The 72089-nt window shown below is 39.5% G+C and overlaps 1 protein-coding gene across 1 annotated transcript; it reads right to left on the reverse strand.

The window, feature by feature from the left end:
- Positions 1–29457: 29457 nt before the first annotated feature.
- TMX3 (thioredoxin related transmembrane protein 3) lies at positions 29458–52817 on the reverse strand. Its single transcript, XM_058177486.1, has 16 exons — positions 52686–52817; positions 49795–49852; positions 48329–48368; positions 47623–47746; positions 47288–47333; positions 46597–46677; positions 45538–45637; positions 44732–44809; positions 41715–41781; positions 40719–40817; positions 39976–40033; positions 37974–38027; positions 34799–34855; positions 32469–32598; positions 31828–31896; positions 29458–30113 (listed from the first exon to the last, which is right to left on the reverse strand). Exons 1-16 carry the CDS (start codon positions 52768–52770, stop codon positions 29850–29852), a joined length of 1410 nt encoding a protein of 469 aa, XP_058033469.1. The 5' UTR covers positions 52771–52817; the 3' UTR covers positions 29458–29849.
- Between the last annotated feature and the right edge of the window lie 19272 nt (positions 52818–72089).

Genomic DNA, 72089 nt, shown 5'->3' on the forward strand with positions numbered 1-72089 from the left:
CATTCATTATTCATTACAGAAGTAATATCAGCAAAATATTAAATCATCTAAATCTGATGGTATTTTTATGGATTCTTTCTCTGACTATTATTGAACACTATATATTACATATATTACTCTAGAATTGCATGGTTGACCATATACTGTAGATGTTGTCACTGATCACACAGGTGCCAAGGAATAAATGGAATATGTATCCCATGATCAACAAAACCAGACGAAGAAGACAATAATCAAAATACTTGATAACACACCATAGATAAAATGGGCATAACTTTTATCTAAGGTCCCCATATTTTAAAAAAATACAGTTTCTCATTTCAAGTAATTCCAGGCTGTTAATCTAAATGTCTTCAGCATAACAGCACTTCTTCACATATGAACCTCTTTTATTTTTTTAAAGTGTTTTCAGGAGTAACAGTGAGCAACAAAGTCTCTCGATGAAAATGATTGGAAAATCAAAAGTAATTCTTATCTTTAGTCAGATTATGGGTCCATCTAAATTTATAGTGACCTTTATTTATCCATTGCTCTTAAAATTTCATAAATATATATTTTCACTCAGTACTACCTGCCAGATGAACTTGGGACTTTTCTACTTAAGACTAGAAAATAGGGGCCATGGTTTTTCTCAACTATGTATTCAGACTCTGAGTTATAGCATACAGTATGTATCACATTATTGTCCAAATGCAAGAAATAAGTATTTACTTACACATAGCACATTATCTAGTGAATGTTTTCTACACAAAAGCTGTGTGGTTGCTTTTGTGTTTCAGTTGATGCTTACTTTTCAACAATAGCACTGTTTTTCTTGGGTATTATTCTGGTAAATCTGTTAACAACCTACACATTTGTTCAGACTTAGTTTAGATTCTCATAAGAAAGCCATCTTATTCAAGACATAAAGAAGAACTACAGGGGTTGAGCTACAATTAGGATTGGAGAAGGAGGAAAAGGAGAAGGAAAATTGGACTGGAGGTTTGGCAACAAAAATGAAGTAGATAGTAGACTGTTGATATTGCTTTTATAAAAAGAACTACCACATGTGGGTTGGAAAACATGCTGTAGAAAGTAGAGAAAGCTGTTGTGTATAATCTGAAAAAGCATATGATGAAGGCCAGAAGAGAAGAAAAAGTGTGGACCCACAGTTACTAATCAATGAAGAGAGCTTGGTATCAGCCCCACTAGATAGACCAGACCAAATCAATTCCTCTGAAGGCAAAAATTAGTTTTATTGAGATTGAATAGAATAATAGAATTCTGTAAGTTTGATTGTGCTGTATCACCTCTTCTTCTTATAGCTGAGCAAATTAAGGTGTCAGCTGTGTAATTTCTAGATGTTATTTCACTGTTCTGGGCTTTAAAAATGCTTCAGCCCTTTTGCCTAAGAAACAATTCTAACATATCTCATATCAGGAATAATCCTTCTTGCTCGCTACAGAAGAAACTAAGATAAAAAGTTGTACTCACTATCATCAAAGAAAAAGCGGCTAGTATCTTGATTGGGTGAGAGTGAGAAATGTTACTCTTCTTGTTAAGTTCGGGAAGTAACGAGGCTGGAGACCAGGGTAGTGACAACAGCTCTTTAATATAGGGTGAACCCAGCAACAGGCTGGGGCAAAAACCTCTCCTTTTATACAGTTCTGCTGGAGGCTTCGTCCAATCAGCAACGTGCTGATTTCCCGCTCAAATATTTAAAGGCACAACTGTTAATACATAACACTCCTCCCCTCCCAGAAAACACTTGGTCTTATTTACATATTTATTCACATGTTATTTTTCGACGTAGTCACGCAAATAACCTGGCGTCTCCTAGTTCTTTCTGACCTCGCGGTTCAGTTCTGGGTGGTGTTTTGAGCTGGTCGGAGGGCTGTTTTCTCCTCCCAGCTCTTTCTCTAGGCCATCGGGCTCTGGATTATTGGCCGACTCTTTTCTTGGCCATCCGGCCTTGGATTAATTTTGGAATTTTCCTTGCTGTTTCCCTCGGGGACCTGATGGCGTCGCTGGAACTCTGGGACCTCAGCTAAGTCTTGCGCCTCCCGGGTCATTGTCAGCTGTGGATTCAAAGTGGTATTGGTCATTACCTGTCTCTGTTGGTTGGTTTGGTCAGTTATTCGTTTCCTTAACTGATCTATGTGGCGCCGCCACATTCGGTTGTCTGGTAGCTCTACCACGTCACGATTTTGGCCCTGTTACTTTTTTACTTGTCCGTGACCTCGGGCCGTCCCCATAGTTTCGGGCCCACACCCGTCGCCTATGCTCATTTCCCTTGTTTTTCTAGCTCCCCTTGTAACCCTCGGGTGTGTAATGGGGTTCAAGCGGTCAAGTGGGCACGAGTTTTCGTCCCATTAGCAATTCAGCTGGGCTTTTCCCGTGGCTGTGCTTGGGGTTCTGTGCTGGACGGCTAGGAAAAGTCTATTTTGTTTGCCAGTCACCTGGCTTGAGCCTGGACAATGCCTCCTTAGCGCTCGGACGGAACGCTCTGCAAGGCCATTCGGCGCGGGGTGGAAAGGTGCAGAGAGGGCATGTCGGATGCCTTCCTCTGCCAGGTACTCTTCAAACTGGGCTGCCGTGAATTGGGGCCCATTGTCGGACACCAGAGTGTCCGGCAACCCGTGAGTTGCGAATAGGTGGCGCGGGGTTGCGATTACTGCTTGCTGTGGTGGACTTCATAAGTATGATCTCTAACCATTTGGAAAATCGTCCACCACCACTAGGAAGCGTTTGGCCGTGAAAGGGGCCAGCAAAGTCAATGTGGATTCTTGACCAAGGCCCTTGGGGCTTTTCCCATTCTCTGACTGGGGCTGTTGGGGGTAGCGGTCTGGACTCTTGGCAAGCTTGGCATTTCCCTACCCTCTCAGCAATCTCTGCGTCCATGGGTGGCCACCATACATAGCTTCTAGCTAACCCCTTCATCCTTACGATGCCTGGGTGACCCTCGTGGAGGAGGTCCAATACCTTGCTCCTTAACTTAACAGGAATTATTACACGATCACCCCATAACAGGCACCCCCCTTGAGCCGAGAGCTCATCACGTTTCTTAACAAATTCTTTGAACCGTTAGCGGCAGCCACCCTCTCTGTACCCAACCGAGTACAGTCCTTAACACAATGTCCCGGTATGATGCGAGCCACTTCCTTTGATGTGACTGGGCCAGAGTCAACGAGTCAATAAGGAGGATGGGTGTCCCGGAGTGGGGTCTTGATCGCCTGGCAGTGGGCATCGGCTCAAATGCGTCTGCATGCCCCACTTCTTTCCCGGTCGATGCTGCAGCTTGTATGAGTAAGCGGCTAAAATATAGTCCATCGAGTCAAGCGTGGCGAAAGTGCCACAGGCGTTGGCGATCGCCAGCCAGTAATCCCAGTAACGGTCTGTGGTCAGTCACGATTTCAAAATTCCGCCCAAAGACATACTCATGGAATTTTTGACCCCTGATACAATAATGGCTAATGCTTCTTTGTCTAATTGGCTGTAGTTCCTCTCTGGGGAGGACATCGTTCTAGAGTAGAACGCTATAGGGGCTTCTGTGCCGTTTGGAAGTCTATGGCTGAGTACAGCCCCACCCCATAAGGGGACGATGAAACCAGCACTAGGGGTAGTGAGTCGTGATATTGGATGAGCAGGCTATCACTTGAGAGCAGGTTCTTTACTGCTTCAAAAGCCCTATTTTCTGACTTTCCCCAAGACCAAACAGTATTTTTCCCTAAGAGCCTATGCAGCGGTTCCGCAACGGTTGCTTTGTTCTTCAAAAAGACCGCGTAAAAATTAACCAATCCCAGGAATGCCTGCAGCTCTGCTTTGTTTTTGGGCGCTGGAGCCTTCCTAATTGCCTTAACTTTGCTCTCAGTAGGGTGAATTCCTTTCTTGTCTATCCGGTAGCCCAAGAAATCGACCGATTCGACCCCTATCTGACATTTATTTGTCTTGACTTTTAATCCGGCTGTCCGGAAAATACTCAAGACCTTTCTTAACCGCTCCCCCAATTCCTCCATGTTTTCCCCTGAAATTAGGACATCATCGAAGTAGGGAACTACCCCTGGGAGCCCTTGCAGTAGTCGTTCCATCAGGTTTTGGAACAGCCCTGGTGCCACACTAACCCCAAATTGCAATCGGGTGCACTTGAATGCCCCCCTGTGCGTCACAATCGTTTGGGCTTGGCTGTGCGGGCGTCTACTGGCAGTTGTTGGTAGGCTTGGGCCAAGTCTAACTTTGCAAAGACTTGCCCTTGCCCCAAGGAGTGCAATAAATGTTGCACTACGGGAACCGGCAGCTTTTCTGTAAGGCTTTGTTAAGCGTCGCCTTGTAGTCAGCGCAAATTCTAATTGACCGTCCGATTTGATGGGGGTGACGATTGGCGTCTCCACTTTGCGTGATCGACTGGCACCAAAACCCCTGATTTATGAGCTTGTCCAGCTCCTTATCAATTTTGGTTTTAGGGCAAAGGACTCTCCTCGCCTTAAGCCTAATGGGGCTACCTGGGGTCTAAGTTGAAGGAAATAGGGGTCCCTTGTACTTGCCCAGGCAGTCCTTGAAGACATCTTGAACTCGTTAAAGAGAATGTCTTTCAAATTGCAGTCACTTCTGTAGATGCCAGTCACTCCCATGCCCAGGGCACGCGAAACCAGTCTAGTCCCAACAGACTGGGCAGAGTTCCTTCGACGATCGTGATGGGCAGGGTCTTTTGTGAGGGCCGTACTCGACTCGGACGGAGGTGGTCCTCGAACAGGGATGCGATTCCCTGGTATCGTGCACTCGTAGCCGCTGTGCTTGCAGATGGCGCTGACGGACGGCAGCGACTTCGCCAGGGTGTCCCAGGACATGATGGTGATCGCTGATCCCGTGTCCACTTCAAGCCTGCACCGTACTCCCTCGATCTTGGGCTTTGTGAAAATCTTCTTTTCCACTTTGGTTGGTAGCGGCCTATAATGACAGTCGTTTGGTTAGACTTGCGCCTTTCTTGTTTGAACCAATCGCGGGCCGCCTTTCCGGTTCAGCGTTTTGATTGGCGATTTGAATTTTCGGGAAGGTTGGGCGCTCTGCAAACCTGAGCTAAGTGCCCTTTCTTCCCACACGCGGCATGTTGCGTCTTTAAACCTGCAGCGTTGGCGCTGATGCTGCCCTCCGCAGCTTCCGCTCGTCACGGTCCTCAGTGTCGCGTTTCTCGGTCCGGCAGACCCCTTCCTCATCCTCGCCCTCACCTTGATTCGGACTGAATCTCCTCCTGGTGTACTGGCGTTGGCTTTGCGCTTCGTCTTGGATTGAAGAGGCTTTGCAGAGTCTCTGCTGCTTTAGTAGACATTTCGTGTGCTCTGGCCTCGTCCAGGCGGTGGCTAATGTCAGGTTGCTCCTGGCTAGCAGTCGTCGCCGTGGCGGATGTCCTTGACCCCTCGGATGAGTTGCTCGAGTAGCACTTGCGTCTAAGTCTCGGTATCCGCAGTCCTTGGGCGCTCTTCTTAGCGGCCATGTAGTCACCGATGGACTCGCCCTCCATCTGTCTCGTTCTCAATTCAAACCGCTGCACGTATTTGGGCGGCGTCGGTGCGAAATGGTTCTTCAGCAAAGTCTGCAGAGTCGGCCACGATACCGATTGTATCGGCGTTGGCTCTGCCAGGGCTTCCGCAATCTCGATTACCTCCGGCCCGCAATGGCTTAGGAAGTAAGCCGCTTGCGGTTATCAGGGATCCTGTAGTTCGTTGGCTTCTAAGCTTTGAAGCGGGTCATATATGTTCCCCATTTCTCCTTGCCGGGTTTATGCAGTGCGGGTGGCGTGTTTGCCATTTCCGCGTTTCTGCCCTGAGTTTGCTGGGTTCGGGACTAGCGTGCTTCAGCTCGGTTCTGGTTCTCCTTAGCCTCGAGATCCCATCCTCGTCGCCAATGTTAAGTTCGGGAAGTAACGAGGCTGGAGACCAGGGTAGTGACAACAGCTCTTTAATATAGGGTGAACCCAGCAACAGGCTGGGGCAAAAACCTCTCCTTTTATACAGTTCTGCTGGAGGCTTCGTCCAATCAGCAACGTGCTGATTTCCCGCTCAAATATTTAAAGGCACAACTGTTAATACATAACACTTCTATAAAGGTCCTAATTTACGAAGGAGAAATAAAGTAACATGGATATAGAAAGTCTGTACACCCCTGTTAAAATGCCAGGTGTTTGAAATATAAAAACACCAGATCTAGATAAATCACTTCAAAATTCTTTCTCTGTTTAATATAACATATAAGCTGTACAGCTAATTGAAAAACTGAAATATTTTAGCGGGGGATAACAATAAAAAAAATAGAATAATATTGCTGCAAAGGTGTTCATGCCCTCTTATACAGTAAGTAGGGATGTGGCTGTGTTCAGAATTAACCAATCACTTTCAGACTGATAGTAGTCAGTATACATCTGCCATCAATTAAAGTGGCTCTGATCAATCAAGAGAGGTAGGTTGGGCTGAAAGAGTTAGTGAGTTAGTAGCCCAAAGTTGCCCAGTAATGGCTGAGATTAAAACCTGGAGTCCTTGCGGCTAGCACACCTTAATCATTGTACTATACCAGCTGTCAAATATAAATCACTGGACTTCAGCTTGTCCTTTCTTAATTTAGGAAAAAATCAATCTCTATCTCACTTTCTTTCCTTGATCAGATTTCCTGGTGATAGAAATTATGGCTTCTGGTATCTCACACTAGTGGGATTTGTGAAGTATGGCAGGATTATTCCAACCTCCCAAAAAAGTCTCTTATTAGTCCAGTACACTTATTAGTCCTGTTTCTAAAGGAGGGTAGGAGGAAAAAGAAATAGTACAGGTAGTCCTGGACTTACAACGGTTCATTTAGTGTGCTATTTAAAGTTACAACAGGACTGAAAAAAGTGACGTGACATGACCATTTTTTATAGTTACAGCCATTGCAACATCCCCATGGTCATGTGATCAAAACCTGGTATTTGGCAATTGATATATTTATGATGGTTGTAGTGTCCCAGGTGTGGGTGTGTGTCATGTGATCACCCTTTGTAACCTTCTGACAAGCAAAGTCGGTTAATTAACTCAACAACTGATTCATTAACAACTGTGTCTTTAACCTAACAACTGCAGTGATTCATTTAACAACTGGGGCAAGAAAGGTCAAAAATGGGGCAAAACTTACTTAACACATTACTTACTTAGCAACAGAAATTTTAGACTCAGTTGTGGTTGTAAGTCAAGGACTACTTGCAAACAATTTGCTGTATGGTAATATATTTCACTATCTCTCTGTCTCCCTCCCTCCTTCCCTCTCTCTCTATAATTTTATTTAATGGGAAAGAAGATGTTTCAGACTGTCACAGATGTTTCAGGGGTCTAGGCAAATGAAGTTATAAAAATGAAATGAAACAAATCGAAAATGCTTGGAATGTGCAAATCAAAATAAATCCACACTACTATGCATGTCAAAATAATTTCCTATTTTCTTCCTATTTGGCCATATTTGGGTTTCATACATCTTATAAGCTTGTTTACTTGGGCTGAAATATATTTTTAGTTTCATTTTTCATTTCATTTCATTTATTAAATTTTTATACCGCCCTTCTCCCGCAGGACTCAGGGCGGTGTACAGGCAAATAAAAACAAACAAGACACTATATATAAAATATAAAATTAAAAAACTTATTATAATTTGCCTAAAAATTTAAAAATCTATAAAAAACTAAAACCCCGTTTAAAATTAATAATAACTATAAAATCCATAAAAATTAACCCAGCCCGAATAAAAGATGTGTCTTCAGTTCATGCGAAGGTCCAAGGTCAGGTATTTGGCGTAAACCGGGGAAGTTCGTTCCAGAGTGTGGAGCCCCACAGAAGGACCTTCCTGGGGCCGCCAGCCGACATTGCTGGGCGGACGGCACCCAGAGAAGTCCCTCTCTGTGACAGCGTACGGGTCGGTGGGAGGCATATGGTAACAGTAGGCGGTCCCGTAAGTACCCGCCTTAAGCCATGGGCGCTTTAAAGGTCATAAAAACCTTAAGTGCACCCGAAAGCCAGGAAGCCAGTGCAGTCTGCGCGGGAGGTGTTACATGGGAGTGCGACACTCCTCTATCACCAGCGCCTGCATTCTGGACTAGCTGAAGCCTTGAGTGCACCTCAAGAGCCCATGTAGAGCATTACAATAATCCAGCGAGAGGTAGTGCGTGAGTGACTGTGCATAAGGCATCCCGATCAAGGAAGGCGCAACTGCCGAACCAGGCGAACCTGGTGGAAGGCCCCCTGGAGGCGGCCGTCAAATGATCTTCAAGCTCATCCAGGAGGACCCCTAAGTTGCGCACCCTATCCTTTGGGGCCAATAACTCGCCTCCAACAGTCAGCTGCAGCTGAAGCTGACTGGTAGATGCCGGCATCCACAGCCACTCCGTCTTGGAGGATTGAGCTTGAGCCTGTTTCTCCCCATCCAGACCCGTCGGCTTCCAAACACCGGGACAGCACTTCAACAACTTCATTGGGGTGACCTGGGGTGGAAGTACAGCTGAGTGTCATCAGCGTACTGATGGTACTTCACCCCAAAGCCACTAATGATCTCACCCAGCGGCTTCAGATGTTGAACAGAAGGCAGAGAATCGACCCTGCGGCACCCCACAAGTGAGGGCCTCGCGGTCGACCTCTGCCTCCTGTCAACACCGTCTGCGACCGGTCGGAGAGATGGGAGGAGAACCACCGATAAACGGTGCCTCCCTCCCAATAGCCGGCGCAGCAGATACCATGGTCGATGGTATCAAAAGCCGCTGAGAGGTCTAATAGGACCAGGGCAGAGGAATAACCCTGTCCTGGCCTCAGAGATCATCCACCAATGCGACCAAAGCTGTCTCCGTGCTGTAACCGGGTGGAAGCCGGACTGGAGCGGGTCTAGATAGACGCCAGTTCTTCCAGGTATTGGGGTAGCTGACGCGCCACAGCACTCTCTACAACCTTAGCGAAGCGAAGGTTGGAGACTGATAATTTCCCAAAATAGCGGGTCAAAGGGCTTCTTGAGGGTCTCACCACCGCCTCTTTCAAGGGCAGGAAAACCCTTCCAACAAAGAAGCATTTATAATCCTCTGGAGCCAGCCTCGTGTCACCTCCTGAGTGGCCAGCACCAGCCAGGAAGGACACGGATCCAATAAACATGTAGTGGCGAGCCTCCCCAACAACCTGTCCACGTCCTCGGAGCCACAGGGTCAAATTCATCCCAAACAGACTCAACAAGGCGTGCCTCCTCTCCTCGCTTGGATCATCCCAATTTCGGTCCAGACCATCCGGAGCTGGCGATTTTGTCATATAGATAACCACTAAACTCCTCGGCACGTCCCTGTAACGGGTCATCCGCACCTCCTGATGAAGGAGGGAAGGTCACCGAAACAGGGCGGCGGGCGGTTATCTGCCGCGCAATGAGGGTGGGGCGTAGCGCCTCGCCTCCTCATTGCCACTAGGTAGGTCCTAGAATAGGACCTAACTAGTGTCCGATCAACTTCGGAATGACTGGACCTCAAGTACTCTCTAGGCGTCTTCTCCGGCGTTTCATCTCTCTCAGCCTCGGAGAACCAAGGGGCCAGACGAGATCTGCGCCGGGTCAGAGGCCGCAAAGGCACGACACGGTCCAAGGCCCCAGCCGCAGCCTGTTCCCAGGCCGCAACTAGTTCCTCAGTCGTGCCGTGGGCCAGATCCTCAGGGAATGGCCCAAGCTCCGTCAGGAACCTCTCAGGGTCCATCAGGCGCCTGGGACGGAACCAACGTGTAGGTTCCGTCTCCCTGCGATGGTGGGTGGCGGTTCGGAAGTCCAGACGAAGGAGAAAATGATCTGTCCATGACATTGGTTCTGTTACTAAATCGTCTAATATCAGATCATTTAGCCACTGACCAGAGATATAAATCAGATCCAGCGTGCCTCCCCCCATGTGCGTAGGGCCATCATTTACTCGAATCAGGTCCAAGGCCGTCATGGAAGCCTGGAACTCCCGAGCTGCAGTTGATGATAAGCCAGCTGATGGCAAGTTGAAATCCCCCATGACTATCAGTTGCCAGATGTTTTGCAGCATTCTAATTTTCCTGTTTATTATGCCTTGTGCAACATTTGCATCACATTATATGGAAGGCCTAGTTTCAGGGTATTTTTTTTTTCCTACAGTTTCCCAATTTATAGACATGCTTTCTCAACTTCCATTCCCAATGTTACTGTAAGCTGCAGTTAGAAATCAGAGAGCGTTGCAGAAACCAGGTAAGAAACCATACAATTTCTCTGGAGACAATTCTAAATTGCAGGGAATAAGATTGCTCAACCTTCTCTCACAACCCACAGCTAAAACAATATTAAGTGGTATTTAGGTCAAGTGACATGGTGTTGGAGAAAATTCCCCAAAGCATTCAGAGCTCTGTGAACACATGTGGGGGGAGAGGGTTGGTCCCCAAAAATGCTTTACAATAAGCATTCTACAAAGAAGTAACACATTTTGAAAAATCACTGCATGAAGTCTAAGCAAAAGTAATAATAATAATAATAACAACAAAGTTGGAAGGGACCTTGGAGGCCTTCTAGTCTAACCCCCTGCCCAGGCAGGAAACCCTACATCATCTCAGAAAGATGGTTATCCAACATTTTCTTAAAAATTTCCAGTGTTGGAGCATTCACAACTTCTGCAGGCAAGTCGTTCCACTTATTAATTGTTCTAACTGTCAGGAAATTTCTCCTTAGTTCTAAGTTGCTTCTTTCCTTGATCAGTTTCCACCCATTGCTTCTTGTTCTGCCCTCAGGTGCTTTGGAGAACAGCCCAACTCCCACTTCTCTGTGGCAGCCCCTGAGATATTGGAACACTGCTATCATGTCTCCCCTAGTCCTTCTTTTCATTAAACTATACATACCCAGTTCCTGCAATCGTTCTTCATATGTTTTAGCCTCCAGTCCCCTAATCATCTTTGTTGCTCTTCTCTGCACTCTTTCTAGAGTCTCAGCATCTTTTTTACATCGTGGTGACCAAAACTGAATGCAGTATTCCAAGTGCCTATCTGTGATGGGAATTTAGCAAAGAAAATGTTGAGTTCATAAAGAATAGCAAGACTGGGATGGAATAAGATATAGCAAAATGGTGAAAAACCAGTATTTAACGATATAAAACCAGATTTGAAACTTCCAGCTTTGAAGATCTTCACAATTTGCAGGAAACAAGTGATATTTTTGGAGGAGGTTTTAAGAGGTGAAAAAGGTGCTTAATCCAAAAGCACCCATTTAATTTCTTAAATCCCAGCCTCAACTCTACTACAAATGCAATAAAGGACCAATACGTTTGCTCTACCAAGTCTGGAGGGATTATAGGTACCCTGAAAGTAAAGTTGGTAGTGGTGCCGTGGCCTCAAGGTGAAGCTCTTGCCTCACAATCAGGAGGCTGTGAGTTCAATCCTAGGTAGCGGTAGATATTTCTTTCTCTGGGTTCAATGAGTAAATATCTGCTGTGACCTCTGCATTAGTGACAGGAAGGGCATCCGTCCTGTAAGCACTCAGCTCCATTCAACTGCCCTGACTCCACACTGATGCAAGGGATTACGGGGTTGTTAAAAGACCAAAAAAAAAAGTTGGTACTCCTCTCCTTCTCATTTCTTGCACCCACCTCCATTTCTTCTGCCGTTTAATGTCATGATTCCCAAACTGATTACCTCTAGTTATAGGGAGATTTTAATGGTAACACAATTTTCTCTTGACAAAGTCATAGTCATCACTAATATATCTCATATCTCAGAAAAACTGCTGACATGCCGAAAAGCTAAGAAATGCAGGTGTTTCATTCCTCTCTCTTTGGTGATGACTTCAATCATTCAAGATTTTGTAAGACTTTCACTTTTGAAATAGAAAATCTGCTAACGATACTTTATGGTTTATCTTGGAAACATATGAAACATTAATCATTTTCTGCAAGAATTCCAAAACCGTCTCCTTGTGACTACTTAACATAGCTAGTCCATCAACCTTTATGAAGCAAAGTTGACTCAGTTGTTATTTATTCCACAGTCTCTTGAGCTTTAAATTTTGTTATTTGGGGTATGGAAAGACACTACATTTCCTAAGCATACCATCTTCTTATCTTTTTTCACTGAGCTGGCTAAAGTGGCCCAGAGGATGATCTGTTCTGTGATAATCCCCTTTCTTATGTAACTGCATGTTCCCCCGAAGCCAGATTAATCCTCAACCTGCTAACCTAGAAAAGTGGTAAAAGCTATCCTTTTCCTCTTCCAGCATTTGGGATGGCTGATCTTTAATTGTATATTTGTAACAGATTAACAGAGTTGGAAGGGACCTTATAGGTCAACTAGTCCAACCCCCCACTCAAGCAGGAGACCCTATACCATTTCTGACAAATCGCAGTCCAATCTTTTCTTGAAAGTCTCAAGTGATATATAAGAACATAGAGAACAGAGGTCCAAAAACTATTCAGCTCACCAACTCCATGAAGTTTCAGATTGTCCATTAGGCTCCAAATATTTATGCTATGAAAATAATGTAAAACTTTAATAAATGCTACTTTAATAGAAGTATTAAACAGGAGTCATGGTGGCGCAGTGGTTAGAATGCAGAACTGCAGGCTAACTCATTGCCAGGAGTTTGATTCCGACTGGCTCAAGGCTGACTCAGCCTTCCGTCCTTCCAAAGTCAGTAAAACAAGGAGCCAGACTGTGGCGGCAATATGCTGACTCTGTAAACCGCTTAGAGAGGTCTGTAAAGCACTATGAAGTGGTATGTAAGTCTACGCACTATTCCTATTTTCTTGGAAAATTAATATTAACCATGTTGGAGACCCCTGATATAGAGGAATTATATGCTGTTATTGTTTTAAGGTCTCGTGGAACAGAGAGCATATACTTCCATAATGCAGACTATACTTCTAAGTCTCCATTATAGACTATCATACATGACCGGGAAGAGATCATGCATGATAGTCTATAATGGATTTATAATTCTGCTTGGTAAGCAAAATATAGCCATTCTGGATTGGGCCTTATTCAGATCTGGGCATTTTATGGCACATGGGTCACAACTGGTCCATGGTCAGTCCCAGTCAGATCTTCAGCAGTGTTGGCGGTGGGGCATCGGCAGCATTGGTGGCAGGACGTTGGTGGCAGGTGGCATGGCAATGGTGCAGCATAGGTAGAGGGGGAAAATTGTCAGCAGAGGGGGCAGCGGTGCAGTGGCATTGATGGGGGCAGTGCAGCAGCAGATGGGGAGCCCTCCACAACAGTCCCATTTTCTCATGTGGTGCCTTGGAAAAATTAATTGCCCAACCCTTTTTTCTTAATACTGAGATGAGACATTACCAGGGAATTTCAGGAATATAATTTACACTAGAACAGGGGTGAAATCCAGAAGGTCCTGACAGGTTCTGCAGAACGGTAGTGAATATTTTGAGTAGTTTAGAGAACCGGCAAATGCCACTTCTGGCTGGTCCCAGAGTGGGGTGGAAATGGGGATTTTGCAGTATCCTTCCCCTGCCACACCCACCAAGCCACACCACGCCCACCAAGCCACACCACAGAACTGCTAGTAAAAAAATTTGAATTTCACCACTGACTAGGAAATATAAAAATCAGCCTGGACGACATGTCTGAACCCCTTTAGTACTGTTACTGAGAAGTTCTCTGGCTGTGACCATGACATTGTAAAGGTAACCCTTGTTTAGCAACTATGATTGGGATTGGCAAGGGAGTGTTTTTGCTTTAGTTTTCCTTTACAGACCTGCAAAGGTCATAAATGTGATGACTGGTTACAAACGGTTTACAAATCAGTTACTAAACAAGGACTATGTGCACTTGACTCAAGAGTGACTTTATTGTTAAACCTGTTTAGGATTATTCTGCACATTTCAATTTGCCAATTTAGCTACAATCCTCTATAATACCACATTTTAAATGTAAGCATTTATCCGGCCTTTTTGCTAAAACTATACTTCTTTTTTTACTCTTTACCCCTTTTTGTAATGTACTAAACACAGTTGATTAGAGTTTACATCTCTAGTAGTATTTTTTGGATATTTTACAATCCTTCCCCAAAAGCACTCCAAGAGAAATGAGGCAAAGAAATTCATATTCTTTCATGCCAAGTTTTGGTAATATGAGTATTATCAGTACATTGCAGTGTAGTCATTATGCCAGAAAAGGTTTTACTGGTTAAAAAAATCTGATATCATTGGCCTGGATAAAAGACGAATTCAACATTATGCATAATTACTTCCTACAATTCCGTACTTAGCTGGATTTTAATTTTGTTTTACACTTACCATCCTATACTTACGCTTCTTAAATTTGTTTCTGAATAAACTTGCACAGCTTTCCACAGCAAATTTGTGAATTCGTCCACATTAATGTTCATATCATATGCTCAAATAGACCTGAGTACCTGATCTGGACTGCCAAAAATACAACCAACCACTAGATGACAGCAGAGAGAAAACTGCTGCTGTCTTATTGAATATTCAGATTTTTGCAGCCAGATTTAGTACCTCTAAATATGGTTAATGGTTAGGGTTCAAGAATACCATGCTGTTGCAGTTTTCCATCTTTCTTACAATGTGGTATTTAGTGATAGGTGCTAGATCAGGGGTGTCCAAACTTGGTCCCTTTAAGACTTTTGGACTTCAACTCCCAGAGTTCCTCAGCCAGCTTTGCTGGCTGAGGGACTCTGGGAGTTGAAGTCCAAAAGTCTTAAAGGGACCAAGTTTGGACACCCCTGTGCTAGATCTTGAGACTCTGGATGTTTTATTATTATTTTTTAAAACTATTATCTTCAACAGCGCTTGAAACAGAATGCATTATAGAAAGTTTGCTCTGTGCAGCAGTTATTTTAATATAACTGCAGCTTTTGTTCAGTAGAATAAGTCATCTGCCATCAACAAATGATTTCCCACTTCAATTTAGAGAGATCCAGATCTCTTATATTAACTATGTAATTTTGAGAAGGAAAAGATGAAAACCTTCTTGCTTTCTTGCAAAAAAAAATACCTGTTTAATCCATTTATAGAAATATAAAGATGCAATGTTTTTGTGATTAATATTAATAGCTTTTCAGTTTCTTGCATTCATGAATAGATGGCAATATTGGAAAAGCATAGTTAGCAATGCATTTTAATGACATAGCTTATGTTTTATTCAGGGTGTATAGAAACAGAAATGCCCTTTCTTAACAAATAGAAAACCACCGGATAACTTTTTAGCTCTAATGGCTAATCAAACCACAGTAAGAGTTCTATATTTATTGTACTGTCATTAAAATGTACCACACATCTTTGATGAAAACCATAGATGTCAAATCAGAAATATGGATCATCATCATTTAAGGCTATAAAATATAGGCCTACTTATCAACTTTGTAGGCAAAACATCAACAACTTTCAGAATTCAAATCAAGGTTTTCAAACAAAGCAGTTAAACCAATTTGCTGTTTTGTTTTGTTTTGTTTTTAAATCACCAACATTTAAATCTGCCTGGCAGTCTTCTCTTGATCAGGGGTGTCAAATTCAATTTCATTGAGGGCCGCATCAGGGTTGTGTTTGACCCTCAGGGGGCTGGGGTGGGTGTGTCCAAGGTGGGCATGGCCAGCTTGACGTCACTCATATTGGGGGCACCTGTGGCCTAAGCGCTCTGCCAGTGAAAATGAGGTCCCAAGCTGGCCGGTCCTTCACTCTTTCCAGGGTGGTCCTGTGGGCCAGATCTAAGCACCCTGTGGGCTGTATCCGGTCTGCGGGCCTTGAGTTTGACATCCCTGTCCTAGATGGTAGATGCACTCTGCAATCAACTGTTCAAGTTAACTTTGATGAACTAGGCCACACCAATTCATTTCTACTATACTTCACATTTCTCACGTAAAGGTGTAAAAGTTGTTAAGCTACCTTTAAAAATAGAGGTACTGATTTGGGCTGCAAAAATTCAAATAACTGCTAAGTGGCTCAAAAGAAGAAGGGAGTTTCTATCACTTTTCCCTTCTATCTCATGACGCTCTAGATATTTGTAACCTAGATAAGAATGATTCATACTTAGCTCTCTGAGATGTATGCATGTATGCAGAAGCTGGATCCTTTTCTCTATTATTACAAAAAGAGTGCTAGAGTTATTTCCAGATTTTGAATGGTTAATACATTTTAGTTAGCTCCGTTATTAGAAGCAAACCTCACCATCAGCATAGATACAAAGATTCAGTGGAAAATATATTTTTTCCATTCTGAAAAACATATGCCCTGTGTCCTAATTAGAGATTTGGTAATTACTTGCATGCATGATCAGTACTTGCAAAAATGATAACTGAGTGTGTGCAGTGTGTTTTAATCAGAGAAATTAGCATTTGACTAGAGACAAAATAGAAATTTGCTGGAATATGTTTAACACTGAAGGTCAAAATGAAACTATTCACTCATTGTTTATCTGCCCTGATATACAACAAATAAAGATATTAGTGAAATATTTGTAAAGTAAAACTAGAATTCTTAAAGCCAAATCTGTTTCATGTAGTTTGAGTGCTTGTCATAACTGAATATTAGTCATAATAAAGTATGCCAATTCATATTTGAGAACTACTCAAGCTCTTGTAAATTCAATAGGTTTATACTGAAAAAGTAGGATGTTAAGTTGAAATTAAGTTTGAATACCACAATTGTTATGTTCGGGCAATGAAGAGGCAGGAGACCAGTGAGTGACAACAGCTCTTTAGTTTATTGTGACCCCAGCCAGCACAACCGGCAAAACCCCCTCTTTAAATACTCTTTTGGTTGAGGCTTCAACCAATCAGCAACGTGCAATTTTCCCACCCAAAATTCCCTCTCAAAGTTCAAAATACATTACACTCCTTCCCTCCCAGAACGCTTTGTACCTCTATTTACATAATATCTGCATGCTATTTCTCTACGTAGTCACGCAGGTAGACAGGGCGTCTCCTAACTCTTTCTGACCTGCGCAGTTCATTCTCTGGGAGAGAGTCGAGCTGGTCGGAGGGACTGTTTGTTCCTCCCAGCTCCTCCTCTAGGCCATCCGGCCCTGGATTATTGGCTGAGTCGTTCCTGTTGCCTTCAGGAGGAACCGGTTGGCGTCGCTGGACTTCATCGGAATCAGATAAGTCCTCCGCTCGCCTCGGGTTTGAGTCAGCTGCAGATTCAAACAATTGGTAGTCAGGGCCTGGTTGTTTGGTTTCTAGTTTGTTTGGTATACGTTTTCTTAACTGGTCTATGTGGCGTTTCCATACCCGGCCGTCCTCCATGTCTACTACGTATGATTTGGGTCTGGTTATGCCCAGAATTTCCCCCTTTAACCATGTTGGGCCCTCGCTATAGTTGTGTACCCATACTGGGTCACTCACTGTCATTTCCCTGGTTTTTCCTTGAATACCCTTGTACCCGTCTGGGGTATAAGTTGGGTTTAGTCGGTCTAGTGGGCACCTGAGTTTCCTGCCCATTAAGAGTTCTGCTGGGCTGCAGCCAGTTGTTACACAAGGGGTCCTATGTTGGACGGCCAGGAAAGTGTCTATTTTCGTTTGCCAGTCGCCTGGACTTATCCTAGATAGCGCTTCCTTGGTGCTCCGAACAAAACGTTCTGCAAGTCCGTTCGTCGCCGGGTGGAAAGGCGCCGAGAGGACATGTCTGATGCCCTCTCCCGCTAAATACCCCTCAAACTGGTTTGCCGTGAATTGCGGGCCGTTGTCAGAGACTAGGGTGTTGGGCAGGCCGTGTGTTACGAATAGATGCCTTAGGACTGTGATTACTGCTTCGGCCGTTGTGCTTTTCATGAGGATGATTTCTAACCATTTTGAGTAGGCATCTACTACAATTAAAAAGGTCTGCCCATGGAACGGCCCCGCAAAATCTATGTGAATCCTGGACCATGGCCCCTGGGGTTTCTCCCACTCTCTAACTGGGGCTGTAGGGGGTAGCGACCTCGACTCTTGGCAGGATTGGCATTTCCCTACCCTGTCGCTGATGTCCTTATCCATTAAGGGCCACCATACATAACTCCTCGCTAAACTCTTCATCCTCACAATCCCTGGGTGGCCCACATGCAACAGTTCTAACACATTTTTGCGTAATTTTTCTGGGATAACTACCCTATCCCCCCATAACAGACACTCCCCTTGAACCAACAGTTCTGATCGTTTTGTCGCAAAGTCTTTGAAATGCTCGCCCGGCGCAGCGGGCCAACCCCTTTGCACCCAACCGATTACAGTCGGTATTGTAATGTCCCTGTAAGATGCCCTAGCCACCTGCTTGGATGTGACTGGGCCAGAGTCCAAAGAGTCAATTAGCAAGACGGGTGTCCCCAGGGTGGGGTCTTCAATTGTCTCTGGTAAAGGGCATCTGCTCAGAGCGTCCGCATGCCCTAAGTCTTTTCCTGGGCGGTGGAGCAATTTGTAGGAGTATGCCGCTAGGAAAATAGTCCATCGGGTCAGCCTGGGAGAAAGTGCCACGGGTGTTGGGCGGTCACCCGCTAAGAGTCCTAGAAGGGGTCTGTGGTCTGTGACTATCTCGAAATCTCGCCCGACCCCGGAGACTATGGCCAATGCTTCCCTATCTAGCTGGCTGTAGTTCCTTTTCGCAGAGGACATCGTCCGGGAATAATACACTATAGGGGCTTCTGTTCCATTCGGTAACCTATGGCTGAGCACCGCCCCCACCCCATATGGTGAAGCATCGCAAACTAGCACTAGTGGCAACGTGCCATTGTACTGGATGAGGAGGCTATCGCTGGACAAAAGGTTTTTTACCCCCTCAAATGCCCTAGCCTCTTCTCTGCCCCAGGACCACACAGCTTTCTTTGCTAGCAACTTATGTAGCGGTTCGGCTACTGTTGCTTTATTCTTCAAGAATACCGCATAGAAATTAACAAGCCCCAAGAATGCCTGTAATTCTGTTTTATTTTTGGGGCTGGGGCCTTTCTAATGGCCCGTACCTTGCTCTCCGTGGGTGGATCCTTCCTGTCTATTCGGTATCCTAGGAATTCTGCAGATTTCACCCCAATGTGGCATTTGTTGAGCTTAACTTTAAGCCCAGCAGACCTAAAAATGCCCAACACCTTCCTTAGTTTTACCCCGAGTTCCTCTAAGTTTTCAGCTGATACCAATACATCGTCGAAGTATGGTACCACTCCTGGTAGGCCCTGTAATAATCGCTCCATTAGATTCTGGAAGAGCCCTGGGGCCACGCTAACTCGAACTGGAGTCGCAGACATTTGAAAGCCCGCGGTGCGTGATAATTGTCTGCGCCTCCGCTGTGCTGCTATCTACAGGTAGCTGCTGGTAGGCTTGGGCCAAATCGAGTTTGGCGAAGACCTGCCCTTGCCCTAATGAGTGCAGCAAATGTTGCACCACTGGAACGGGGTATGCACTTTTCTGCAATGCTTTGTTAAGCGTTGCTTTGTAGTCAGCGCAAATCCGGACCGATCCATCCGGTTTGACTGGGGTTACTATGGGTGTCTCCCATTTTGCATGATCGACGGGGACTAGTATTCCCTGGCTTACTAGCTTGTCTAATTCTCGGTCAATTTTGGGCTTTAGGGCGAATGGAACCCTCCTAGCCTTTAACCGGATGGGGGCGACTTGGGGGTCAAGGTTGAAAGAAATAGGGGTCCCCACATACTTGCCCAGGCAATCCTTGAAAATGTCCTCGAACTCCTTCAGTAGTTCGTCTCTGAGGATGACGTCGCTCCTGTGGACCCCGGTCACTCCCATGCCCAAAGCTCGGAACCAGTCCAGCCCTAGCAAGTTCGGTAGAGTTCCATTTACTATGGTGATTGGCAGGGTCTTTTTGAATTGTCCATATTTGACTTGGACGGATGTGGCTCCTCGAACAGGGATCCGATTCCCTTGGTAGTCCTGCACTCTCAGCTTCTGGGTTTGTAGCTGACGTTTTGCGATGGCTGGCAAGTCTCTCACGATGGTGTCCCAGGACATAATTGTGATTGACAACCCAGTGTCTACTTCCATTGGGCACTGCACCCCTTCAATGTAGACTTGGGTAAATATTTTCTTCTCTAGTCGTGTTGATGCGTGGCCCACTCTCAAAGTGGTCTGGTTTAACTTCGCGCCCTTTTTAAATGGACCAATCCCGGGCCGCTTCGCTGCTCCCGCACTCTGATTGGTCGATTTGAATTTTTGGTGGGAAGGCTGGGGGGCTCGGCAGGCCCGAGCTATGTGTCCTTTTTTTCACACCGCCGACAAACCGCGTCCTTGAATCTGCAGTTTTGCCATTGGTGTTGCCCCCCACAACTCACACATTCGTCCCGGTCACCTCTCTCCAGCCTCCCAGTGTGGAACACCTCTTCCTCTTCCTCACCTTCCGACTCGGCCTGGACTTCCTCGCTGTGGACCGGTGTAGTCTTTGTCCCGGCACCCTGCGCGTTTGGCTTTTGCAAGGTCTCCGCCGCCTTGGTGGACATCTCGTGAGCTCTGGCTTCGTCCAGGGCTATCGCTAAAGTCAGGTTGCTTTTAGACAGCAGCCGCCTTTGTAGTCTGATGTCCCTGACCCCACAAATGAGTTGTTCGAGTAAGGAATCCTCCAAATCTCTGTACTCACAGTGGTTTGCGGCTTTCCTCAACGCGGCCATGTACACGCTTATTGATTCGCCCTCTCGCTGTACCCATTGCCTCAACTCGAACCGTTGGACGAACTTTGAGGGTACCGGTGCATAGTGCGCTCGAAGTGTTGTTTGTAGTGTCTGCCACGGTACCGATTGTACCGGCGTTGGTTCTGAGAGTGACTCCGCCGTATCGAAGACCTCTGGACCGCAGTGGCTCAGGAAGTATGCTCGCTTCCGATTATCCAAGACTCCCTGTAGTTCGTTTGCTTCAAGGAAACACTCAAAACGAGCCATGTACGACCCCCATTTCTCCTTTGCTGGGTCAAATGGCGCTGGCGGCATGTAGCTGGACATCGCTATTTTCCGCCTTCGAGAACTGGCTGGGTTCGCGAATTCCTGGTTCTGTCAGCTCTTTCACGATCTCACTGCCTCAACATCCCACTCTCGTCGCCAATGTTATGTTCGGGCAATGAAGAGGCAGGAGACCAGTGAGTGACAACAGCTCTTTAGTTTATTGTGACCCCAGCCAGCACAACCGGCAAAAACCCCTCTTTAAATACTCTTTTGGTTGAAGCTTCAACCAATCAGCAACGTGCAATTTTCCCGCCCAAAATTCCCTCTTAAAGTTCAAAATACATTACAACAATTTTCTTTCTTTGCAATTTTTTTCATTTGTCACTCAGAATAAGCAATATTTTGCTAAACAGCAATCACATACCAGTCACTCTGACATTTCTTTTAAAAAGTATAGCTGTCAGACAAATTCTTACAGTTAAACATGAACTGACATATCAACTTTTAAAGGCATTCTTTCTATACTAGTTGGTGAACATGAACTCTAATTCATATATTCATATACCATTTAATGCCAAGAAATTCAAGCAAATGTTTTTACTCTGCAAGTTCTGAATTTTGATGCTTTTCCAGTTTTAAAAAAGATGCAATCAATATCTTATGCTTGTATAACTTACTCATGAGACAAGCTACTAGTGAAATCTATTTAAAATATGGAATTTGAAAATTGAATTGGTAAAGACAATGTTGAAGAAACCATTTGCTGGCTTTGAATTTCATCATGGTGAAATAGAGTCTGGATCATTTCCCAGACACATCCCAAAAATGGCCACTAAAATGATTTGCTTCTGGAAGAAATTGGACGGGAAAAGAAATTAAGCCCCAATGTGAAGATTGAAAGACAGATTAAGTACTTATTGAACCCTAGAAAGTATTTCCTGAACTCAATAACAAGTCATAACTTGTTGGGAGGGGGCCTTCAAAAGAATAGCTATCTTAATGGTCTTGCTCATTAGACAAATAATAATGCATGCTAACATTTTCAACACCTAAAGGTTAAATTTTCCCAATTCATATTTAATCCTTTGATTAAAATCAACAGGGCATACAAGGGCTGAATTTTGTCTGCATCACGTGTCTGCAACTCAAGGTACTGGAGATAAATTTAGCAATTCTGAACTGCCATATCCCAAACCCCTTTGTTTAAAATCGCAATGTAGACACCAGAAACATGGCAATCCTAAACATTATTCTAGTATAGTTAGTTATCCATCACCCTCAGACTCACTGACTGTTCTACTCTATGTGTTCTGGTCAGACTGAGCTGGAATACTGGTGTCGTGTCCCACTCCTCCGCTGACGGCCGGGTCAGGGAAATCCGAATCAGGCTTGCCTCTGCAGCTCTGCCCAAAGTCCTAGCAAAGTCCTCAGAGCAGGCAGGAGACCAGAAAGCGACTTCAGCAAGATAAGTTCGACTTTGCCTGACTCAGAGACTGCCAGAAAGCAGATCCTTTATATAGGCCACGGGGTGTGGCTCCATGACTCAGCACTCATTAAGGCCTGCCCCTCCCTTCCTTCTGTTGCCTCCGCCTATCCAGTCTTCTGATGCGAGGGTCACTCCAATCAGCAGCTGTTGGAAATAAACTTTCCTCAGGCTCACATGCTGTGGAGGAGGGGAAGGGGTCTAGTTACTCCGTTTGCCTGGGCATGGAGCCAGGGCTGGGGCCGGGGGGTGCTCCCTCCTTTGCAGCCTGCTTGGGCATGGAGCCAGGGCTGGGACCGGGAGGCATACATTCCTCCGTGTTCGGGAGCAGATAAGAAGGCCCCGGCTGCTGTGAGAGCGAGCAAGACACAACAACTGGGTCTAGGCTTGTTTGCTAATACAAATCAATACAAGTATATCAAGGATTTGGAAAGAACGCAGAGAAGAGCAAAAAAAATTAAGAGTAGAACAATACAAAGGGCCTCACAAAGAAGAAACAAACCTGGAAGAATTTCAGAGGGATCAACATAAGGCCTTCCTTTCCCTTTTCTTTTCTACTTCCCACTCAGTTTAAGACAGCAGGGCACACCTATATGGGAAGAGGATATTTTCAATACTTGGATATGGATATATATGTTGTGTGTGTGTGTGTGTGTGTGTGTGTGTCTATGTATACTTCAGCTTCAACCGCAATAATACACGAGCAAACAATAGATACAAATGCAAGGTAAACCACTCCAAGCTCGATTGCAGAAAATATGACTTCAGCAACATGGCATGGGACCGGGATACTTACGGGACCGCCTGCTGCCGCCAGTTACCTCCCACCAACCAGTGTGCTCTCACAGGGAGGGCCTCCTTAGGGTGCTGTCGGCCAACCAATGTTGGCTGGCGGCCCCCAGGGGAAGAGCATTCTCTGTGGGGGCTCCGGCCCTGTGGAACGATTTACCTGTGGGACTACGTCTTCTGCCTGATCTTCGGACCTTCAAGCGTGAGCTCAAAACTTTCTTTTTCCACCAAGCAGGGCTGGCTTAAATTGACGAATTTTTAATACTGAGGGTTTTTAGTGGGTTTTTAAGGGATTTTAATTTATTTTGTAATTTTTTACTTAGTAATTTTAAATATACAACTATTGAATTAGATTTTTAACTGGATATTGTATTTTTAAATCTTTTGGGTATTTGTATTTTATTTATGCTGTACACCGCCCTGAGTCCTTGGAGAAGGGCGGTATAAAAATTTGAAAAATAAATAAACAGGGTGGTCAATGCCTGAAATGCACTATCTAACTCTGTTGTTACATCCTCAAACCCTCAAAACTTTAACCTTAAACTGTCTATTGTGGACCTCACACCATTCCTAAGAGGCAGGGGTGAAATCCAGCAGGTTCTGACAGGTTCTGGAGAACCAGTAGCAGAAATTTTGAGTAGTCCCAAAAACTGGAAAATACCACCTCTGGGTGGCCCCAGAGTGGGGTGGGAATGGAGATTTTGCAGTATCCTTCCCCTGCCACGCCCACCAAGCCACCCCCACAGAACAGACAGTAAAAAATTTCACCACTGCTAAAAGGTCTGTAACTGTCTACTGTCGTCTTCACCCCATTCCTGAGAGGTCTGTAAGGGGTGTGCATAAGCGTACCAGCTTGCCTACCGTCCTTGTCCTATTGTCCCCATTTATCATACCCATTTCCTATCATATCCGTGTTCATATCCATGTTTATACTTATATCTGTTATCTCGTACATGTTTGACTAAATAAATAAATAAATAAATAAATAAATAAATAAATAAATAAATAAGAAGGGAAACTGCAGTATAAGGGAGGGAGCTGAGTAAGAGGTGTCACGGATGACTAGTAATGATGAGTAGTAACGGGAGCCACTCGTTGCTCCCACGTAACACCACTGCTATGCAGTCTGCACTGGCTTCCTGTGGTCTTTCGGGTGCGCTTTAAGATTTTGGTTACCGCCTTTAAAGCGCTCCATGGCTTAGGACCCGGGTATTTACGGGACCGCCTGCTGTTACCTCATGCCTCCCACCGACCCGTACGCTCACACAGAGAGGGTCTTCTCAGGGTGCCGTCCGCCAAACAATGTCGGCTGGCGGCCCCCAGGGGCAGGGCCTTCTCTGTTGGAGCTCCTACGCTCTGGAATGAACTTCCCCCTGGCCTACGCCAAGTGCCCGACCTTCGGACCTTTCGCCGTGAACTGAAAACACACTTATTTATTCAAGCGGGACTGGCTTAACAGTTTTATTAAATTTTAATTGGGGTTTTATTATTTTAGGGTTTTAAATTTTTAATGTCGGCCACTTTTGTAATATGCTCTGTTTTAAATTTTTTGTTTTAATTGTATATATATTGGGTTTTTTATCTTTTGGCTGTACACCGCCCTGAGTCCTTTGGGAGAAGGGCAGTATAAAAATCTAAAAAAACAAAAACAAAAACCTAAATACTATCTGTGAGTTATTTTATATAGATATAGGCAATTCAAGTCTGCCTATAAAGAAGGGGGAAAGGGGAATTTATGAAGGCTCACAATAACCACACATAAGAATCCTTAAAATCAGAGAAGTAACACATATAGAAATAGGTAAATAGATGTAAGAATAATAATGGAAGGCAAGAGTCGAAAAGGACGACCAACAGCAAGAAGGATGGACTCAGTTACAGTGGCAATGAGTACACCATTGGGAGAATTGAAACACCAGGTTAAGGATTATCCATCACGGTAGAAGAATGAGGGGAAAGATCCACCTTCTATGACCAGATCCAGATCACTTTGTATTATGGAAGAGAAAGATGCTATGCAAAGGTGCACTTTCCTATCACAACTGCATTACCAAAACTGCCCTAGGTTTCCTATCATCCGGAGGTCCCTATTTATTAATGTTTAGTGGGTAAAATAAACACATAACAGAAAGCTGAAGAATGGGAGTTAGAATTAAAGGTTAGAGTTCAATCAAACTACATATTCATATTACAACTTAAGGGTACAGAAAGATTTTAAAATAACTATTTGGGACAAATTTGCATTGGCCTGTTTACAGCAAGGTGAACTATGACTGTCCCGTTATCACTTCAGTCAGTCTACTTCTTCATTGAGTTTAAAGTTGGGGTTGAGAACAGGAAGTTGAGTAGCTTAATTATTTCCAATGAAATTCCTGCTAGGCAAAAGATTAAACCTCTCCTCTCTGTCTAGAGCAGGAGTCCCCAACCCTCAGACCATACTACTGGCATACTACCAGACCAGTCTTTTTGAAACCAGGTCACGAGAGACATGGGCAAGCACACGTGCATGATGCTCCACATGTATGAGTAGAGGGTGCTTGCGCTCATGTGCAAAGCTCCATTCATATGAATGGACCTTTGTGCGCAAGCACCACTGCTTGTTCAAGTGGCACTTTGCACATGACCGCAAGCATCCTTCGCTCATGCGCAAAGCTCCATTTGCGAGTGGAGGGTGCATGCACCCACAGCTTGCACACATGGAGCTGTGCATGCGCATGGGCACCTGCTACTTACACACACCGCCAGGCTGAGCCACCAAGCTGCAAAGGTTGGGGACCACTGGGCTAGGGTGAAAAGAAGTATCAGAAAAATAAATAAAGTCCTAATTGTTTTGAAAAGCAAAATAGTCTTAGCTGCTAAGTGTAACTTGGTTTAATCTAGCACTGTGATGGTGAACCTATGGCACACGTGCCAGACGCAGAGCCCCCTCTGGCTGCAGAGGTTGCATGCAGAGACCTCTCTTCAGAGTTCTTCTGAAGACTAGCTGGCCAGCACGCATGTGCATGACGGAACCCAGAAGAGCAGCTGGCCGCCAAGCTCATGTGCGCCGGCCAGCTACTCTCTTCTGGGTTCAGGCACTCCGGCGCGCACACACTCGTTTTGGCACTCAGTGCCAAAAAGGTTATCCATCACTGATCTAGGAACTATTTGACATTCAGATTTATATTAGATGCACAGAAATAGAGGTGGGTGTATCAGAGGCAAAGATATAATTTCAAAGAGTCACTAGTTGTACAAGGTGGGTCAACACCAGGCAAATTATGTTTTGCCTGCTGTTTGAGGATCTCTATAAAATAAAGACGTAGTAAATGGAAATGGCCTGTATACAGAGGCCTTAGACCAAAGGTCTTGCACTTAAATGTAACTATACAACAAGCAGCGGACAATTGTTTTGCCAGCAGGTTTCCTTGTTTCTAGTGAGGATGACAGATGATTATGACCTATGCAAAGGGAATAACATAGTTCTGCTTTGCACTTGAGGGAAAATATACAGATCATGTTTCTAGTTAGCAGCACTGACAGCTTTTCTCTTGATGTTCCTTAACAAAATGTGAACCGCTGTAAGAAATACACACTGGCCCACGTCCTATTAAATATGTTTCACTGTTGAAGTGTTTCATCTCCCAGAATACATTACCAAGATTAATAAAATGAAGAGTTAATCAGTCCATATACCATTACATATGTAGGGCATGCATCCTTTACTGACATTACTGTCGCTTTAGTAAATTCACCCTATCTGATAATTTATATACTTTTATGATTTATATATACTTTCCTATAGCTAGTGTATTTCCAAACAGCTTCACTACAACCCAGATTATTAATGATTGCTTTTGACCATACGCACAGGATTTAGAGATATCGGTTCTGTGTGACTTTGAAAATGACATTATAACAGATTATACCTAGTAAGCAAGCCCTTTTGCGTCATAGTATTTTCCTATCTATATTGTCTGATGCTGAACTCAAAATTATGGAGTAAACAAACAGCTTATTCCCATTTCTGCATCCATGGAACTGACAGTGTAATGTTGGAAGGTTAAGTGAAGGCTACCTCTTTATACACATCAATTTGATTCTGAGATTTCTTGGCAATCATTGCATATTTGGAGGCTACAGAGAAAAATCAAATTGCAATCTTCCTGTCCACCCTCCAAGTGCAATTATTTCACAATTATCTTATCAACACATTTGACTCTAATATTAGAAACAATGTATAGTTCTCACTTTTTAACAAGATGCCATTTAAACGGAAGATGTATCTGAAGGCCCTACAAAGATTTGCAGGAGCAACAAATTGAACCTAATCTGAGATACATTCTACCAACTTCTGACAGTGTGAACACAGCATTGTTTCCACAAGGACCAATTATTGAGCAATAGAAGATCTGCTCATGCAAGACTATTTTTAGCACAGAAACAGATAAAAAAATGACAATGATTTTCATCTTTAAGTGGATGTTTAGATAAACTGAACTGTATGTTAAAGATACATTATTTAAGAGGCAGCAAACAATTTGATTGCATGGCAACGGGCTCTTAGGACGGAGTAAAGAACTTTGCATTGTCCAGGCAAAAGGTATGAAGAAATATGAAAAATACCTGTCAGCACCAAGAAACCTGGTTTCACATTGTAATAAATTAAACTGATGGAGGTCTGTGTTGGTATTACCAGGGCTACTGCCAGGGTATCAGTAAATAGACTAATGGGAAAAGAGTTGGGGACATATGGAGATAAAAGGGTAACTAAATATTAGTTGCTAGATGTCTGCCTTATATACAGGTACTCCTTTACTTATAAACACAACTGACTCCAAAATTTCTGTTATTAAGCAAAACAGTTGATAAGTGAGTTTTACAATCCATTTTACCTTTTCTGCCACACTTAAGTAAACCACTGTAGTTGTTAAGTTAGTAACACAGACGTTAAGTGAATCTGGCTTCCCCATTCATTTTGCTTGTCAGAAGGTCACAAAAGGTGATTACATTTTCGTGTCGTGGGACACTGCAAGTCATAAATATGAGTCAGTTGCCAAGCTTTTGAATTTTGATCACATGATCATGGGAATGCTGCAACGGTCAGAAGTGTGAAAAACAGACAGTCGCTTTTTTCAGTGCCGTTGTAATGTCACTAAATAAACTGTTGTAAGTTGAGGACTACCTGTACTGTTTATGGGCTTTGCATGAAGCATCCCCTGGTTTCTCAGGGAAAGATTAGATATTTATATGACCCTTTAGTCTGATCCAAAAGGAATCTTATATCCTTTATTAGAAAAATTAGTGCCAAAATACACATAAATGCAGTACCAACCTTTGTTATTATACAGTATACACCTCCCCCCAACACACACAACCAATTTACACTCGATGTTTATTTTGGATTTAAGTTAATAGAGCACTTCCGATTCAAGTCATAATAGCTACTGAGTGAAGCACTTCAAGTGATCGCTCACTTTGTTTTATACCAGAGGCTTTTCATTAAAACGTTGCGAGTGAAAATGGGAATATATTTCAGTTTAGGAAATATCTGGAAGATTAATCATTCAAAAGAAAAATGATCAACTATACTTAGTCTAAAAGTTATTGTTTCAGACACTCAGCAGCTGAATAAGAGTATCTAATGGGCATAGAAATGGTAGCAACAAAAGAGATCTATAATTCCCTTTAAACTGCACTGGACAACAGGCATCACGTGCAGAACTACGAACTATCCTTTGGCATTTTGAGCAACTATTCCGAAGCAACTAGAAGTGATCTCTGCTATATCGGTCAAATCTAGATTTGAATAGATGTCTGAAACACCTGAGGGAAAAAATATTTATAAAATATTTCTAGATTCAAATAGTTGAATTTTCAATAACTTCAATAAAAATAAACCATTTTATATATAACCCAGAAGTAATTTCTTTTCAGCTGCAGAAACCAAAGATGTAGCGAGGGTTTTATTAAATAGCTTAAATATTGTTTAAAGTTAAAAAAAAAAAATTTGCAATTAACTATGCAGAAGCCACATTCACCAAACTATTATGCTACTGCAGCAATTAACAAACAGAATCCTGAGACTGTCATATGGTTAAAATATAGGGAAATTTCCTGTAAAGGAAAAGGAGTTAACACATTGGACCAATATAATATAAACGTAACTGGACCCAGAGATCAAACAGAAACTAAGTAAATGCTATTTCTGTATTTACTAATCATATATTTTTTTAAAGCCAGGGAATACTTCTCTTTAGTTATCCCATTTTCTAAAGAGAAATTCTAAATTATTTTCTTAAAAAATAAAAAATAGTTTTGAAAGTATAGCCACTAAAATATGTAATATCTCAAAGCATATTTCCCATAAAAATTTTCTACAGCTCAGTAGTTATAGGTTTTATTGCAGGGGAAGGAAGGAAGGAAGGAAGGTAGGTATGTTGGTTGGTTTTGGCCATAATGGAAAAATTGTTTTTAAATGTACATATCAGTATCCAAAAAAGAAATAAGAGGGTTTTTTTCACCCAACTCAGAATTCATTATATAAAATAACCCACCTACTCTCTTGAATTTCCTTTTTATGAAGAACAGAGACAATAAGAGACCTCAACACCCCAACTCCAACCCCATTCTTCTTCACAGTTAAGCAACTTGAATGCATGCACATAACACAAATGAATGAAAAAAGTTCTTATCTCTGAAGATCACAGGTATAATTGAATTCAATAAATAAGTCTCTATTTGGAAATTCTACAGAAAAAAAAAACATTAACAGCTTAGTCTCTCTTTTTTTCCAATATAGTTTTCTGTTCTTGCTCTCTCTCTGGAAATTCTACAGGACTTTCACTGCTTTCCTCCTCTGCTTCCTCTTCAGTGCCTTCATCAGTTAGATCCCTGCTTGTGGATTCCTTCTTAGATGCCTCAGCTTCATCTGATCCTCCCGAGTCAGCAGTGCAAATCCCGTAACACATGATGCTGATGACACCCAGTGGTAGACCAAAGAGAAAGCAACCAAGAAGTGGCGAACTCTTGAAAACGGACTGTAGAGAAATAATTGGCCATCAGTTATATTTTCATAACATTTTGAATAACTTGGAGAAGATGATTCCCACCACTTCCCCATGCTTATATATTAAAGTATTTTAAGAAGAATCAAGACATGGAGAATGTCACTGTCACACTGAAACTTTAATAAAAGAAGTGGGAAGACATTTCTTTGCTAGTATCCCTGCACCCTTTTTCTCATGATTCACCCTTAGATCTAGCAGCATTGCCAGAAACAATTTCTAGTAGCTCAAGGAATATGCGCACAAATGTTTTTTAAAAAAGTTTCAGAGAAAGCCTAGGTGTTACTCCCCATTTTTTCTTTCTTTATACTTTGCCTCATCTACCTTTGTAAAAAGTATTCTATTTCAAATAGATCCATTTAATTTTTATTAAAGGAATTTGCAAGGTGGCTTTTCAAGCACATGCATGAAAATGTTACTCTTTTGCACTTAAAATTCTGTCAGAACTTATTCCAAACGTGGAAGATGGGCTAGATTTAGATTATTTAAGAGTTTAAACCCTACAGAAGAATACAACATACATATGAAAAACTGTGTTGCAAACTACACAACATTGGTCCTATGTCAACTGGTGTTCATGGACAGCAACTACCAACATTAACACGTTTTTACACATGCTCAACTGAATCAGAAACAATTTGACATGACCATAAAAATAAGTTCAGAATGCATGCATATGTGCAAGATAAGTGTTGTGTCTCGTCCGATCTCACCACAGCCAGGGTCTTCTTATCTGCTTCCGAACACGGAGGAATGTCCTAGTATGCCTCCCGGCCGCAGCCCTGGCTCCATGCCCAGACAGGCTGAAGAGGAGGAAATACCTCCAGCCCCCAGCTCTGGCTCCATGCCCAGACAAACGGAGCAACTAGACCCCTCCCTCTCCTCCACAGCATGTGAGCCTGAGGGAGGTCAACTACCAACAGCTGCAGACTGGAGTGACCCTCGCGTCAGAAGACTCGATAGGCGGAGGCAACAGAAGGAAGGGAGGGGCAGGCCTGGATAAGTGCTGAGTCATGGAGCCACACCCCATGGCCTATATAAAGGATCTGCTTTCTGGCATTCTCTGAGTCAGGCAAAGTCTAAACATATCTTGCTGAAGTCACTTTCTGGTCTCCTGCCTGCCCTGAGGACTTTGCTAGGACTTTGGCAGAGCTGCAGAGGCACGCCTGATTCGGATTTCCCTGACCCGGCCGTCAGCGGAGGAGTGGGACACGACAATAAGAAAGAAATGGAAAGAAAACTGTACAATCTGAAATAAAATAATATCCTTCCTTGTCCAGTATAATATCTAGCAGCACAATTTCCAGCAACATCCAACTGAACGTATTTTGAAAGTAATAGAAATGTACACCAATCAAAGAAGGAAAACAAAATTGTAATAGTTAAATGTTATGTTCTCTGTGTGAGGGAACATACAAGAGAAGATTGATTTGGAAGAAGTATCCACGCTCTACCTGTCAACTATTCATATTTACTACGACAGATTCAGATGCTATCCAATTACTACCAATGAGACATTTTATGTCAACAGGTATGTTTCAAAAACAAAATGTATTGTAACCAAGATAAATCCAACAAGCATAGTAATATGACTGAATGAAAAATTTCCAGATTCATTTCTGTGCTTAGCAACCGGTGCATCTACTTTAACTTGATGGATATAAATACTTTCTAATACTTTACGTACTCCCACTGTAGACTTGGCATCATAAATTATTCTCTTGATTCGTTGAAGAATTCCATCTCCACCATATGCCTGAAATTTGAAAGATAAAAGATGAAAGGAGATCAGCATTATTTATTTATATTTTCAGTTTTCAATTACTTTATTTTTACAATGTCATCTTACCAATACTTCATTACAGATATATTATTTCACTGAAGAGAAACTATTTCACATAGAGTTAGAGATTCTACCTTATTCCTACCAAGCAATACAGTTGGATAACCTTCCCCTTGCTATTATTTTAGAAAGCCTTAAGTAATAATAAAGTCATTCCAATTCTATACCTAAGTGGGTTTCCATGTGTCTTTCTTGGAAAATTCTGTTCTTTATTTTTATTCCTTCCAACTCTCCCATCACATCAGTCTTATTCCTTTCCAAAACCCAAAATCTTTCCATGACACTAACAATCAACTAACCACAGACACATTTCAAATAATGAGATTAGCGACTCTCCAAAGATTCTGCTTTGCTTTTCAAGTAAATATATTTAAAGATGCTTCAAGCAAAACAATTCAAATGAAGTAAGATAATTAATGAACTGCTCTCGTATTTTGGTAATTTGAAAAACTGCTGAGATTTTTGAATAAATGTGCAATACTTACTTCAGCTATGCCTTCCAAAATATTATTAATGAACTGGACCAGATCTTCAGTGCTCTCTACTGGTTTATGAGGTAGGAAATATTGTTGATTGGATGTATTCAGGACAACAATAGTGGGGATTATCAAATCACTGAAACAGTAAAACCAAACAATTCAGAAACTGAAATATAACTACCGTATTTTTCGGTGTATAAGACGCACCTTTTTACCCCCCGAAAAGGGGGAAAATCTGGGTGCGTTTTATTTATTTGTTATGTGGCCACACCCATCCACCAGCCCCCACCCTTTGGACATTTTCAGGCAGTTCCAGGTGGTGGGGATCTGAGTCGGGGCACAGCCTATTCTAAAGAGAAACAAACCATTTTGGGACAATTTGGAGGAGGGATCTGCCCGGCGGCTTTGGTGAGCAAGGCGGGCCCCATGGTTCATGTCTGGTCACACCTCTGGCCGCCCAGCTGGCAGCTCAGGCCAGACAATGGTTGTGATGACTTCACTCCTCAGCAACTTGAGGAGCCACTGTTGCCGCTGCCATCTAAGGCTTCTTTATGCCCAGGAGCTGAGCCACGCAGAAGCCCCTAAAGTGAAACGTCCCTCCTTTCCAGCCACCACTGCGTGTTGGCCCAATTCCCCAATGCAATTCTCAGAGCTGTGTTTCAGGTGGCGGCCAGTTCCCCTGCAATGTGCAGCGGGGAACCGGGAACCGTTTTGGATTTGGGGAGGGGATCGCAGCACTGCCGCCTGAAAATGCTTTCCTTCCCATTGCACACTGCAGAGCCGCGCACTCTCGGTGTCCTTCTCAGCAGACTCACCTCTTTCCTCCTGGCCAGATCTGCCATCTAAAACGCGATGCACTTTTTTTGCCTCTGCACACCCCACTTTTGGAATCAGAAAGGGGATCGCAGGCCTGCCGCCCAAAAATGCTTTCCTTTGGAATCTGGATAGAGAATTGCACTGGGGAATCGGGCCAATGGGCAGTGGGGGCTGGAAAGGAGGGACGTTTCACTTTAGGGGCTCCCGCTCAGCTCAGCTCCTAGCCGTAGAGATGGCTTAGGCTGTGGCACCAGCAGTGGTTCCTCACGTTGCTGGGGAGTGAATCATTGTGACCATTGTCTGGCCTGAGCTGCCCGCTGGGCAGCCAGAGGGGTGACCAGCAGCAAACCATGGGGCCCGCCTTGTTTGCTGAAGCTGCTGGGCAGATTCCCACCCCCCATCCTGAAGAGGTTTGTTCCTCAAGCTGTGCTCTGACACTCCCCCCAGAGCTATAGGTAGGAAGACAGGGGCATCTTGGGAGATGTCTTCACTGCCAAGCCCCTCTTCTGCCCCCATGAAAATCATCCCCCACCCCACTCATTCCAGTTAAATGCACGTAAAGTGATAGGGTTTGTTTTAAACAGATAAAAAGATCTGTGCTGCTCATTATCAAAATTAAGTGGAAGTGTGGACACGGATGATCTTGATGCTGGTAGGCAGAGGCTGAATTCTTTTTTTCTTGTTTTCCTCCCCAAAAATTAAGGTGCGGTCTTATACACCGAAAAATACGGTAGTTCATTAATAAAGCCTTGAAGAATGATCACATTCTTACCAAAATAACTAGGAAGATAAGGGTTTTTTATCATATTATTTACTACTGACTTCTTATGGAATAATACTGATTCAACTGATAGGTTGGCTTAACTTATTTCTTATATAAATGTAATAGTTATGGCTAATATATAGTTAATCATCCTTTTCAAAGGTTGTAAAGTATTCACAATTCTGCCTAGCGTTTCATTCTACTCAACATCCGCATTAGCCTGTCGGGCCAATGAATCAGGCATTAATTATACTACAAATTGATGGTACTGCTGTTTTTCAATTTTAATATTTACCCAATAAATGCCACTGATGAGAAATTAAAGGTATTATAACTGAATTCAGAGAACATTAATAGCAGTAACAGTATAGAATAGAATAGAAAAGAAAAGGCAAAAGCAGCAGTAAGCACTGATAAGGAAATCTTCCCTTTTTAAAGTGCCATTACAATTCACTGCTAATTTAAGAGGGTGGTTGGTGTATGAGTTTAGTTGTCAATCACAAAAAAAACCATGTGGCCTTCTGAAAGACATACATGATCTGATGTTACCATGGGTAGGCACAGTGCATACTCCATAAATATATATAAATGCTAAGTCTTCTCAGCTCCTGAAAATTAGTTATTTAATGCTGCCATCTAGTGGAAACGCATTTTAATATTTTTTAATGTTTCTGTTATGTTTGTTTAAAGAGATTAATTGAAAGAAACAAACAACTTTTTCTCCATCTGAAAACAATACAAAAATGGTTTTACTCACTCCATTAGTAAACTATTAATGTATTCATTTCCATCCATATAGCCAAACTGGAAGTTTCTATTAAAAAGCAATTCACAATATTATCCTGATTTGAAATAATGATCATAATAAACAAACAAAAAATATGACATCAACCAATAAATTTAGTGAAAGGAAAATAAAAGAAAGGGATTCCATTTTTAGGATAGTAGAAACAGATAAAGAAAACTGATTACCAAACATTACCTACTCAAAACACCCTATTGCAATCATTGATAATAAAAGAACTTGCCTAAGGAAAAAAACAACTAAGGATTTGGAATGGAAATAGCTGCAAATGTCGTATTTTATCCTTTCAAGTTACATAAGAGTTTTGTTCCAAAATTTGCTTTACATGTACCTGGAAGAATCTTGAAAGCAGACAGAATTTGTTCCTAAGTTTAAGAATTAGGGCAAGTAAAGTTATGGAATACCTCTAAGCTCTTGTTCCTTTGTGTCGTAACTAATTATGAAACAAGAATGAGGCAATATTACAGTACTATTTGCAGGCAATAGCAACCTAGAGCTCTGTTATACTTTGCATGCATCTCTCTCTAAACTACCAAACTATTCTTGAAAGAGCAGTGCAAACTTTTAGTATTGCACTAAGGATCTGATAGACAGATCCGAAAACTGAAACAAGTAAAAGGAGCTTATTACTCATGATCTTAAGATGATGATGATGATTTATATGGCCATCCATATCAGATAAACAACTTCGGATGTCTAACACAATAAAAGCATCAATATTATAAAAAAACACATAAAACAGAAATGGCCATTAGGGTGAACCAATTAATAACAGATACATTCCCTTCATGTCTCCTACACCTAAGACAAAACAGATCTTATGAGCTTCACAAGAAGCCAGCATGGTTAGAGTAATCTAAGGGGTCCTGGTTCCTGACAGATGGCAGGAACTCTTTAATTGAAGAAAACTGAGCACACCCCTTTTTCTAAATCTGATGGGATAGGTAAAGACGACTGGAGAGAAACAGTTCTTCAATCCCACCAAGACCAAGTGGCTGTGGATGCCGGAGGCCCGGTACAGTCAGCTAATTCTATCGCTGACCGTTGGGGGCGAGTCATTGGCCCCCACGGAAAGGGCTCGCAATCTGGGCATCCTCCTGGATGCACGGCTGTCTTTAGAAGAACATATGACGGCCGTCGCCAGGGGGGCTTTTTATCAGGTTTGCCTGATACGCCAGTTGCGCCCCTTTCTGGATCGGGCTTCCTTATGCACAGTCACCCATGCCCTTGTTACATCCCGCCTGGACTACTGCAACACTCTCTACATGGGGCTCCCCTTGAAGGGGACCCGGAGGCCTCAACTGGTCCAGAATGCGGCTGCGCGGGTGATAGAGGGAGCACCTCGTGGCTCCCATGTGACACCTCTCCTGCGCAGTCTGCACTGGCTCCCAGTGATCTTCCGGGTCCAATTCAAGGTGCTTGTTATCACCTTCAAAGCACTCCATGGCTTAGGACCGGGGTATTTACGGGACCGCCTACTGCCACCAGTAGCCTCACACCGACCAGTGCGCTCTCACAGAGAGGGCCTCCTCCGGATACCGTTAGCCAAACAATGTCGGCTGGCAACCTCCAGGGGGAGGGACTTCTCTGTGGAGGCTCCTGCCCTCTGAAACGAACTGCTTCCGGGGCTTCGTCAACTCCCCGATCTCCGGACCTTCCGCCGCGAGCTGAAGACGCTGTTGTTTCAACGTGCAGGACTAGCTTGAACATAGTTTTAATCTAGAGTTTTTAAATTAGGGGTTTTAAACGGGGTTTTAAATTGTATTTAAAATTGTTAGGCCATTATCGAATCAGTTTTTTAAATAGTTTTTAATTTGTATTGTATGTATTTTGTCTTTTTTACTGGCTGTGAACCGCCCTGAGTCCTTCGGGAGAAGGGCGGTATACAAATATAATAAATAAATAAATAAATAAATAACCTGGCACCATGCTATGAAGGTCTTCGGAGCTGACAATCAACACCTTGAATTGCACCCAAAAAAATTACTGAGAACCAATGCAACTTATGAAGCAAAGTAGGACACTGATCTAACAGTGTAACATGGATGTATTGATCTCCTGATTATTGCAATTACCAGCATATGAAAATATAGAAAATACACATGAAATTAAACCCATTGGTAATACAAATGGCTTTTTTCTACTGCTCTGATTATTAATTCTATAGCTTTTTATAGGATCTTAGCAGATAGAATCAGTTTTTTTAAATTTGATAGTGTATTTTAAATTTGTTGGGTTTTTGTCGTTTTATTGGCTGTATCCCTGAGTCTTCGGAGAAGGGCAGTATAAAAATACGAATAAATAAATAAATAAATAGCAATACCTAGTCTCAAGAAAATAATTAACTTATCACAGCTCCTTAATACAGTAGTATTAGTACAGGAAGTGAGGGGAAAACTTTGTTTCATGCCCTTAAACAAACTACCATATCTCAGGTCAGCACCGCTCTTTCTCTTCCACAGTTTTCATTGCAGCATACAGTGGTCTACCATTTTCCTAACTTCTATTCCCTTCCTCTTCTTAATCGCTGCTGTATAGGTTTCATCTTGGCATATCCCATTGGTCCACCCATTTGCTTTGCTTTCCCATCCCATGCCCTTCTTCTCCTAAGCCACCAATAAACTCAAAACATAATAGAGCTACTGACCCAACTACCTCTGTTTTATCAAGACCTTCTTTTAATTAGCACCACTAATGGCTCAACCCCAATGATAAATAATAGATAAGGGCTTGGATTGTTGAATTTATTTGTAATTATATGCTGCTGCTGTTTTATGTTCTTCATTTTTTTAGTCTGCTTATTTTATAGACTATTGGATTTTTCATGTGTATATTATTAGTTGGGCTATATTGTAAACATTATGTAAAAAACAGAATACATTTTGTAATATGTACATAATTTCAAAAAGCAGAAAACTGCAAATGGTTTAAACTGCAATCCAATCCCTATTTATCTAAATTAAACCACTATATTCACTGGACATTTTTTAACATTAGGATTCCCAAACAAAAATATATTACCTATTAAAAGATCACAGATTTCTGAGAAGCATAGTAATTGGCTATGTATCCATGTAACAAAAAATGCAGAACTAGATTATAAACATTAAACATGTAAATTAATTACCTATGAAACTGGTCCCTGTAATTTTTAGCCACATCTTGAACAATAGACTTTAACCTGTAAGATAAAAAAATTATTGGATTTCCATATCTCTTTATAAAGAAAACAAAATGAAGCCATTTAATGAGGAATGAACTACATCTATGCATAGCATCTGAATTTCTCTGCAAAACTTTTTTTTAATCAAATCCATTTTCTACTTTAATTTCAAAATATAAAGAAAAAAAGTTTACTGTTATGAAATATTAGGAAATCTGTACCAAAGAGAAACTTAGCGTATCATTTTTTTAATTTGAATTGTCTATTCAAAAAAAAGTTTACAGAAATTGATTTCGAATCCAATCCTTAATAAACATCATGTCCCCAATGTTTCAGGATGCATTTTGATAGAGGCTTTAAGTAGTTGGGGATATTATAAGTGGTAATATTATAGCTAATAATAATTTTATAAGAAATATATGATTTATGCAAGAGTTAAATAGCGGTGTTTGGTTCTGCAGCCAACAGTACACACTGGTATGTAAATATGGCAATATTCAAGAAGTCAGTTGCTAATGAGACAGATTCCTAGAATTCCTTTTCTTTGAATTTGTTTAGTAGCTGCATGGTAGTCTATGTAATAAATTAATAAATTATGGTAGTCTATGTAATAAATGTAATAAGTTATGATTTTTTTCAACTTGGAAGGAAAAAAAATTACTTTGGCCAATTTTTCTATTGGTTAGTTCTTCAGCACAAACTACCACTAAATATACTTCTAGAATTTTGGTATAAAAAAAACAAAGGGACATGAGTTTTGCTTTCTTGAGACTATTCTGTACTGGAACACAGGTTGCTTTGACTATTCCAGCATAGAATTTCAGATAGGGCTTTGAATCAACAGTCACCTCATTGCTCTGATTTATGTAAAATCTGCTCAGGATTGGATTGAATCCAATCATTCTCAATGCAGGAAATCGAATTAATTCCCAATAAATTCCTGATAGCCACTGTCTGAATGAAACCTCTTTATGTATCAGTCTAGACTTGAATTCAAATTCTCTTGTGGTTAGAAAGTCTTTTCTCCTAATATTTAATGAAAATTTGCTTTCCTACAAATGTAAAACTATTATTCTCTGATCTGCATGCAGCAATGACATTACTGGATTTTTCTTTTGGGTGGCACTTTTTTAAATACTGGAATATTATCCCCACCCAAGACTTCTAAAGACTAAATATTTTTTCTTCCTTTCACCTCCCTTCTTAGGACTTCATTTCAAGTCATATCATTAACTTCTTAGACTTAAAATAACAAAAGGATTGGGGGGGGGGGGAGGCTGCTATTTTTATCCTGGGAAAACCTAAAGGCAAATCAGGGTTGGGAAGAGAAGCAAGGAAGCACAGGGTGGCAAAGGGAGAAACATGTTTGGCTCACTTCTGTTGGATCTTTTCTTTTCAAAGGGCAGAGATGGGTGGGGGGAATTGAAGCACCACTATGGTATTAACTTTGGGCAAGTTGCTAAGTGCCCGAATTTTGATCATGTGAAAACAGGGCTGCTGTAACAGCCATAACGTCAGGAATGGGTCGCAGATCCCTTCATTTAACACTGCCATAATTCCAAATGGTTGGTGAACAAATGGTTATAATTTGAGAACTACCTATGTTGTTATTTATATTTTAAGGTATTCTTATTATGATAGTTAAATTATGAGTATTATGTACCAGGAACCCTGGTGGTACAGTGGTTAGAATGCAGTGTAATAGGCTAATTCTGCCCACAGCCTGGAGGTCGATCCTAATGGGGCTCAAGTTGACTCAGCTTTCTGAGGTCGGTAAGATGCGGACCCAGATTGTTGGGTGCAATATACTGCTATGTGTAAACTGCTCAGAGAGTATTATAAAACACTATGGAATAGCATATAAGTCCATATGCTATTGCTACATAAAGTCAACTATTTTTCTTTAAAGTTCAACATCAGTTTTAAAATAATAATTCATATTTTAAGTCAAAACCCCTGGACCTACCTTGCATGATCTGCAGAAGCGTTTTTATCATCAATAACTGCAATAGCCACAAGCTTTCCTAAAATAAAATAAGAGGCATAATGCATATTTATTTTGATTTATGTTCTATATCAGCATTCAAGGCAGTCAATAAAATTTAAAAACAAAAGCAATATAAAAAATTAAAATTACAGCTTAAAATTAACAATAAAATAAATCCAAACTTATCATATTTTTTCTAAATACTTAAGAGATCTGGGGACAGGGGGCAAATACAACTCCTGAATGACTACATTCCATACTTGGGAACAGTGCAAAAGAAGCCTCTCTTTTTAGATCAGACAAGTTGAAATGGAAAATATTAAATACAGGTAGTGCTTCTTTAACATCCACCCATTTAGTGTTCATTGGAAGTTATGATGTTGAGGAATGAGGGGTACTTATGATGGGCCCTCATAGTTGTAGTGGTCCCTTTGGCCCTGCAGTCACGGTGATTGTGATTCAGCTGCTCAACAACCACTTTACAATTATGATGTTACAGTGTCCTGTGGTCACATAATCGCCATTTGCAACCTTCACCGACAGCTTCCAACAAGCAAAGTCAATGGGAAACTGGCAGGAGGTTGCAAATGGCGATCACATAACTATGGGATGCTGCAATTGTGTCAATTTAGTGTAATGACGGAAATTGGGACTATTGGAACTGTTGTTAAAAATCATGACATTTTAAAGTTCTATAAAATAAGGCGGAGTAGTCATCTTACCTGTGTCTCCAAGCTCATAGAGTGTAAATCCATCTATATTAAGGTATCCTTGAAATCTTTCCCTATTTATCCAGGCTGACAAATCACCATCTACGTACTCTTTATGGGGAAAAAGGGAGAAAGTGAGGAAAATGAAAGGATGTACATAAACAAGAGTTACCTCCTAAGTTCAACAGTATATATTAGAAGAACATGAACACCATAAACAGCAATTCAAAGCTGTGTGCCCCACCGATGCTTCTTAGGAAATGAGAGGATATGGACTGGCTTACTGGAAATTGCCGGTGCTGTCAAAATTTGCAAGATTTCAAACTGCCACTAATCATTTAGGAGTCAAGAAGTTATAGATAAGTCAGTGTAGTCTGCATGCCAGTCCCTCATTCTAAACTGTCAGTCCTTATGAGGAAGAGCAGCCCCCCTCATGTCAGACTACACATTCCCATAAAGAAGAGACACAACTGGTCACATGCAAAGTAAAATATCCTAGTTCTTCCTCCTTCCCCCAAATACTCTAATCAATGGCTGAAATATATTAAGAATATGGACGACAGACACCTTTTTTTGTTGTGATCATTAAGGAACCTAACAATCATTAAGCGAATGCCATGGTCATTAAGTGAACTTTTTTTAAAGGAACAATCTGCACCAAAGCAGATTCCTTGTTCTACTGCAGCAATTCAAGATTTTATTTTATTTCTCTGTATAGCATACATTTCCTGGTGTTTATTCAGCACTAATTTCAGCTGATTTGTGTAGCTCAGCAACCTGCTACAACCTACAGATACATATATTAGCAAGCCCCAGGTAATCTGCAAATAATCTAACCTGACACTGCACTGCTTTTGAATCTTTGTAAATATGAAATGACAGTATTGTATTGCAAAATAAACCTGCTTCTGTTTTCAAAAAATAAAAAAATAAAATAACTGTGGATACAAAAATTAAGGTCCATAAATGTACAGCCTATCTACAATAAGAGCTGATGACTGAACTTACCATCATACACAAAATAAGTTCCATCTTTTAAGACTAGAACAGCGGGCATCTCAGGAAGTGTTATATGCTGAAAAAAATGAGAAACAAAGCAGAATAGTTTAATAACAAATTGCCTTTACACATATTTATTGGTTTTTAATTTCATTTCTCAGTTATTAATACTGGAATAAAGAAAACTGGCAATAGAAGTAGTCTCTCTGAAGTGTTTTACCGTGTCAGTTAAAGTTTGTTTTTTTAAAAAACCTGAGTTGATTATGTAGCGGCAGTGTGGAAGACCCATTGTTATTTTGAGGAGTTTGTGACATATTTTTCTTTCTCTATCGTATTATGAAAAGTCTAGAAGTTTAGAATTCATTCTGAGTTAGCCTGCTTGATTTTCTCTCTTGCTTGTTGAAAGAGAAGGGAGAGAAATAGAATAGAATAGAATAGAATAGAATTTTATTGGCCAAGTGTGATTGGACACACAAGGAATTTGTCTTGGTGCATATGCTCTCAGTGTACATAAAGGAAAAGATACATTCATTAATATATCTTCATATAGCTTCATAGCTTTGCTCTCTATGAAAGTCTGACTTTCGATTCCCATCCCAGTCATGTGCCACCCAGTCAAGGTCAGATCTGGCAGACTCCTGACCATAGCAGGACCATGGCAAATCATGGTGCCAGTTTTTATTTTAAAAAAAAACCATGGGCCTATTGTTATAGGAGAACTTCTGCAAAGGAACTTAATGCTGGTTAGTGTTGAGAAATTGGCCACCCACCTCTGCTATTGTTAAATTTTTAAGATATTTGGGTATTATCTTGCTTAGTATGTATGCTTTTATGTCATACTTTTATCTCTGTTTGAGTTAATAATCACACTTAAAATCCCTTTATTTAGTGGTGTGCTTATTGTCTCCCAAAGAACCAACTGTCTAAACTCCTGATCATTTCTCCGATGCTTGGCAAAACACTTTACTTTTTAAGTCATAAATAGTTTTAACAGATTTTAAAACATGAGCCTGACAGCTGTTTTTATTTGTTCCCTTACTATTTATCTTTTTAAAGTATCCGTAGTTAAATTATGGGTATTATATACATAAAGTCACTATTTAAAAAAAAATCAAGCAATGAATGATAAAAATTATGTTATCGTCTGTGTCCCTTCTTTTCCTTCTTCCTCTCTTGGATTATGAAAAAACTAGGCTGATTTTATAACACTGGGGAAAAGGAAATTTAAAAAAATTATTCACAGATGTACCATGAAGGATGACCCAGATGTGCCTTCTAAAATGACAATTCAATTCATAAATATTTTGCTTACATTTTTCCAGTACTAAATTAATCAAAGAAATTAGTTTATGCATTATGTAACTATTTATGTCAATTAGTGTACACATGTTTAATAAGTTGCCCTTGATAGAAAGAAATTCCGAAGAAAGGTACATTTGGATCTTTTACAGAATTTGGAAATTTGCATCTTAATTCTTTTTCTTCTTCCAATTTTTCATTTTCAAGCTCTGAAAATAACAAAAGCTACCAGGACCCAGGGCAGAATGATCTCTTGAGCAACAAAGAGCTGAGATGGTCCCTTGAGTCTGACTCAGGTTTCATAACTTCTCCTCATATAATAAAGCCCCAGGGAATACTACAGTCACTAGAAATACTGCTTTTAACAGAAACAATTCAGTTGTGTTTACAAACAAAACAGTAAGTGTTCTTCGCTGCTTCTATTAAGTGTCTGTGTGACAGGTTGTCCTTTTTAATTTGCCACATCAAAACATAGAGAAAATGGATTTAATGAAGATGTACCATGTCTTCATATAATCTGTAATATCAAATATATGCAAAAGGGCTATAATTTAACTTGTACTAATAAAAGTGTACTGGCCTGTTCTTACTAAGGTCATGATTAAAGGTAAAGTGCTTGCTTTCACATAAATTAACAATGTAAAACATAAGGTTTTTTTTTCTCCTAGTTTTCTGAATGCAAGGAAAAAAACATAAAAAGCAGAAAGCATTCAGAGATACTTAAGTTAGATTAAAAAATATTTCTTTGGGGAGGTGGTAATAAAGATGAATTGTTTTCCAGGCTCAATTTAAGTGGTTCTTCACCTTTAAAATAATGAATTGCTGAAAGCCTGGGTCAGAAATGATCATAGTTAGTAAGATCTGCAGGAAGGCCCTTTGAGGATATTCATTTTTCACAGAGCTATTTCTCTAATTCAGACGAAAGGTCATTTGCCTACATTGCTTCCAAACCTAGGAAAGCTCTCCTTCAAGGATTAAGATTAGTCTGCCACTTTTTCAACTTTCTAAAAAAGAAACTGGCACCTTTGTTCAATCTGGCATTTTAAATTTTGAGTAGTGGTCTTTTTCCCCCCTCAGTTCTATTTTTCTATATATTATTGTTCTGTGAAATGTCCATCTATTCAATAAAATGCAACTTTTTTAAAACTAAACTGATTTTGCAGGTAACGTTGGTTGGATTGTTCACTTACATTCAGACATAAATATAAATTAATATTGGGTTGCCAATTATTAACCAGGATATCATTCCCAATACTTTCATAATAAACCTATGTGCAAAGACTGATTTGCACTCCCCATTCTTTACGGTTCTAAGAAAAAGAGAGACCTAAGTTTTAAATGTGCAATTAAACTCTCTAACTGTAATATTTTCATTTATCTAACTTGGATTCACAGACTGCACTAAACCTGAATAAGATTTGACTAAGAGCAATATATAAATCAATCACTGTGGCCTAGTGCTGCATAATCAATGTCACTACAGCTTTTAGAACAAATCAATGTAAAAATCAATTAGAATTTAACATAACATGTGAGCTCAACAGCCAATGAAGAAAGTTTAGGTTCTACAGGAAACACAGACAATAACTAGTTCTTTGAATTAATAGTTGAGGTTTAACTGCTTACTCTACCTGGCATTCATTAAAACTACTGTCAACCGTAAGCAGTATTTCTCAACACAAGTAAGTGTTCAATCAGGTACATCATCATAACTGTTATTATTTTACCTCGGGAAGTATCTCTTCTGAGGCAGAAAAAAAGTATGTATAAACAATTAGTTCGGAAGCAACTTCTATGTATCTTTCCTGTGGAAATACAAATGGGTAGTTTTAATGCATTTCTTGGTCTTCATAAGCTTCTTCTGGTAACAGAACAAGATACCATTTTAGTTAAATTTCACATATGAAGTTTGCTTAATGGGTAAGAATGAAGGTCTTTTGCCTCTGGATTGATTCTTCAGAATTATTTGCAGGTGATCACAGATAAATACAGGTTTTAAATATCTCCTCATTCTTTTCCTAAATCAAATGACACATTCTTTTTCTGTTCAACTTTCTGGTATGTTAAGCAAAAACAATCTTATATTAAGTCTTTCATCTTGTATTATTGACATTTGTTGTATCTCAGTATAGCAGTAAGATAGTTCTACTTCCCCATTTCAATATTATCATAAATATTTCAGGAAACGACAGCATTTCCTTTTTTTTCCTTGCATTTTCATAATGTGCATTGCATATCACAATCTGCTAGCCCATTTTAATTTTCCCAAGGTATTAACTCTATAGTGGCCTTTTTTTTAGAAGTGAAAAAAAATGTGGAATTCTGAATATAGCTGTTCAGATATTACTCCAGTTTCATGATTTCTATCCAGTTAAATGGAATATAGTCCCTTTGACGTTGCTGTTTTAGGTAAATTTCTACCAGTTTGCAAAATTCTTCAATAACGGAACTTTATCAGGAGATAGGCATTGAAACTCATAAACTATATCTAAAATGTGCAAAACAAATATTTGTGGTTAGCAAAATTTCAGACCTTTAATGGAGATTCCCCACCAATATACAGAAAAAATATGCGATGTCTTTTTTGAACATGCTCAAACATATGTTGGCTAGGGAGATTTCGAATAATAGGCCTGTAGATAGGGAAAACAATAAAAGATCAACATCAGTAGGAAAAGGAAATGAACTGCTTCTTAAATGCTATTCCTAGAGTTCTTACATATTTCGGAGGATAAGGATTTTCAACAATCCCACTTGGAAGAACATAATGATCCTAAAACTGATAAGGTTTTAAATTTCAAAAATGTATTATTTAAAACTGGATGAAGACTCCCGTGACAATTAAAATACATGCACATATAGGAAGGGGACAGAGAAACACAGTGCTAACTTCATATGCTGTTTGTATTTACATTTAAAAGCAAAACATTTTCTTTATCAAGGAACAAGGTTCAACACACTTGTGTACACTTGTGTGAAAACTATCAGGACAATTCTGTGGTTACCAAACCAAAAGACTTGCTTTGAAAATAAAATCTCATCAGAATTCATTGCAGTCCAGAATCTAGACGTTACTAGCAAATATTTCATCATCCTATCCTATTTTACCACAGTAACTATCTTTTACAATTGCATCATTATCAAAGGTAACATAAAAATATTTGAAGAATTAGTAATGCAATATCATAAGAGACTATTGCCCACTAAAATAATTTTTAAAGAAAAAGGAGAAAGTTTCTGAAGTTTGTTTGCAACTGACTATGTTAAAACAGTGACTGCTATAATCAATTAAAAAATTCTATGTAAGCACAATAGTAAATACATCATTATTACAGAGATAATGGCAATGGAACCAAAGATACATTAATATTCAATATAGCATATTTTAAAGCTTGAAACAGATATTCTGTTTGTCATACTCGATGGATTATTTCTTATTTCTTTAAATCTTATTTCTTAAATCTTTCATATCCCAAAGAAGTTAAACTATTCTAAATGGCAACAATAACCTTTCATTTTCATTTAAAACAGCAAAAGTCATTGGAGCTCTTTATTTTACATGCTAGACAGAACTGAGCACATAAATACTTACCCTGCAACTCTATTTGCAAACTCAACAATATCATCTTTGGTTCTTGGTCCTCTATAATTGTATGCCAAGTCACCCTTCAACCTAAATAAATAGACATGAAACCAGTGAATACTTTGAATGCTAGATTTTTAATGCTTAATAATAACCAATAAAAGCATTGCATATGGAATTAAATTATAAGATATAACCCTAGTGTAGCTATAGTATTTAAAATACTATATTTTAAATATAGCTCAGGGTGTTAAGGGATAGCTCAGGCTGTTAAGAAGCCTGTTATTAGAACACAGTAGCCTGCAATTACTGCAGGTTCAAGCCCGGCCCAAGGTTGACTCAGCCTTCCATCCTTTATAAGGTAGGTAAAATGAGGACCCAGATTGTTGGGGGGGCAATAAGTTGACTTTGTAAAAAATATACAAATAGAATGAGACTATTGCCTTATACACTGTAAGCCGCCCTGAGTCTTCGGAGAAGGGCGGGATATAAATGTAAACAAAAAAAAAACATACTTTGGAAACAGTAAAGAGAAATGATTCTTCATAAAGTTTCAGTTGCCTTTTAGCTAATGCAAACAAAACTGAAAGAAAAGATTGGCTTAAGTTTTATACAAATTTGCAAAGCTTTTTCTTAGAAACAAAGTGAGACATTATAAAGCACACATGTTTTAACACAGAAAACACAACATGCAACTTACAGTTTAATTGTTGGATAGCCTCGAACTCCAAATTCAGAAGCAATACCTACCAAAAGAAGCAAAATAAAACAGGAAATATTAAAAAAAAATCAAGCATGTGATTTTTCTCTTTGACAAATTCATATACTCCAAACTAGTATGCTAGTATAAAAAGCAACTATAATACAGAATTATAAACTTAAAAATTGTTATTTTACTGAGGAAATGATTTGGACAATTAATATGCTGAACTGAGTTTTTAATTGCCAATATTTTGGAGCAATAGCTAATTGAGCTTTTATTAGTTTCCAAAATTATAAATTATATAACATGGAGTACATTGGCAGTAAACTTACTAGAATAAGAAGTTGCATCCATCTTGCCAACCTTTACTGGAGACCCAATGCTTCCCATCTCTTTACCAACTTCATTCCACACTGGCTCCAATTTCTTGCAATGGCCGCACCAAGGTGCATAGAACTATGAACAAACCATAACCATTCAGAATTTAACCTACAAATAAAGAATGGCAATTTCCTATTTATTCCTTTAAAAATGCTTTTTGTTAGAAGGACACTTACAACACTTTTGGGGGGGGGGAGTGCAGTAGCAAGATACTTGGTCTTAATATGCAAAATAATACATATGCAAAGTAAAGTTGTAAATATAGTCAATCCATAGACCATCTCAGTATGGAAAGTATATAATAATTAACATTAGCAGGTCAGAACTTCCAACAATGAGTTCTAAAGCACTGCTTCACACATAACACAACAGTGCTAATTTATATCAGATTCTTTTGATTTCTAAAATCAACTCTTAACAAGAATAATTATACTGCATTTACAAGATTAATAAAGCAATAGCCAATCACTTCCATATTTGTCAAAGAAAACTACATGGACATGACTATGAGCCACTGAGAGTTGAGTTTCATTCAAAGAAGTTTTTATTGTTAAAGGAATGTTCTGCTTTTGCAAAAGGTTAGGCTAATCGCAAAAGAACTGTAAAAAATAAATAAAGCAAATTATATTTAAAAGGTTTAACAAATCTGTTACTCACATCAACAAGCCAAATGTCATCTTTACGTTTCTCTTTAAACCTATAAAAGATGTATAACCAATAAATATTCTTACTAAACGTAGATATTTGTCTAGATATTTACATTACCAAGTGATGAATTGGGAAATCACCTTTTTGAACAGAAAGATATCACAGAATTTGGTATTGATTAGAATATAATTTTGTGTACTTTACAGCTGTGAAAATTTTCTGAAAAACTTGGTGAGCAAAGCATCTATCTTCCAATAATTAAAGCAGCTATGTCTTTTTCCAGGCTTGCACGGCTTTCAAAGTTTCCAGCAGGCTGCACAACCATTTCACTTTGCTTTTTTCCATTCCTGTGCATTGAAAATCATCTCTTTCAAAGGACTTGCACAAACCTACTGTGTAATATGTATTATAATCCTATTATATAACTATGATTAAGTAGGCACAATGCAACAATATAAATAATATATTGTTGCATATAAATAATATGCAACAATATAAATAATATGAAATGAAAAGATTGCTTACAAATCATATTATTCCTAAAGAATTATGTAAAACAGAAAAATATAATCTTAAAAATAAAATGGTAGCACTTTCCACAGCTAATTTTAGGAAAAGGCCATCCACAGAGAGAACGAAACAAACTCAGTGCCACATCCTGGGTTCATAATAGAAATATAGAATGCCATGGTCCAATGGGAACTTATAGATTATTTGTTCAAATTTCCTACCCAATATATGAATCCACTACTAAAGCATTCCAAACAGATGACAACTCAGCTCTATTTCAATACCTCAAGCAAAAAAGAATTACCCCCATCCTAAAATAATCCAGTTCGCTATCACAGGCTGCTATTATGTGTTGCTATTATTTACTATATGTAAATACATTAAGTTTTTATTTCACATATACAGTGATTATATTATTTTTGAGATCTCTTTGTTTATGGAGCTGCTACTAAAAATAACCTCTGTCAAGTCTCATGTGTTGGAATTTTTAGATTTTTGACTAAAACTGTGTTTCCTGTAAAGTCTTAAAGTTCTGATTTAAAACTTTTGATATTTATTTATAGACCAAAAGGGTTGTTTTTTCTTTCAAAGCAAATAACTGCACTAATTCCATAGTATTTGTTTCAAAACAGCCATAGTGACCATAATTTGTAACAAAACAGGAAAGTATCTGAATATTTATATATGACAAAGATTATGGGAATCATCATATAACTTTATAAATTCAGGGTTTTAAGATTTTTGTAGTTAAGAGTAGTTAGGTAATATGATTAACTTTAATTTATGCACTACGGAAAAGGACATTTTTAAGCAAACAATGGTGTGGTCTCTCTTTTATATTTGTGCTCTACAATGCACTAATATACAAGAAGAAAATTGATGCTTAAAGGATTTTATCATTTCATAAAGGTACAGTAAAACATAAACCTCTAAATTCGTAATTTGTGTAAATGCTACATACTTACGATTCATCTAAGTCTTCTACAAATGATGCATCTATGGCAAGTATAAAGGCAGCAAATGCTGGAAGAAAAAGTTGGCAGAAGAAAAAAGTAGACTATAATGTATCTCATATGCACTAAAGCCTACAAATGTCCTTTCGTTTTCTACCCAAGCCATCTCTACTCCAAAATGCTACAGGAACTTTTTTCCTCCAATTCCCTTATTTCTCATACGGTATCCTCGACTTACAACAGTTCATTTAGTGACTGTTCAAAGTTGCAACGCCACTGAAAAAAGTCACTATGACCACTTTTCACACTTACCTTTGTAGCAACCTCATGATCATACTTATGACCATTGCTGTGTCCCAAGGTCATGTGATCACCTTCTGTGACCTTTTGACAAGTGAAATCAATGGGGAAGCCAGATTCGCTTAACAACCGTGTTACTAACTTAGCAGTGATTCACTTAACTGTGGCAAGAAAAATCATAAAACAGAACAAAACTCGCTTAACAATAGAAACATTGGTCTCAATTGTGGTTGCAAAACAAGGACTACCTGTACATTTCAAAACAGCCTTCTTTTAATTTAGGGTTTCAGGAGAAAGTTGGCTCCGTCCTTCTTATGGTAGAACAAGCAGCAAGATGCAAAGCAGCTTTTTCTTTCAGACCAGTGCCAGAGCTCAATCCCTCTCCATCTCTCTCAATCCAAATGGCAGAGAGAGACTGCCACCTGTCTCCCAGAGATGGCCTACTAAAGTAAGCCTTTCACAATAGAACAGAACAGAATAGAATAACAGTGTTGGAAGGGACCTTGGAGGTCTTCTAGCCCAAATGCCTGCTCAGGCAGGAAACCCTACTCCATTTCAGACAAAAGGTTGTCCAATGTCTTCTTAAAATCTTCCAGTCTTGGAGCATTCACAACTTCTAGAGGTAAGTTGTGTTACAGATTAATTGTTCTGACTGTCAGGAAATTTCTCCTTAGTTCTAAGTTGCTTCTCTCCTTGATTAGTTTCCACCTATTGCTTCTTCTCCTACCCTCAGGTGCTTTGGAGAAAGCTTGATTCCCCTTTCTTTGTGGCAGCCCCTGAGATATTGGAACACTGCTCTCATGTCACCCCTAGCCCTTCTTTCATACCCAGTTCCAGCAACCGTTCTTTATATGTTTTAGGCTCCAGTCCCCAATCATCTTTCTTGCTCTTCTCTGCACTCTTTCTAAAGTCTCAACGTATTTTTTACATCGTGACAACCAAAACTTGATGCAATATTCCAAGTGTGGCCTTACTAAAGCATTATAAAGTGGTATTAACACTTCACGTGATCTTGATTCTATCCCTCTGATAGTAAATATAGTATATTGCTATTGTTAAATAAAATTTATTCCAGTCCAATTTATTTAGACCAATCTCATTATGTTGCATCACCTGCAAACTCATGGAATCAATCATAAACTAATCCATTACCCTCTACTTAGAGACTAACAACCTACACTCTAACAATTTGAACAATTTGGCTTCAAAAAAAAATTATCCTGAAATCTGCAACTAACCTCTTTTTTTTTTTTTTAACATCCTGGCCACCAAAATTGGATGCAAAATTCCAAGTGTGGCCTTACCAAGACTTAGAATAACTAACTTTATGGTCACTTTGAATGTACGTTAATCGGCATACATGAAAACAAAAATGCGTTGCACACAGCTCTCAAAAAAGAGACCTCCACCTCCAATATACACTACATAAACACGACAACAAACAAATAAATAGCAAAGTTACACACATACCCCCATATATTAGATGACATTATCAACTTTATAATGTTTATAAACTTTATATTTTCAAAAAATAAAAATAAACATGATAGAAATCCAATTCGAGATGTCCTGCGCTTGTTTGCTCAGTTGTTTACAACAAACATGCGCACAAATCCTGTTGGATATCTTTGATTTGAATGGGGTGGGTGGGTGGGGGTCCTCCTATATATACATACATACATACATACATACACATATATATAAATGTAAGGGGCATGTGTAAGTGCACCAACGTGCCTACCGTCCCTGTCCTAATGTCCCTTTTTATTCGTATCCATTTCACGTATTTATAATCATGTTTATACTTTTATCTGTTATCTTACATATGCTTGACAAATAAAAAATAAATAAAATAAAAAATAAATACCCAGAACGAGGCCAAACCTCCCTCCCCCTCAGTGTGCCCCATTCTGCCTTCCACTTCAGGCTACCTACCGTATTATTTTATTTTATTTTATTTATTTATTTTTGTCACAACAATATACACAAGCATCACACAAAATGATTATATAGTATATAAACATATATATGAGGAAATATAAGTAAGTATAAGCATATATATATATATATATGAAAAAAACAATAGGACAGGAACGGTAGCCACGTTTGTGCTCTTATGCACGCCCCTTATAGTCCTTTTAGGAATGGGGTGAGGTCAATAGTAGAAAGTTTTTGGTTAAAGTTTTTGGGATTATGAAAAGATTACTTCCAAGGCAGAGCGGTATATTATTAAGAGTTGTGCTCATTTCTCTCTCTCTCTCGCCCGCCCCGCCAACCTTCAACCCGCTTCCTCCTGCACCATCAATCGATGCCCGGTCGGGGCCATTTCCTCATCCCTCGGCTCCTTTCCAAGAGAGGTGAACGGGAGGCGGCGTCGGGGGAGGGGGGGGGGCGTCCGTTTTCTTTCTTTCTCCCATTCCTCTTCGAAACTCCCCCACCCCTCGCGCGTCTCTTCGCGCCCCATCCCCATTCCTCCCCCCCCCCGCCCCGCCTTCTTCAACAGCTTTAAAAACCCTTCTTTCGCTCCGGCCAACTCCTCACCGCCCGGGATACTGCTCCCCCACCCCCACTCGCTTTAAGCAGCTCATCCGTGGCAATTGTACCTGTTGCCCACCACAAGCCCGACCGCTCTTTCCTCGTCGCCCCCATACTGATAAGAGCCGGTAGAGCAGACCCGAAGGGAACCATCAGCCGGAAGGGGAAACGAGATTCCTCCCGCCCCTGCTTTGCCTTTCGGAGCATGCGCATAAGGCAGCGCCGCGGCGGTGGCCTCCGCGATTGTTTCGTTGTTTGAAAGTGGGCGGGGCAGGTTGCTAGGCGATGCCCCGCCCTATAGCTCAAAGTTTTGTCTTCTTGGGGGGCGAGGTGGGTGGGGGGGCGGTCTTCGGATGGGGCGGCCTGTTTCTCGTTCTTCTGCCTGTTTAGTACACTATTAGAGGAATTATTACAAGTACCGCGGCAAAGAAAGGCTTCTGTCGGCCATTATCGTTTTTCCTGAAAGGTGCAGGGAGAAAAGTTAGAGCTCCCTCTTTTCTACCCTCGTTGCAAGTTCTGATGAAGGGAACCAGTGACAAACGTATCCGAATGTCAAATTTTCGGGCCGAGTGGATTAAACTACTTGTTGCAAACAGCTTGGTTTCTGAAAAGATGCACGCCATCCGTTCCGTGAAAAAAAAATCATGTTGGATGGAAAGAAGTAAGGGACGAAAGTTCATCTTGAGAGTGAAGGATGTAGCCAATATATTCTTACTAGGCTGATTGCTTAATTTAGGTGAGGATCAACAGTATTTCATTTGGTTCCCCATAATATTAGGAATGAAGGATCAGTGGTGTAGAAGGGAGAATTTCAGTTTTGTTTTACAAATAGAATAAAGGCTAGCTGAAACGGTTTCGACTCCAGACTTTTAAACTTATCTATTTGCCACTATTTCTGGTATACTACTTACCTACTTTTTGTTTCCGTCCAATTCTGGTGTGGCAAAATTTGAAAAACGATCACCCTATTATTGCATTGCAAGATGATTTTTGTCATTTTCATCCCCAACTCAAGATGCCAAAACATTTTTTCTAAGGTAAAGGTGATTTACCTTAGAAAAATCACTTTTACCTTAGAAAAGGTGTTTAATGTAGTCTTTGGAAAAATACAATTATGTATAGAAGTTCAACCTAATTTCAAGTTGGGGGAATGGTACCACAGTACTACCCATGTTTTTTTTATTTCAGAAATCATTACACATAATCTATTAAATTTCATATTCCATAACTTCTTATTAGATATGTATCCTACCTTTCCTTAAAGAATAGTATACATCGGCGTCTGTTTTTCCTTTCAACATTTTTCATATTTATATTTTAAATATTGCTATTTTTAATACTTAGAAAAAACTTGCTAGAAATCTTTACATTTTCCTTGTGTTTTTAAAGGTTTTTCATTTACTGTTGTATTCATAATGCTTTCCCACAATCTAACAAGAAATAAGTTAATTATAACATCTTACACATTTGTTTGCTTCTCAATATTACCCAAAGGGCTATAAAATATTTTTTTCTCTAAAGAAGCCATATTATATATGCCTAAAATAAAACCATAGTCATAGAACCCCCATTCATATGAATGTTTCATTCACCAGTCAAAGCTGTCAAAATATTATTTCCTGTTCTATATATAGTAGTTCAACTTTATGCCAATATTCTTAAACACAGACGTTTCTCTTATATCTTTTTTCCATTTGATCACACTAAACCTAAGCAATCATACATTACTTAAACTGATGATAATCAAGAAACATATAACCTGAAATATTTTAAAACATTAAAAAAATAACTTTTAATGTGTTATATTTTATTCCTCTAGTTCTAGCACCAGGATTTTTATTTCTCTATTCTTTATGTTAGGGTGACATCTTGTGGTAATAATTGCATTGTGGTTAGAAAAGAAATCCTCATATAGTCTTCTACTGTAATTATTTCATATTTTGTCACTGATCATTGATTTTGTGATTTGTTCTTAGATAGCTCTTCAACCGTCAGTTATTACTGACTGAAGAGATTATGATATGTTACCAAGTCTACCTTTGGGATGAATCTGTTAATTTGTATGTTCATGCTAATGAGATATATTGCCATTATCCTTTTACTGGTTGAAATGCTCTTCAAGATTAGCCCTATTGACAAATAATATTTCAAATATTTGGGTCTCAAAATAATACTGTAGAATAGAATAGAATTTTATTGGCCAAGTGTGATTGGACACATAAGGAATTTGTCTTGGTGCATATGCTCTCAGTGTACATAAAAGAAAAGATACGTTCATCAAGGTACAACATTTACAACACAATTGATGGTCAATATATCAATATAAATCATAAGGATTGCCAGCAACAAGTTATAGTCATACAGTCATAAGTGGAAAGAGATTGGTGATGGGAACTATGAAACGATTAATAGTAGTGCAGATTCAGTAAATAGTCTGAAAGTGTTGAGGGAATTATTTGTTTAGCAGAGTGATGGCCTTCGGGAAAAAACTGTTCTTGTGTCTAGTTGTTCTGGTGTGCAGTGCTCTATAGCGTCGTTTTGAGGGTAGGAGTTGAAACAGTTTATGTCCAGGATGCGAGGGATCTGCAAATATTTTCACGGCCCTCTTCTTGATTCGTGCAGTATACAGGTCCTCAATGGAAGGCAGGTTGGTAGCAATTATTTTTTCTGCAGTTCTAATTATCCTCTGAAGTCTGTGTTTTTCTTGTTGGGTTGCAGAACCGAACCAGACAGTTATAGAGGTGCAAATGACAGACTCAATAATTCCTCTGTAGAACTGGATCAGCAGCTCCTTGGGCAGTTTGAGCTTACTGAGTTGGCGCAGAAAGAACATTCTTTGTTGTCCTTTTTTAATGATGTTTTTGATGTTAGCTGTCCATTTGAGATCTTGCGATATGATAGAACCCAGAAATTTGAAGGTTTCTACTGTTGATACTGTGTTGTCAAGTATTGTGAGAGGTGGAAGTATGGAAGGGTTTCTCCTAAAGTCTACCACCATTTCTACGGTTTTGAGTGTGTTCAGTTCCAGATTGTTTTGGTTGCACCACAAGGCTAGTCGTTCGACCTCTCGTCTATATGCGGATTCGTCATTGTCTCGAATGAGACCAATCACTGTTGTGTCATCTGCGAACTTCAGTAGCTTAACAGATGGATCATTGGAGATGCAGTCATTGGTATACAGAGAGAAGAGAAGTGGGGAGAGCACACAGCCTTGGGGGGGCCCCTGTGCTAATTGTACAGATATTTGATGTGATCTTGCTTAGCTTCACCTGCTGCTTCCTGTTTGTTAGGAAGCTTGTGATCCACTTACAAGTCTCTTCCAGTACCTGTAGCTGGTTTAGCTTAGTTAGAAGAATGTCTGGAATGATGGTATTGAATGCTGAACTAAAGTCTACAAAAAGGACCCTTGCATAGGTCTTTGGAGACTCAAGATGTTGTAGGATGTAGTGCAGAGCCATATTAACAGCATCATCTGTTGATCTATTTGCTCGGTATGCAAATTGCAGGGGGTCTAACAGCGGATCCGTGATGGTTTTCAGGTAGGAAAGCACTAGCCTTTCAAAGGTTTTCATGACTACAGATGTTAAAGCAACTGGTCTGTAGTTCCTTGATGGTGGGCTTCTTCGGCACTGGGATGATGGTAGAGCGTTTGAAGCAAGAAGGAACATAACACATCTCTAGTGATTTATTGAAAATATGGGTGAAGATGGGGGCCAATTGGTCAGCACAGACTTTTAAGCAAGAAGGAGTTATCTTGTCTGGGCCTGGAGCTTTTCCTGGCTTTTGTCTGTGAAATAGGTCCTGCACTTCCTTTTCTGTGATCACTAGGTTGTGAACCCAATGAAATGGGGTCAGTTGTAGGAGCCAATGTGAAGATTTTTAAGTCTTTGTCCTTTATATTGTGGTAGATTGCTAAGCAGCCCATATCCTTTTCAAACATTGACTCAAACAAAGTATCCTGGATACTTAAAATGGAACCAATAAATTACTACTAGTGTGAATGACAGGGAGTCTATCAGAGAAACTAGTCAGGAGAAATCTAGGATACAAGTAGAGTATCCAAGAGGCATGATATAGAGAACGGAAAGAACTACCCATAGGTGTATAGAGATGAGTACCAACCAGTCACAGACTCTGCTTCTCGTTTTGTGCTGCACCTCAACAAACTACAGTTTGTGGAAATCAGACAAATAGGCACTACAGTAGTCTACAAGTTATAACCATAATTGAGCCAGGAATTACCATGGTAAGCCATGCTGGCCATTAAGTGGATCATCATATGACTGACCCAATTTCTCAACACTTTTTTGTCACAATCATTAAGTGAATCACCATAGTTGTTAAATGAATCACCATGGTCCTTAAGTGAATCCATGGTCATTAAGCAAAACAATTGTCTGCAATGGGTATTTTTGCCAGAAATCTGGAGTGAAAAACTGATTTCTGGAAAAAAGCATTGTAAAGCATTTTAATGGTGATCATGTGTGGTCAGGATGTTGCAGATGGCCATAAAGGCATGATGCTTGCTAAGGTGGCAGAGGTGGCAGCTATTGATTCTGGGACATAAGTGCCTTTTTTTGCCTGTGTTGCAACTTTGAATAGTGGCAACCAGTCGTAAATTGTGAGCTACCTATAATTTGCACACAATTAATTATCCCTTCTTCTCCTTCCCTTCTGCCCCCACTAAGTTATATTTTTGCCTGCTGATTATACCATTATGGTTTAAGGGAAAATAATTTTGCAAATGTGTTTAATGATGAATTAAAGTGATGCGTGTACCAATAGCAATTGTGGCACTTTAGCTAAATGGATTTGCTAATTTCTGATCTCTGTTTAATGGAATAGCTATCAACATTCTGTGCTATCAAACTTAATCTGCAAGAGATGTATTCTAAAGAACATAAATACTGTGTCTTGACAATGGTGATGGTGTTTTTTAATGTATTTTCAGAGATATACTTGAAATTGTATACTAATTCATTATGTACAGTTTTCAGTAAGATTATAATGGCAAGAGGTTTGGCAGACAATTTTCCTCTTAAAGCAGCATTAAACTATGTTTTATTTATTCATTATGCAGTTATTCATTGAAATGACTACCACATTTTTGCACACATCATCATTTTTATATATTTCTGTATATAGCAGAGCTGTCATAGCCTGTGGTATCAAACATCAGTAGACCTAAAGAAGTTTTGTGTAAAGTGATTAGAACTGATGTGCATCATGCCACCATTAAATAATATCAGAGTCTGCATTTAATGATCCTAAAAGGGAAGAAGTTGTGCTTGGAAAACAAATGTACACCAAATGCAATAAGCTCATACAGATGTGGGTGCTAGAGGTAGAAGCTTTATTCCTTTTTCAAGTTACCAGAGTGACTGGTTCTCAGTGCAAAGATTCTCCATGTTACTAACCAGTATCCCAGGTGATTTCTAAGGACAGGTATACCTATCTAAGACCAATAGACTAGTGTCCAAAAGTAGGCCAGTGACAGACTAGTTCATAGAGAAGGGAAACTATCAATCATGGGGAACCTCAATTAGCATATCAGGTCAGCTCCATCTTGTGCCCAACCTCTATCCCACTGGCTTACCCAAAGGCTATTTTTGAACTGGTGTCAAAGGACTAGAAAAAAAACTTGTCAATTTCATCACAACTCCCAAAGATACAGTGTGCATTTAATATCCACACCCGGCAGCTTCTGGAAGTACTGAGCATGCAAAATAACATTTGAGTGGGTAAAATGGTGCATCTATGTAATAAAAACTATAGAAAGCATAGCTATGTGAAAATGTAGATAGAAACAATGAAAGACCCGTAATGTACTCAGATGAGATAAAATTAGGAACAACCGACTCTCCAGATTTAAATTAATCTTCCATGTGGGAAACCAATATCCCTGCTTTTTAAAGCTGAGTCAACCATGCTTCAAGATCAACACATGTTAAAAGCAGGTTTCACAGTTTTTCAGAATTGTAAACCATGTATACGAAGAGCTCATGTATAGCCTAAATGTAAGTCTCATGAGTTAACTCTCCCATCGCTGGCTATGAAGCTCATTGAGCAAATGAAATGGGAGCCAAGCACTTCCCAGCCTCTGCACCTTTAACAATGCTCACAATGGGAGAGACAGCATAGAATGCTTATATGTATTTACATGGCAAGATTTGTGTTGCATGAAGAGGGGAAAAATAGAACTTTAAAACTGGAAATAACTAAAGGTAAATGTATTTGTCTTGACAGTAGACTGGAAATGATGCAAAGGCAATAGTAGGAGTATGTGGAATCTAAAAGTAGTGCTCAAACTTCTTCATGTCATAATAATAATAAAACATGAAAATAAATCCTGAGTTTAGATGATGGCATGACTGGGGCAAATATCTTTGGGTTTAGATTGTGGTTACAGTACTACAAACACTGGAATAGCGCACAAAGAAATAGATCTGTATGTCATCGTTCCACAACAAATCTGTAACCTGGGATAAAGGAACAGAAATGAAAAGATACAAATCTAGCCACAATAATCTGTATAACTGTACATTTAACACATAAATTTGTGGGGATATTGTATAGCAATAGAGCAATGTAAGTTGTTTATACTTATTAATGTTCCTCTGTTAAGAAATTTTTTAGCGCTCAATAATAAATAGGTAATGTTTGAGTTCCCAGATTGTTGATAAATCACATTTCAACATCAGTTAGTGTTAACTGTGCTATAAGTCACTGTTGCCCATAATAAAGAATTTTGGTTACATGGAAATATGCCCAGTTTTTATGCACTCTGTGGAGAAAACAGTGTCAATATGAGATCTAAACGTGATTTGTGATGATTTTCTCTGGAAACTGAGGAAGTCAATCTGAAGCTATAAGGCAACTTAGGCTTTTATCTTCCAAAACTCCTTTGGCTTTATAAAATTCAGCACTATTTCTTCCAGCTTTTAGCTATAAAACAAAATAATGTTTTCTTGGCTCAGGAACAAGGCTGTCTGTCACTGTCTTCCACCTTTAAACTAAAATATATTTAGTGCAGTCATGTTGACATTATCCAAAGTATTTGCAGAAATATCCTGCTGTTAACAAAACAGATATTAATCACATGGAAAAACATTTTATGATAAAACTCTTTACTGCATCTGCCAGGAATAGTAAAAGTAGAAATAAATAATATATTTTCAAGGCCTCCTCTTAGCATTCTATCTTTTCTAAAATATGAGGATTTTTTTTATTATATTAGCCCTTTTACAGCACCAAAAAGAGAAAATTTGCGGTGGTTTTTATTAACATCATGAACCCAATTAAAATCAAATAAAATTAAAATAAAATCATACAGAAGTTTAAGGGCTAAAATATTTTGCTTTAAAAGTAGTAACCAAAGTATCTTCAAAATGTAATGTTTTCAACACATATCTTATATGGCCTTTTTGACTTCTCTGGATTATTTTTTTCAGATAAGACACAAAGGAAATTTTATATAAAGCCCATCTTAATAGTAAAGCATGGAGGTTACAAGGTTACAATTTTAAGATTATTTTCTTTGGAGAAAGAGAAGAAAATAGATTCTTAAATTAAAATTTCAGTCTGGGCAGCTGTTTAGCCATTGCTAAATGTTGATTTGAACATTAGGTGGGTACTCAAATTAGAGAACCTACCATATATTGGGCACCGTGGCTGGAAAATGCTGATAGACAAAACTGTCAAGTTAGACTGGCATACTAAACCAAAATGTGGTTATCCTTCCTTTAATTTTAAAAGAAATTATTTTGGTTTAGTAAACTTTTTCTTCACATAGACACATTTAGGAAGAATATTTTAAAGGTCAGTTGTTATATTTGCATGACATACTTATCTATGCATAGCTGAATTATTGTACTCAATCAACCTAATTTTCTGAGGTTATACAAGAGACAAATTCATAAGGTGACCAGCTACACTGAATTTGCACAAAATGGAAGCGTAAAAATAGTGGGTTAGTTTGTAGTTCAGTGGGATATCCAAATACAGCTATGGTAGGCTGGTATCTAACATTAGATTGATAATTTGATTACCTCAAGGCAAAAAAGGGGCTTGATCATGCATGAATCAACATAAAATTACATAATATATGAAGCAGTGTGCAATATTTCCTGCTTTTCTTCCCCCAAAAGAATAATTTCTAGCAACTACCCCACTTCCTGAAAACCACTCCATCTCTGCTCTTGACATTCCTTCCTCAGTCTAGTTAAGAAGGTACTGGCCACAACAGCAGCTGGCGCATTATAACAAAAACTAGCTGTTGAGATTAAAAGGCTGGTTGGGAAGTCTGGTAATGACACTCATTTTTATGTTCCTCCAAATTGCTTAAAGGTTCTGTTCTACATAAAGAAATATGCCAGTAAAGATAAAGGTAAAGGATCCCCTCACACATATGTGCTAGTTGTTTCTGACTCTAGTGGTGGTGCTCATCTCTGTTTCAAAGCCGAAAAGCCAGCGCTGTCCAAAGATGTCTCTGTGGTCATGTGACTGGCATGACTAAACACCAAAGGTGCACGGAACGCTGTTACCTTCCCACCAAAGGTGGTCCCTATTTTTCTACTTGCATTTTTTACGTGCTTTCGAACTGCTAGGCTGGCAGTAGCTGGGGCAAGTAACGGGAGCCCACCCCGTTACGCAGCACTAGGGATTTGAACCGCTGAACTGCTGACCTTTTGATGACAAGCTCAGCGTCTTAGCTACTGAGCCACCACGTCCATAGATAATAGCAAACATTCTTAATATTTTAAGTCTGTGGCTTAAAAGCGCTCCATGGCATTGGGCCGGGTTATTTACGGGACCGCCTACTGCTACCGAATACCTCTCACCGACCCGTGCGCTCTCACAGAGAGGGTCTCCTCAGGGTGCCGTCAGCGAGGCAATGTCGTCTGGCGACGCCCAGGGGAAGGGCCTTCTCTGTGGGGGCTCCCACCCTTTGGAACGAACTACCCCCCGGACTCCGTCAGCTTCCGGACCTTCGGACCTTCCGCCGCGGGCTCAAAACATACTTATTTAATTGTGCAGGACTGAGCTAGATTTTAAATTTATGGGTTTTAATTGGGTTTTATTTGTATATTTTAATTAACGGGCTTTAAAATAAGTTTTTTAATTGTTTTTACTCTGTATTTATGTGTTTTTAAGCGCCTGTGAACCGCCCTGAGTCCTTCGGGAGATAGGGCGGTATATAAATATGATTAAATAAATAAATAAATAAATAAATAAAACTTTACCCAGCATGTATACCTGGTGTATTCTGCAGAATAAAGTACTTTTCAAAACAAAAAGTTTTGGACATAATAAACGTCTATAGTGTTAGATGTTGTCAAGCATGTTCTAAATAACAGACATTGGGTTAAGGCTTGACAACAAAATAGCTAGCCTTCATTATTCTATATGATCCTATGATTTTTTTAAAAACTATTGCAGCTGATGAATTCTGGCCTTCAAAATGGTCAGTAGCATTCTTATTTATGTGGCACAAAATCAACAGATCTAATTTTTGAGATGGATCCTCCCCCCAAAAAAAATTGCCCCGTTGATTTAAATTTGCAGGAGTAGAAATTATTGGATTTCCAAAACAAGATGATTACTTCTGGAAAAAAAATCTGTCTATATTTCCAATATTAATCTCAGCATTTTCTTTCTGTTGTTCTTCACACATTTAGGAAACTTAGACTTGCATGATAGTTGAACTTTAATAATATTGCAAATAAGCATTGTGGAATGATTTTATGCATGAAGTTCTCTGAATGTCAATATGTGCTGTACAGAATGTTCCTGGAAGGAATAAAAGCTGATGACAGGATTAACATCCAATCTTCGATATTTTAATGATTTTGTGTCACAGCAGAAGAATTGTTTTGGGGAAAAAATGACTACAACTTTAAAAAATACTTTAAAAGCCAAACAATTAAGACCGGAATAGTTAATGTCTTTGGCAATTAACACAATTGATACATTTACTTTAGATTGTATGTTTTATTGCTCTGTCAAGATATTGTTTTTTATTTATTATATTATTTTCATATTTTCTGTAATGTTATACACTTCCCAGAGCAACTATGGAGTTGGATGGTCTTATAAATTTGATAAATAAATGTCCTGTAGAATTGCGCTGAATGTGACTTACAAATCTTTTGCATAAATAACATAAATTAATACGATTCCAATATTCCTCCACCACCCATCTCTGTTACTGTACCACTCTGTCTTGTATTTGTAAATCCAAAAAATGGAATGCTAAATTGAATTAAAGACAAATTCAACATTCAATTTACACTGCAACCAACCAGATCAGGATCCGAGAGTATTAACATCCATCATTTGTCTTTCTTGGCAAAACTAGATAATAAGTTTTTGTCAGTGGTGAAATCCTCTGTGGATTGCTACCGGTTCGCTGTCCGCACATGCGCAATGCGCGCCAAAAGCATGCTGCGAACACGCATGCACAGTGCACTCCAAAAGCACATTGTGCATGCACAGTGCACACTAAACATGCTTTGTGTGGAAAAAGGAGGCTTGGGAAGGTAAGTAGAACAGCGAGGGGAGGGAATAGCTGTGTCGCGCGATTTAGCTTCACTAGAAAGCAGGATTTCCTGTTTTCTAGTGAATATAAACTGTGCAGCACAGCTGATTGTTGGAAATACCAGTTCAGATGAACCAGTAGCTTTCTTTAACTATTGGTTTGCCTGAACCGATAGCTTTTTAAGTACTGGTTTGCCCAAACCGGTAGCTTTTTTTTACTACTGGTTCACCTGAACCGGTAGTTTCTATCACTACCAGCTCACCTGAACCAGTGCGAACTGGTAGCATTTCACCCCTGGTTTTTGTAGTAAAATTATCATCATCTAAACATGTGGCTGACTGTGTGATCAACCATAACAGCCGTGTGGCCTCAGTAATTATCATGCAGTATTGTAGGCTAACTCTGTCCACTGCCTGGAGTTTGATCCTGACTGGTTCAAGATTGAGTCATCCTTCCATCTTTCTGAGGTTAGTAAAATGAGGAGCCAGATTGTTGGGGGCAATATGACTCTGTAAACCTTTTAGAGAGTGCTGTAAAGCACTATGAAATGGTATATAAGACTAAGTGCTATTGATGTAAGAAACAGTGGACCACCTAGCTGCTGCAAGAAAATCACACAGACTAAAATAACTCCATGACAAAGTAGCAACAATGGTGCTTTGGAAGTCCTGCAAGAAACTACTTGCCTGCAAGCAACAACTGGTGGAACCACCAAAAAGACAAAGTAGTAGAAAATGAAGGCACGAAACTGCTCTAGGACTTTAGAATTCAATTAGACAAGCATCTACTACAAGGGTGTCAAACTCGCGGTCTGCCGGCCAGATGCGTCATGGCCACGCTTGCACTCAGTTTAACAAGGGGGGGAAAGTTGCGATGTGGGTTTGACACCCCTGACCTACTACATAACACTCTAGATTTAACAATTGTCAATAAGAAAGACACAGAAGTGGATCGTGGATGTGGAGACAGCAGAGTAGAAGGGAAAGAACTGGACTGGATAACAAAATTCAAAGATCTGCAAATAGAAGTAAAAGGACTGTGGGGAAAAAAAGCAAAGATAGTGCCAATGGATAGAATCCCAAAACAACTGGAACAGCATTTGAGCATGATTGGCATTGACAAAATCACAATCAATGATTGGGAAAAGGCCATTGGAACAGCTTATATCCTGTGACAATACATTTAACACCATCAAATGTCTTTGGAAATGACTCTAAGTGAATAAAAATGCCACATCCAGTCTAAACATCTGACTGATGAACCATGATAATCCCCTTGATGGATACCTCATTGCGGGGGAGAGGCTTGTGATATTTTGATGATGCTGAGAGCATGGTGGTGGTAGTGTATTCTACCAAAACAGTCATACAGTTCTCATCGGAAAAGCCAGATTAAGTCTATCCATTAAGCCATTTAATATGGTGAAAAAAACAGGGGAAAAAATCCTCTTCCAGATTGGTCATTGCCTGGCATTTGTCAATAAATAGGTAATGAGACTCAGAAACTATGGCGGGGCAACCAGAGCTTAACTCTGTAGAATGACTGGGAGAACAGCAACTACAAACAAAAGTATACTGGCTTGAAAACTGCACTTAGTGGCCATGGCTATTAGATCTTCTGGTGGCAAATTCCATAATTTAACTGTACATAGTGTATGAAGAAACCATTTCTTTTAGCTATCCTATATTCCTTCATTCAGTTTCATTGCATGACTCAGAGTTGTAGTATTATAAAAGATGAGAAGAAAAGCTCCTTGTTTATTTTCCCCACATGATATTTAATTTTACACCTCTGTTACATTCCACCTTTTTATATGCAAAAATGCTTCTCGTTGCATAAACACTTAACTTGGATATATCCGTATAGTCTTGGGACTTCTAAGGTATTTATGCTAGGCTTCTTCATCCATTATTTTATCTTCAACTCAACAGTCTGTGAACCAAGCTGGGAAGGGAGAAGTCTAAAACTACCCTCAGTCGATTTGGTTCTTTAGATATCCTTGTCCCAATATCAGCCTCTACCACTGTTATTTTATAATTGCTAAGTAAAATATTTACAATACAAATAACCATTATTTCATTCTGAAGGGTTTTAATTGTATGTGTTCTATTGTTAATCCTGTTGTAAATTCCACATTAGTTGGTGAAAATTAAATATGATATTGTTCCATCTTTAATTTTCTTCTTCTACAAACTGAGCAATCTGAACTTTTCATTCTTTTGACATCTCGGTTTATCTTCTTTGTCATACATTTCGTCATTTTTCTGGTATAAGGAAAGAGCAAATTTGATAGGGAGAAATCATGTAATAACAACTCTTTCCAGGCATGGACATCTGTTTCCAGCATCTTATTAATTCTGCAGATCAACTGTTAGGAGCAAAACTATCATACAAATGCACATATTATGCATTCAGAATTATTTATATACAATGAACTAAAGCTACATATGATATCTCTAATGTAAGTTACTGATTGTGAATTTAAAACATAAATTTCTGATTCAGGTGTCTTATACCTGAAACAATCAGAAAGAATATAAATAGCAATGTTTTTTTAAAAAAATTAATATCACTTTACTTATTTTTAGCAACACTTAAAAAACTTAATGAATTTCAAAAACACCTCAAAAACTTTGCCAGGTTTTGACTGCACCTAATATAAAAGGTGAATTTGGATAAGATATACATTGCAGCTGCGTCTATAGCAAATTCATTTCCCTCCAAACTGCACAGCTGTTGTGCCATATTGGTTCAACTTTTAAGTCACTACATTGCTGCCATAAACATCTTCATCTTCAAGGAGAGCTACCTTTTGGGGAATTATATTGAATTTTTTTAAAATGGCAGAACGAGTCCCAATGGTATTTGGAAGATAACTTATTGCTTCCATGTGTTTTTGCCTTTAGAAATTGCTTTGCTTTAAATTGCTTATAGTGCAGATTTCCCCATCCCCCCGGACTGCTGACTTAAAGAGATGGCTTCCTTTGCAGTCTCAGTGGTTTTCAAATTGAAATACTGTTGAACAGTGGAAGCAGTTGCCAAACGGTGAAAATAATATTTTAAAAGGCTCTATATTCTTTGCCAGTTCCTGAATTGGAAGGTGAGCCAGGAGGCTGTGCCATCTTTCAGAGCTGTTCTCCAAAAGTTGCTTTAGAAGTCTAGACAGTTGCTATGTTTGTGTCCCTCTGCACTCCAAAGAATCTTCTGGAGGCCAAGTCCGAAAGGCAGCACAGCCCTAGTATAGATTTGTTATTTGCTTAAAATATTTATTGTTTTCTTGCCATCCAAGGGAATCACACAGCAAGTTACAATCCACTAAAAATAAGATTAAAACAATAAAACAAATTTGAGGCAAGGGGAATAACATATATAACATAAGGGCGTGCATAAGAGCACCAACATGCCTACCGTTCCTGTCCAAATGTTCCCTTTGATTGTATCCAATTTCATATAATTTTACATACTTATCATTATATATATGCTTATATATCATATAGTTATTTCATGCTTATGCTTATATATAATGTGACAAATAAATAAAAATAAAAAACATGTTTTTTGCCACTGTTCTCACTTAAATTTAGTTTGATTGTCTTAAGGAAGGTGTAGAGCACTTGGCATCAGTATTAGAAGAAACCTAGGAGCAATGTCCAAGCTGTTCTCCAAGCACTTTAAAAATGGAATGGTTTGTTGACTTTTTGAATCGGCAGCAACACTGAGTTAAAATGTAGACATTTCATTTAAATGCCTTCTTCATTGAAAGGATTCTATACCATCACAATGACATCTCAGAACAGGGGAAAAAATGCCTTCCTGGCAGCTGATACTTCAGTGAAAATGAATTCTTGTATACTAATATTTCCCCCCACTCTCTCACCAAGCATATGTGAACTGGTGAGAAAGCAAAGGGCTGTGTCATGAAGGGAAACAATTCAATGAAAATGTAGGCGTTGATTAAACATCACAGACGCAATGAAGGATGTAATTATATGTCTCATCAAAATGTGCATTTTTGCATATTTGCATAATATTATCCAAAAGCTTGTTTAAGATAAAGAATGCCTTCAGCTCCTAGTAACCATACTGATATATCCATGCAGCTTTCAGGACAATCATGCCAAAAAGGTTTGCTCATGTCTTATTAGTTCAGCAGAAGAATGGAACATTCAGCTATACTGCAAATGCTGACTGTAGGACATAGCAATTATATAGCAAAATAATCCGTACAGCTGCAGTCTGCATTTTGTTTCTGCTTTCTAATGCAAATAAAATGTTCTCTCTCTCAAGGCATGTACTTTGCTAGAGAATGTGATCAACTGTTCTCGTAAAAGGATTTACGTTTAGTGATAGTCATAGTTCAATCAGCTGAATAAATTCCAAGTTTGAATGCCTCTTTAGCTAGTTATTTCCCTGAAGAATTGAATGGAAATCATCTGGAACCATTTAGAAAATAATCACATATTATGTGCTAAAATCTTATTTAATTTATCCACATTCTATATTCATTGGGAATTGTTTTTATTTCTGAAGGTTATCTGTCAGTATTGGGACTTTAAATACAAGAGCAATTTACAAGCAATGTTTGAAGGAATATTACATGAATGCATTATTGTCAATGAATCTCTTCTGTGAGCAGACAGTAAACTGTACAACTCACAACTTTCAAATCAAAAAGGCCAAGAAAGTAATTTAATCCAACTCCACTATTGCTATAGAGGGATACACTTCCAGCTCTGTCTATTATTTAATTTTCTAAGTTGGTTTTTAAAAATCAAACATGTATACAAATCCTTGGGTTTTCATATCACATTAAGCCATAATGCAGTATGCTTTTTTGGGGGCACTTTTCTTAAGTAAATTCAATCATTGTGTTTTATAAACCATTAAAATATGATAGCATGTTATGTAAAGCAAACTACTTGTTCATTATTATGAGTGATTCTGATCAGTCAAGGCAGCAAGATTTTTTGACTAATTAGTCAATGTGGCCATTAAGAGAATGTTTTTATAAGCAAAAATGTAGTTATAACAACCATAGAACGTAGACTAACAGAGTTGGAAGGGATCTTGGAGGTCATCAAGTCCAACTTTCTGGTTGAACAGGAGACCATTTCAGACAACTGGCTGTCCAGTCTCTTTTGAAAGCCACCAGTGTTGAAGCACCCACAACTTCTGAAGGCAATCTGTTCCACTGGTTAATTGTTCCCACAGTTAAGAAGTTTCTCCTTAGTTCTAGATTTCTTCTCTCCTTTATTAGTTTCCATCCATTGTTTCTTGTCTTGCCTTCAGGCACTTTGGACAATAGTTTGATCCCTCTTCTTTGTGGCAGCCGCAACCTCTCAAATATTGGGACACTGCTATCATGTCTCCCCTTCTTTTCACTAGACCAGACATACCAGAGGTGGTATTCAGCAGGTTCTGACCAGTTCTGGAGAACTGGTAGACGAAATTTTGAGTTTGGGGAACTGGTAAATACCACATCTGACTGGCCCTGCCCCCATCTATTCTCTGCCTCCTGAATCCCAGCTGATCGGGAGGAAATTGGGATTTTGCAGTAACCTCCCCTCGAGTGGGGAGGGAATGGAGATTTTACAGTATCCTTTCCCTGCCATGCCCACCAAGCCACGTCCACAGAACCGGTAGTAAAAAAAATAATAATCCACCATTGAGACATACCCAATTCCTGTAACCATTCTTCATATAATTTAGTTGCTTTTTAGTTGCTCTTCTCTGCACTCTTTCCAGAGTCTCAACATCTTTTTTTATATCGTGGTGCATCCAAAACTGAATGCAATATTTCAAGCGTGGTTGTACTAAAGCTTTGTAAAGTGGTACTAATACTTCTCTATCCTCTATTAATGCAGCCTAGGATTGCATTGGCTTTTTTGGCTACCGCCACACACTTTTAGCTAATATTTAAGTCAACCAAATATCATTCACCAAATACAGCATCCAAAATTTGGACTACAAATTTCTGGAAGATGTTTAAGCATAACATTGTATAGTAAAGAAACTCACCAAATTAAGTAGATTATTACAATATAAGGTTGATAAACTTTTGTAACATTCTAACATTCTTGTGCAGTGGCATCATAGCTTTTCTCTGTGGGATTATAATATTTTGATATGTTTTTTAAAAATGTCAACCCTAGGTTTAGGGAGTAAGTTGTTGGCTCAGTGTAAAGTTGAAACCTGGGCTCTTGATTTGTTAGCTGCAGATAAATAAAAATTTCTTAGCTAAGAAAAAAACCTCTTTGTTTTGTGTCAATAACTCTTAATTCCATTAATTATGATGAGCACACTGATGAGAGCCACTTTGTATGTGAGAAACCTCTTTCCATAAGGCAATAAACTATTCCTCTAGCATTGCCATACAACCCTATCATTTTTTTTGTCTTTCAAATTTCCTAAAAGAAAATCTCAGTTTATTACATCGTTGTAATGCATCTGATAATTCGATGGCAATACTATGTCCTGCCAAATGTTAAATAATTCCTAACATTTGGCAGGACACAATATTGCCATAAAATGATAACAGAGAGTTGATGCTCAAAAAATGACTTTGCAAAGCAAAGATAACCCTATCCATAATTTTTATTGTACACATGGCCTTCTGTTAATGCAGCTGATACTATTAGCCTATTATTTTAGGTGATTCATTTCCAATAGGTTTTAGTGTTTTATTGCAAGGCTTGAATATAAATAATTTGCAGAGTAAATTAATATGGCAACTGAAATAAGTACATGTTCAAAGTGCAAGCTTTAAAAAATCCAAATATTTTGGTTCTAAGAAGGTATTTCAGATCGAAGCACTTTTTTTTCCTTGCTGTTAACATGTTTTCTAAGCAAACCCATTGCAAAGAATACTTACTAAAACTATGGAATATTATGTACTACTTTGATATATTTTAGCTCTAGGCTTTTTAGTTAGTCATCCATAAACACAATGAATCTTTTTAAGCAGCTTTGTATAGCTTCTCATGTCTCAGACTCCACTAAAGAGGTATTCACAAGGTATGAAGAAGTGATGAAGTATGAGTCATGTCACAATGCAAACTCATGGCTTACAGAATTGCCTCAGAGATTGGGATATAAGTCCATAAGAGTTGCATAGTGATGCCACCACCAATGAGACTTGCTGTAGATGGCTATGAAATAGAACAGTCTATTTTAGAGCTGATCGAAACAGAATTCATTAGAAATGCCTTTTTTTGCTCAGTGAGCCTTTTTACAATGATATCTATTTATGTCTTGCCATCCTCAGTTAAGACCATTTTGTTTCAGAGATATTTAGGAAACCATGTTAGAGTTCTTAAGTATTGAATATTTCTAATTTTGGTGTAATATTATTTGCTGTGGTGGTATTGGTGTTATTTATTGTGTTTATTTCTTTATCTTTATTTATGGTGAATGATTCATAGATGGAAAAGGAAGAAGCCAAGCAGTGGATGAAGTCCCACCCCATTAGGTGCCTTTTATTGTGAACTGCAGCTTAACTTATGAACCACCAAGACATAATAATGAAGTTGGAACCCACTGTTTGATTACAGCCCTCATTTGTCCAGATTTGGCACCATGTAATGTCTACCTATTCCCAACATTGAAGGAATGCCTTTATGAACATGAAAAAGTATAGAGTTCTTTCATAAAAGCATCCTCTTATCCGGTAGTAAATTCTTTCCCCAAATTTCTATCTGTAAAATAATGAAAATAATAGGTTAATAAGAAGGAGGAATAACCAAGTTATGATTTATAGGCATTTCTATGTCACAGAACTTGCCAAATCCAACTTTTTATATATGACAATCCATATATAAGTAGATTGGATCTGGCATATATAAGTAATCCATAGTAAGAACAAGAATAATATGCAAGAAACTATGTGTTGCTAGATGGAATTTTATTGGCTTACCCTCTGAGTGGATTTAAGAATGTAAATAACTGCTTTTGAAGTCAAGTGTGATTTATATTAAATAAATTGTCTCCAGATTTGTCTCTTTCTCTGTAGTCAAGTCTGCCTTTTATGTGTCTTGCCAATAGTGTTCTTTTCTTTTTCTAGGCTGGATGGATAGGCTATTAGGCAATCCGTCTATATCAGTCAGTTGACTTACTGCAACATTTTTCAGAAGCTCTCTGCAGGTTGTTCTTATGTATATAGCCTCCGCTAAAACACAGTGCCGGTCCTAAATTCAAAAGCTGATTCTTCAGGGTTTTTCCAAGCAGGATCCTTTTCAGTTCTGGTTTAAACAAACTTGCAGCCAACTCTCCCACCAGTAAGGGTGCTCTAAAGGTAGATTTTCCTCTCTTCTGAAGGATTCAACAACACACAAGTAATTGTGAACTTTTTACAGCTTTACTTTCATCATCCGGAAACCACTTATAGGCACAGGTGAAAGAATAATTTAACTGCTTGCCCCATTAAGTGAATCTCCCAGTCCTTCCTTTTTCTCTCACAACAGAAGGCACAGTTTCCTTAAAGGTGCAGTACAATCAACTGGGCTTTCTAAGCTAGACCTCCCACCCATTTCTTAAAGCTCTCAGCAGAAAAATGGCACTATCCACTCAGTATAGAAAGAAGCAATCTGGTACTGACTTATCTGCTTATTCCTGTTCACACTGTGTGTAGCAAAGTCTGCAGTGTGTGTGTGGTGACGTTAGCACACACCAGATTTATATAGTAGCATTCTAATGTCTAACTCAAATAAATACACCAAACCATTTGTGTGACAATATTATTCATGTTTCATTATCATCATTCACCTTTCTTTTCCCATTGTCTGCATGTTTTCAAATCAGTATCAATGCTGATCGAGAACCATTGTCAAATTTATGGTGCGGCATACATTTACCCTGTATTCTGTAATGCATGTTACAGAGAGTAAAAGGTAAAATAGATAGAATGCAACAAACAATCATGTAGGATTAAAAATAATAA

This window comes from Ahaetulla prasina, chromosome 3, assembly GCF_028640845.1.
Source record: "Ahaetulla prasina isolate Xishuangbanna chromosome 3, ASM2864084v1, whole genome shotgun sequence".
NCBI lineage: Eukaryota > Metazoa > Chordata > Lepidosauria > Squamata > Colubridae > Ahaetulla > Ahaetulla prasina.

Bases quoted from the DNA above. Each gene is read 5' to 3' on its own strand.
- TMX3 (XM_058177486.1), bottom strand. From the start codon at position 52,770: ATGGTTCCCTTCGGGTCTGCTCTACCGGCTCTTATCAGTATGGGGGCG. The intron at 40,818-41,714 runs GTAAGTTCAGTC...TTCCCCATAAAG, and splicing joins AACTTATTTTGTGTATGATG to AGTACGTAGATGGTGATTTG. The intron at 31,897-32,468 runs GTAAGTATTGCA...TTCAAATTTCAG, and splicing joins TTTTGGAAGGCATAGCTGAA to GCATATGGTGGAGATGGAAT.